This window comes from Myxocyprinus asiaticus, chromosome 47, assembly GCF_019703515.2.
Source record: "Myxocyprinus asiaticus isolate MX2 ecotype Aquarium Trade chromosome 47, UBuf_Myxa_2, whole genome shotgun sequence".
NCBI lineage: Eukaryota > Metazoa > Chordata > Actinopteri > Cypriniformes > Catostomidae > Myxocyprinus > Myxocyprinus asiaticus.
Genome location: NC_059390.1, coordinates 10,102,137 through 10,174,225, shown reverse-complemented (window position 1 = coordinate 10,174,225; position 72,089 = coordinate 10,102,137). Strand labels below are relative to the sequence as shown.

The window sequence follows — 72,089 nt, the reverse complement described above, 5'->3', positions numbered from 1 at the left end:
AATAAAAATAATCAAAACAATTATGTAAATTATTATAATATAACAATAATAATAATAATAATAATATAACAATAATAATAATGTGCATCAAAGTAATGCAAATGAGATTGTTTATCATTACAGTAATAAGAAGGGGGAAGGGAGATTATTTAAAAAATAAAAATAATTATAATGGAAATCCTAATTATTTTATATTTTTATTATACATATAATGTAAATAATTATACTGTAAATAATTGTGCATTAAAGTAATGTGAGTGAAGAGTTTTTTTTTTTTTCTTTTTTTTTTTTTGCATTATAGTAATAAGAATTGGGGAGGGAGTTAATTGTCTTTAAAATAATGTCACAATTAAAACAATTTTTTTTTTAAAGCAAAACATAATTTCTTATTTATTTCTTTTGCTTTTGCTGTGAAATGTGACACGGACATGTTCTTGACAGGTTTCGTGACATTCATCTTTAATCTGTAGTTTTTTTCCAATTCATATCTGCAACTGTTTATTCCTCCCTGTGTTTCTTTCCCCATCGCTCCCTCTCCAACTTTCTCTGTTTGGCAGGTCATTTGCCTGAGGCGTCAGCTCTATCGTTACAGTGTGAGAGAGCCACCGGACCATGACAACACTAGTATGCACTCTCAAATAACTTGCTTCACCCACTCATTGAACACACGTACAGAAATTTACCACAGAGTTTTAAATTTTCTGAAGAAAATGTGAGTGGTACTTGCACAAGCAAATAGGGTGGATGCCAGGGTTTTGCAATTACGAAGGTGTTCTGAGTGGTTGTTAGCATGTAGCTATGTGGTCGCTAAGGTGTTCTGGGTGGTTGCTAGGACATTGCTGGGTGGCAATCTACTAGTCCAAGTCAAAAGAGCCCATCTCCAAGTTTCTATGATATGGTTTAGACCTCTCCTTTAGTGTGAGTCTATGGGAAATTTCCATGCAAAAACCAAAAGTCAGATCAGAAATAAATCTAATAGCATATCTCTTCCAAACAATCCACAAGACTTTAAGTATCATTGACTTCGGTAGCACAAATGGTGCATGACGAGTGACACACCGAAATTTAATTGAAAGGCTTTGGGGTTAAAAACGTATGAGTAATAGTAATAGTAATGCTTACCAAAACAAGAACAACTTATAATTAGATAAAAAGAAGATATGTAAGAGAGAAATGGGTACAGAGATCAAAGAAACAGGAAAGGTTTGAGCAGAGAGAAGTCCATTATCGGCCCTGCTTGTGTGCTTCTCTGTGTGGCCATATTTGTGAGCGTCTGCGTGTGGGCATTTGTCCTCTTTAGCTTGGTGGATGTGTGGGCGCTTGTGTGTATGCTCTCACTGTTTGTGGAGGGAAATGTTTGCATTTGTTATGGCTTAGCGTGGGAGTGTGCTGGACACCGCACATATACGTATTTGCATATGTACATGTGTATGTGCATATATGAACATGTACAATGACATGGTGTTGGCATAGTGAGCATTTCCCAGCATTTGTGCCAAGCATCTGCCTACGTGTCTGGTGCAGTGTCAAAGGCCTTCTGCCCACACTAAAGAAAGATCTGGAAGTCTAGCAGCGTGGCGGGAGGACGCAGCCATTGGCCTTGGTTCAACTTCCTTTCTGCCAGTGAGAACTGATTCCAAACCAGAAATCTCTTTCCTGAGCATGTAAAACCTGATCCAGGATCAGTACTCACAATTATAGGTGAGTACTGATGTGCTAAATGCAATAGAGCTGCATTGATACTGCTTGGTCATGACGCCCTGCTTCTTGGCCGATGATGCCATGAGATCTGATGTAACAGCACCATGGATAGACGACCAGGACTCTAGTTTAAAATGTAGTTTCTTCAAAAAAGGAAGTAAAACTTGGATAATAATCTGAGATGCAGAATCATGTTTCTATGACAAAAGAGGCAAACTAGTGATGCTCATGGAAAAGGAGCATTTTGTATCGTAAAAACTTAAAAACAGGAAGTGGTACGGCAAGTTAGTGATAATATCTCTCCAAGACATGAGTAACTGTTTATAGCTGACCACTTTTTTGACTTCACAAGCTGTTATTTTCCTGTAAGATTGGTCTGCACTATCAATACTGTATGTGTTCTGTACATTTTGTGGCTGTTAGCAGAGGAGCAGTGTGTGGCCGACTTCAGTTCTCCTTTCTGTATTTTTCTTATCTGCAACTCATGAGGGAAAATCTGTGATCTGGCTAAATATGGCAACCACGCTAAGTCCATTTATATTGCATGTAGGACATTCAAGCGCACAGAAGAATAAAGAGAGGAACGGAGTCTAACACAGGGATCAAGAGGTCAGGATACAGATATAATGGACACATTGGCTGATTGTATAGAAGGTTATAAAGTCAAGACATGTCATATTTAACCCCAAAACCAAAAGAAAGAAATTAAATTTTTATTATTAACTCAACGCCTATTTTTAGGACGATTAAAACTTTTTGCATTGTGACATTAATTTCTTTATAACGCAATGACATTTAAGCACCCATTCCCTATTCTCATTACCATAATAAATAAATAAAGAAATAACATTTATACATCATGGTAGTAAATATTTGACTACCTTTCTACTGATTTAATTAAAAAATAATTTAATTATAAAACCTTTTTTTTTTTTTTACTGAAATAAAGTTAGAAATACTGCATTATAGCAATGAGATCATCATTGAGAATAACATGACATGAAACAAAATTAATGAGAATTTGGGTGTCCTAATTGTCATGAAAATAATCACAATAATCGCAATCACAAACCTTATTTGTTCTAAAATAGTCCTCATTTTGGTATGCAAAATATAATTTATTTTTTTAACCTTTTGATTAAATTCACACTTCACCAATCGTTATATAATCGTACAGTTGTACTGACAAAGCTGCATTGTTGTGTGTGTGTGTGTGTGTGTGTGTGTGTGTGTTTTCAGATTAGGAACCAAAATAAAAACATGTATCCTAAGAAAATTTTACAACATGTTAATTACTGTACACATTCATTAAATTTATTTAATTGTTGGCAGTAGACAGAAATCATGTATACAGATTATAAACCGTCAAACTGAAGGCTGATGAGACTCCATCCAATCACATTTTTTATGTTTTAATATAAACTCAATATGCCATGAATAAAAACATAAGGCTGAGCTGCTCATTAGTAAATGTATTTTCCTAGCTGGCTCAAGTAGCATTCGATAATGCAACTGCCCGCATCTTTCATTGTTTGTTTGTGGTATGAGTCAGCAGTTTATGCGCCTGTTTAGCCTGACTGAAAGCATTCTGAAAGAAAGAAAGAAAGAAAGAAAGAAAGATAGAGGGAGGGAGTGAGAGAGGATGGTTTTAAATATAGGATGAGGGTAGCTTTCCACTGGCTGAAATGACTCGATGGAATTGACCTGATTTTCACTTAAGTCCTTGGATTCTGACTTAACAAACACCCCGCCTAGGTCCTTTTATTAGTTGGAAATGAGTTAATGCTGTACCGCCAAGGAAGTTGCTACACAATAATCTTTACTCACCAACAAAAAAAGTCTATAAAGAGACCGTCTGCAGCTGAACAATTACCCTATTTTCAGAATTTACCGTAATCGACCAAAACATTTGGAACAATTTGGGAATCGTGTAGGTTCTGTCCAACAGAATACAGTGCAACAATTACTTATTAATGTGTATTATTATACGTTTCTCAACAAAAAAGTTGGCTTATTGGTTAAAGGAAGTCATCTTGGAATTTCTTGCTCACATTGTTCTGTCATTAACAGAAGCACAAAAAAGCAGGGAAAAAAGGGGTGCTGGGAGTTTTTTGATGCAACTATCCTTAACATTGTCATTTTGGCAGCTCGGTCAACTTGGCCTCCTTGCCTCGAGCATTTTACATTTCCTGTCAAAGTTTACTCCGATACATTGACCGAACCACTTCCCCTGCAAGCATCAGCCACGACCCTTCGCATAAGGAACATGTTGTCCTCTCCGGTTTGGCAGAATCAAAGCATTTTTGTTGTCAAGTCGAGCTTGTGTTATTACTCTGCGAAAATGTATTCTCTTTATGCGGGTCACTTTGAAAGTCAAGCCACAGTAGCTCTCCAACTCTCTCGCACACAAACACAATAAAACCTCATCTTGACAGATGGGGTTTTGAGTAGGGTGCAACACAGTGCCTGTGGAGAGTTGCTCTTTGTCAGTGGCATCCTGAGTGAGATATGAGTTCACATTAGGCAGTGAGAGCTCAGGCAGGGGCCATGCCAACTTTGCTTGTCCGGGTGCATTCCTCTCCCATTCAGCACTTTGGGAACTGGGAACTCAGGGCACAAATATCGGCCATCCCTGCACTCTCCCTGCCAACCTGAGAAGCCCTGGGAAGAGAGGAAGTATCTCTTACAAAGCCAGGTTTGAATAAGGGCTTTTAAACTACAAGTACCGGCGGTCTAGTGTTTTTCTTCAACACAAAGAGGTATTTAGTGCTTTGAAATGCTTGACTTGTATTGAACCTGGAATATTCCTTTAATGTTAACTGGCACTCAATTGCTGCATTAACTATTGGCAAGATTGTAGAAAGGCTGCATTATCTGCAACCGGAAACTAAATTAATGCTTAATGTGGCTATTGGTTAACATTAACTAATCGTCTGTGTGGCATAGGTAATGTCAGCCAAAAAGGTTATTTCAGAGGCAGAACAAGTCTTTACATTTAAAGGGATAGTTCACCCCAAAATGAGAATTCTCTCATCATTTACTCACCCTCATGCCATCCCAGATGTGTATGACTTTCTTTCTTCTGCTGAACACAAACAAAGATTTTTTAGAAGAATATTTCAGCTCTGTAGTTCCCCACATTGCAAGTGAATGGGTACCAACATTTTGAAGCTCTAAAACGTGCATAAAAGCAGCATAAAAGTAATCCATATGACTCCAGTGGTTAAATCTATATCTTCAGAAGAGATATGATAGGTGTGGGTGAGAAACAGATCAATACTAAGTCCTTTTTTTTTTATTCTCCTCCCTGCCCTGTAGGTTGCAGTATGCACAAAGAATGCAAATCACCATTTAGTTTTCACCCACACTTATCAATCGATTCTGAACAAATGGATTTAACCACTGGAGTCTTATGGATTATTTTATGCTGCCTTTATGTGCATTTTGGAGCTTGCATTCAGAGCTGAGATATGTTTCTAAAAATCTTTGTTGATGAAAGAAAGTCATACACATCTGGGATGGCATGAGGGTGAGTAAATGATGAGAGAATTGTAATTTTTGGGTGAACTATCCCTTTAACTTACAATTATGAATTGTGCACAATGAGACCACAAATATGTATTAAGAAAGTAAATAGGCACTTATTCTAACGTGTTGTCCAGTCTCTTTCTTTTAGACTTCTCTTTGTTTTTATCTCTCTTTCCAACTTGTTCTCTTCCGATGCTTCTTCAATGGGTCTTTTGAAGTCTTTTTACATCTTCTTAATTTCTTTTCTTTAATCAATCTTACATTCTCTCTTTCACTGTATGTATATGGTAATGGCGGCTGCCTCTGCCTCTGTTCTGCTGCTTCTGCGTCATCACTCACTTCCCCTCCCGTCCACCGTAGGATGTAAACACACGCAGTCACATGGGAGCAGTACATCATGACCACACACCCCACAGCGGAAATGCAGGTTGCACAGCTGAGCTAAAGACCAGCATGAATCACACACGTTCATACGCACTGGAAAAAAAAAACTATTTGTGCACATGCACACGCACACACGTATTTGAATATCATCACAACATGCTAATTCAAACCTTAACAACCTGACAAACACAGATGCCTCTGTGCATGCCAACAACAACTTAAGAAACACATTAACACTGGGACAAACACACCACAAGTGCTCATATAAGTAATGCCAGTTTCATCAGGAAATGAAACACACATGGTGCTGCCGACTTTGCTTTTGCTGTTCCCTAGAATTGTACAGTTAATCTTGGGTTTCCAGTAAAATGTTTGCATTAGCTGCCATACCATAGTTCACCCATCAAATGAGGAAGCTGATGAACGTCAGTCGGTCAGGGCTTAAAAGTGTTTTTATAGAAGCTGACGTACAGCTTGCAAAATGCGTGATCTTATTGCCTGGAAGTCTTTACGGAGATCTGGAGAGGCATTTTCGATGAGGCATGAAAGGTGATAGACCAAAGTAGTTGGTCATTTACCTCTTCTAGGGATAGTTCACTCAAAAATGAAAATTCTGTGATTTACTCATCATCATTTCATTCCAAACATGTACGACTATCTTCCTTCCATGTTACACCAAAGGAGAAGTTTAGCAGAATGCTCAAACTGCTCTCTTCCATACACTGAAAGTGGATGGGGACCAGAAGATGTCAAGCTCCAAAAAGACAAAAAAGCACCATAAAAGAAGTCCATATGACATTATATTCCAAGTCTTATGGTCCTATATGAACTTGAACTGAAATTTAAGTCGTTATTCACTGATAATTTTGCTTGGGAGTCACCATTCACTTTCATTGTCTGGAAAAGAACAGTTTGAGCATTCTGCTATAAATAACTCTTCCTGTGTTCCCTGACAGAAAGAAAGGCATACAGGTTTGGAACGACATGAAGGTGACTAAATTCTAACAGACCTTATTTTGGGGGGGTGAACTATTCATTTTAAGCTCTAGAATATGCTATGCAATTTGAGAGTTTTGTGGTCTGTATTTCTACCAGTAAACCCGATACATCATGGCTGATGACGCACATCATGATGTCTGTTTGTGTTTGGAGGGGAGGAGAGGAACACACGTACACACACACACATGCACACACTCACATTCACAACAGTCCCTCCCATGCGTCAGCAGCTCTCGGTTAATTTCAAATGCAATGTTAATCTTATTGTTTTCCTCCATGCAGTGGTGAGTAAATGTGCCATGTTAATTCACTCGAGTGGAAATCACTCCTTACAGAACACTCACCAGAACAACATGAACTCCACTTGGTTTTTCCCATTCACAGACATGAGCCAGTCGTATAAATACCCTCCTATTCGGGGGAATGTTTACAAGGCACAAAACAATCAGGAAACCGTAAAAAAAAAAAAAAAAAAAGGGTCATATCGAGTCAAGAGACTTGTAATTCAAAGGACATCAAGTCAAGCGATTTGATAAACAGCCAATGAGTTTCCAAGCCAACACATGTTGACACAGAAGCCAGCCTTTTGGCTTATTCGGTCATTTAAGGGAGACAAAATGGATATAGTTTTACCAGTTGTGATCTCTTTTATAAGTATCAAATCAATTGTCCCCTTCTCTATAAAATATTAGCAAACATGACCTACATCTCTAAAGTTTGAAAAGTGACTCACATAATCCAGACAAGCTATACCTATCATTTTCTTTTCAATTCTGCTATCTCATCTAGTACCTATAATGGTGTTTTGGTTGCAAGTTTGATGACTGATGGTTGTTGGCAGGAACATTCAACGTCACCAATCCTCTTATCACGCCCTTTACCTGCTAGGTTGCTTAACGAACCTACTTTATGGCATACAGTTTCGTCCAGGTTACGTCACTAACTATAAATCAAAACCCTTCTTCGCGCGTCCTTTGGTCTCCAGTTTGCAGCGCTGCCCGGCGCACGTGACACGACGGGCTCAACCTACATGTTGCGCGTTCTCGTCGTGGCTGCGTGCACGCACAGGTTGTTGTCAGGTGCTCGGTTGTTTTTCGTCCGGCCCGATCCCAACATGACAACAAGGTAGAGGCGTCGCACGTTATTACGAAAGAAAATAGCATATAATCCGCCAGCTTTATGAGGGAGTCCAGTTCTCTCCCAACTCCCATATGGATCCATACAGATGTTGTCGTGTGCTTACTTGACATATTAGATGAAGAGTATATTCGCGTATCATGCACAAATAAATGCTTACGTATAAAACAATACGCGTAATTGCGCATTGACCAAACGTGCACTGAAACTGTTAAAGCGTCGCTTATGAACAAGCTGTATCATATATAACTTAAAACAAATAAAATAAAATAAAATAAAATAAATAAATAAATAAAAACAGCAACTTAAACTAGTTTCACACTAATTTAAACGCCATCAGAAACAAGCCAAAAATAGTCTATATCCCTTTAAATTCCTTAATAGGCTATATGAACGCGGAAAATTCTTGTTATAGCGACTATAACACAACTATTGCAGGCTAACATTATATATAAATCACAACATTCAAATAACATTTAAATTACTTGAAAATCTCTCAGAAGTCATATCTGGTTGTCAGAGGCATCGAGCCACCTGCTCTTGTTTTCTGCGAAGTTTTGCTTCATGTCGCCGTAGAGCTTGTTCCGCTTTATCTTGTGTAATGATGATGATGATGATAATGATGATGACGATGGTACTGAAATAACAGCGCAACTTCTGAAAGTGCTCATGGCTTTACCACTTTAGATCTCAAACAATCCCTTTTAGGCTTCTAAAAGCTTTAACGCCTCAAATATTCCGTTCATCGTTAACATTAAAGCCTGAGCTGCATGTACGCAGTAACATTTTGTTTATGTTCGACTGCTGTTACATCCTACAGCAACTGCGCACAAACAGGGGCGTGATGTTCTTTATCAGAAGTGCACAGTTATTGCTTGGGGTTTTAAAATAAGACATCATCCACATGTCACATTAAATGCAAGACTATTTTGGATTTTAATCTGCGCAATAGAGTCCGGAATGCGGACGTTGGCAGAATTACAGAGCATTACAAGTGGCACATCACCAAATATCTCCTCTTATCTAATATCTCCACACATACATCGTAATAGCCTAAAGCATTATTCTACACACTTACTTCGGTGTTGTTGTTCATAAGGATCCTCAGGCGCACTTATCATCAGTTCTCATATGCGTGCGAAGAGTTTGCGGTAACTGTGATATTTATCGCAAATAACTTCACGCGCACAGTTAGGACGCGCACGCATAGACTGAGATGCGTGCTCGTGCAATCTTCGCGTGCATTTATATAAAGCGCATATAATGCGTGGCAGCAGGTGCAATCCGGTCCGCGCAACGAAACCCATCACTTGGTGTTGATGTTGGAAATACTGTAGCTCCAATAGCTCCAACATAGATGGGCGAAAATGGGACGTTTGCTGGACGACTGCGTTGCTTTACAGTCTTATTTTGTAGTCATGGACACACGAACACACACACACACACACTTGGCTTTTCTGTTCGCTGTTTCATTATATAATGTTCATCATGTGACATAGCGCGGCCTCCCTCAATGGAAACTTAAAGGGACCTCCTACTGACTGTCTGCTGGATTCTATTCGCAGTCCGTCCCGAGTGAAACCCGCTTTAGGTGATTTAACATTTTGTTATGGGCCATGGTGTTAGTTAATATTTGTTAACAGGATGCCAAACGTTACAGATTTATATATAAATAAATATATCTATTACACATTTTCAATTAAATATTATTTTATAGGCTATAATTCATCCGCTTATATATTTTGAAATTGCCATCCAAAATTTTAAAGTTATGATGTAATAACCTTCTACTTTTTAAGATTTCATGTTTTTCTTTTTTTTCATTACAATATTTTACTCACGGAAGAGGGTTGTTGCCTTGCAACAAATTCTAAAGAAAATGATATTAAAAGCTTAAAGTTTCTCTCTCCTTATAGGGTGGAGCAGTAGTGTAGTCTTGGGCACGCAGGCATACGCCGTAGGCTATGCCACCTATCTTTCTTAGGATTTTGCGTATGCAGCTGAAATAAGTGATGATATGTATGGCTGCCAGAACAAGTAGTCTAGTCTTCTGACCCAGAACTTTTTCAATCTACTAACGCGATGCCACAGCAGCGCTGAGTGAATCGTGTATATACTGTGTGTGTGTGTGTGTGTGTGTGTGTGTGTGTGTGTGTGTGTGTGTGTGTGTATAGATATATACAGTTGTGCTCAAAAGTTTGCATACCCTGGCAGAAATTGTGAAATTTTGGCATTTATTTTGAAAATATGACTGATCATGCAATTTAAGGATAGTGATCATTTGAAGCCATTTATTATCACATAGTTGTTTGGCTCTTTTTTAAATTATAATGATAACAGAAATCACCCAAATGGCCCTGATCAAAAGTTTACATATCTTTGAATGTTTGGCCTTGTTACAGACACACAAGGTGACACTTAAAGGTTCATTTCCCACACCTGTGGCTTTTTAAATTGCAATTAGTGTCTGTGTATAAATAGTCAATGAGTTTGTTAGCTCTCACGTGGATGCACTGAGCAGGCTAGATACTGAGCCATGGGGAGCAGAAAAGAACTGTCAAAAGACCTGCGTAACAAGGTAATGGAACTTTATAAAGATGGAAAAGGATATAAAAAGATATCCAAAGCCTTGAAAATGCCAGTCAGTACTGTTCATTCACTTATTAAGAAGTGGAAAATTCAGGGATCTCTTGATACCAAGACAAGTTTAGGTAGACCAAGAAAGATTTCAGCCACAACTGCCAGAAGAAAAATCCACAGGTAACCTCAGGAGAAATACAGGCTGCTCTGGAAAAAGACGGTGTGGTTGTTTCAAGGAGCACAATACGACGATACTTGAACAAAAATGAGCTGCATGGTCGAGTTGCCAGAAAGAAGTCTTTACTGCACCAATGCCACAAAAAAGCCCGGTTACAATATGCCCAACAACACCTTGACACACTTCACAACTTCTGGCACACTGTAATTTGGAGTGACAAGATCAAAATAGAGCTTTATGGTCACAACCATAAGCGCTATGTTTGGAGAGGGGTCAACAAATATTGTGCTCCTTGAAACAACCACACCGTCTTTTTTCCAGAGCAGCCTGTATTTCTCCTGAGGTTATCTGTGGGTTTTTCTTTGTATCCCGAACAATTCTTCTGGCAGTTGTGGCTGAAATCTTTCTTGGTCTACCTGACCTTGGTTTGGTATCAAGAGATCCCTGAATTTTCCACTTCTTAAAAAGTGATTGAACAGTACTGACTGGCATTTTCAAGGCTTTGGATATCTTTTTATATCCTTTTCCATCTTTATAAAGTTCCATTACCTTGTTACGCAGGTCTTTTGACAGTTCTTTTCTGCTCCCCATGGCTCAGTATCTAGCCTGCTCAGTGCATCCACGTGAGAGCTAACAAACTCATTGACTATTTATACACAGACACTAATTGCAATTTAAAAAGCTATAGGTGTGGGAAATTAACCTTTAATTGCCATTTAAACCTGTGTGTGTCACCTTGTGTGTCTGTAACAAGGACAAACATTCAAGGGTATGTAAACTTTTGATCAGGGCCATTTGGGTGATTTCTGTTATCATTATGATTTAAAAAAGAGCTAAACAACTATGTGATAATAAATGGCTTTATATGATCATTACCCTTAAATAAAGACTGATCATGCAAAAAAACTGTCATATTTTCAAAATCAATGCCAAAATTTCACAATTTCTGCCAGGGTATGCAAACTTTTGTGCACAACTGTATATATATATATATATATATATATATATATATTTTTTTTTTTTTTAAGTCTACAGAGCTTCTCTCTAAACGTACACGGAGCAGCGTGCATTTCATAAATTCACAGTATGTCCACCTCTTCAGACACTACTACACCATTGGGGTGGAGGACCAATTCTCAAGATATGCAAATGTACAAAATATATTTGTAAAATAGCTGTATATTTCCCCCCCACTATCATCATATCTACAGTGTCCTGTACCTCATTGTGCACAGGTTTAAACAAATGGTCCCCCATTCATTTACGGTAAATGAAAAGAGCTCTTGCCAAGAGCTTTGGCCACGCACTTAGCAGAAATGACATTATTTCTCATTCCTTACATCAGTTTGTTTCCGGCAAAAACAGCATCACTGTGGTATGATAAACCGATGGCAAAATGCATTTTATCTGGAAGGTCATAGTGTTCTTCAGTGGTCTTGAATAATTAGCCTCACTGATAACACATTTTGACAGAGGCACATCTATCTATCTATCTATCTGTCTAGCTGCCTGCCTGCCTGTCTGTCTGTCTGTCTGTCTGTCTGTCAGGGAAGGTAATGAATGGAGGCATTGAATTAATGTTTTATTAATATCCAAAACTTTACAACTTCTTTAAGGATCAACCCTGTCTAATCTTCTCTTTTGTCACTCCTGTATTGAAGATTCCAGGAGATTGCATGAAAGCAGAAGAAATCCACAGTTCTGTAGCCAATAAAAGACCCCTGATGCATGGAATTAGAGAGGATTACAGTTCACTCAAACAAAAAAGCACCTCCTCCTCCTCATCCCTCGCTCTGCTCTATGGCTGTGAGCATGGGATCACCCCCTGGGCTGTTCGTTTGTCTACATAGCCTGTTCTCATGCTTGGAGAGTAGACACTAGTTCATTTGCTTATGTCAAGAATAGCCTATTTTTGGGCTTAGCTGCAGTAAATTTGCTCAGAGCCTTATTGAAATGATTAATGATTCTTCCATAGCTGGATGATTCATTTTAAGTATTAGTGTAATCTAGGTCCTATGAAATATTACATGATGGAGGAGAGGGAAAAGTTTTTCTTTGCAGCATCCTTTAATGAGTTGGATAGTTGAACGAATATTAAGTCCATAGGATTTAAGTTTTATAATAAGTTTTAAAAAAATAAGTTTTTGCTAGTTTACAAGCAAAAGAGATGTAATTGCCTAACAATAAATATTTAATTTAAAAGGTATCTTTTAAATCAGATTTTTATCTTCTTTTAAAATATTCACACAATAACTCTGACCTTGACCCTAATTGCAATTTGGTAATACGCCATTTTACATTAGTTGACTGACTTACCAGAGATATTAGACATTATACTTTCAAGACAACAATTACAAATCTGAGTTTTTATAGAAATAAAATCATAATAAAAAAGCAAGATATACAATTCCCAAAGCAGGAAGATGGAAGCATTATATCTTGGTTGTTAAAGGAAGAGTTCACCCAAAAATTATAATTATTTACTCACTCTTATGTTGTCTCCACTCATATGATTTTCTTTCTTCCACGTAACACAAACAAAGATATTTTAATGGAGATGTGATGTTGTCCATGAAATGCAAGTGAAGGGTGACCAAATTTTCAAGCTCCAAAAATGACATAAAGGCAGCATAAAGGTAATCCATAAGACTCCAGTGGTTTAATCAATGTCTTCTGAAGCTATCCAGTCAGTTTTGGGTGAGAACAGATCAAAATGTAACTCCTTTTTCACTATAAATCATGATATTGCAGTCTCTAGGTATGATAATGTCATGAGTTCAAGTGCAATTGAGCTTGAAATCATGATCGCCAAGGAGATTGCTGATGCCAAGATTTAGAGTAAAAATCACTTTTGAAGATATGGAATAAACCACATGAGTTTTATGGATTTCTTTTATGCTGCCTTTTTTTTTTGGTGCTGAAAATCTGACTACCATTAACTTGCATTGTATGGAAAAACAGAAATCATATCTCCACTAAAATATCCTCGTTCAGTGGCAGTTCTGGCCTACTTGGTGCCCTAGGTAAGAACCGACGTGGCACCCCCCTTAATATCAACAACAACAACAACAACAACAAGAGAAACAGATCACTATTTAAGTCCTTTTAATACTCTAAATCTCCATTTTCACATCTGAAAGTCACCTTTGATGCCTGTTTAGTTTCACTTTCACGTCTGAAAGTGTAAGTGGAGATTTAGATTAAAAAGGGACTTAAATATTGATCTGTTTCTCACCCACATCTATCATGTCGCTTCAGAAGATATAGATTTAACCACTGGAATCTTAAGGATTACTTTTATGCTGCCTTTATGTGCTTTTTGGAGCTTCAAAGTTCTGGCCAACATTCACTTGCATTTTATGGACCTACAGATCTGAAATGTTCTTCTAAAAATATTCATTTGTATTCTGCAAAAGAAAGAAAGCCATGTTTCTGGAACGGCATGAGGGTTAGTAAATGATGAGAGAATTTTCATTTTTAGGTGAACTATCCCTTTAAATAAAAATAACTAGACAATGAATATGGAAATGAAGTAACTATATACAGGTACACACACACACTATATATATATATATATATATATATATATATATATATATATATATATATATATATAATGTTTGGAATAATGTACAGATTTTGCTGTGCGGAAGGAAATTGGTACTTTAATTCACCAAAGTGTCATTCAGCTGATCACAAAGTAGTCAGGACATTACTGATGTAAAAAACAGCACCATCAAATCAGTCATTGCTGCATGTGAAGGATTTTTTGATGAGAACACTTTGAAGTAGTTTAAGAAGTTCTGAATATTTTTTTCAAATTGTAATAGTAATTTTTCCCATTATTAATGTCCTGACTATATGTGTGTGTGTGTATGTATGTACTGTATATACGCATATACGTGTATAATATAATATATAAATTATATATATATATATATATATATATATATATATATATATATATATATATATATATTATACCGTTGATCATAATTATCTTTTGTTTGTTCAGAATGTAAGAATACATTATGAACATTCATAATCTTAACCATACAGATCCTTTAAGGCTGAGTAGCCTGTCAGAAACAACTTTTCCCCATCGCGATCTTGCCAGCTCTCTGCTGGGGGCAGGGTGGCTCGATTTGGGGCACCTTTCTCACATCGCAATCTTCCGGGGTCGGGGTGGCACGATTTGGGGCACCTTTCTCCCATTGTTAGCCAGAGGCGGGGCTGGCACAGTTCGGGGAACCTTTTCCCCACTGCAATCTTGCAAGCTCTGTGCCGATCAGTTAGCCTACCCGGTTGGCCTTTGCCAGGATCCGCTACTGTCCTCGTTTGTGTTCCGCGGAAGAAAGTAAGTCAAAGACATAAGGGTGAGTAAATTATGAGAGACTTATCATTTTGGTTGACTTATTGTTTTAACCAATTAGAATGAATAAATCTCTTCATCATATTTGCTCCATTATGAAGCAATTAGAAAGTCAAATTGTTTATATTACTACTATTATTATTGTTATTATTATCCCTATGGCCATATAGTTTTGTAGTCTAATGCCACTTTAAGACTTTGGGTGCCTGCTCTACGTATGTGCGCGTGCGCGTGCGAGCGCGAGCATACGCGTGTGTGTGTGTTGTTCGTAAATCAAGATGGCGGTGTCTCCTGACAGCGGAGTGCTCTCCTATAGTGTTTATAAATGGAGCTCGTACTCCTCTACGTATTTACCCGAGTGAGTAACGCACACTAAACACTCACGTTGTGTCTTTATACCTTCAGTTTAACACATGCATACAGTTATATAACTCTAATTGTAATCAAATCCTTAGCTTTATGTAACAAACAGGCCGGGATAGAACAGACGGGGGACAGATGCATACAGCAGCCGCAGATGTATAAAGAGCATACCATACAACAAGGAAATTCTCTAAATGTACATATGAATGCGGAATGGCGCTAAATGTGGCAAAAATGCCTGTTAACGTGCTGATTTGATAGTGATGTTTGCACATACCTCAGTTAGCGTATGCTAAACTAATATTAAAGCAGCTCATGTGATTTTATGTAGATGACACTCCTGAAACACGCGTATTGTTTTAATTTACATGTACTTATACAGTTTATGATGATATTGTAATAACTAGACAGATGTCTTTATGTATTACATTTGTCATTTCTGTTTTAAAGGAATATAAGACCTGAAGTGTTTAGCCAGTTAGCTTCATGGCTAATTTGCTAGTGAACTATTTTATATAAGTAAATGAAACAGAAAACAGTGATGGACAATTGTAAACAAATTTATTTAGTCTTCTCTCTTTAAACATATCTGGGAAAAATGCAACTTAGTTAAACTCACTGGACTGTCTTAAAATGTATAAATGTATAAAGATGCTGTGGTGGCTAATGCTAGATTGTGGGAACATGACACCCTCAGACACACTATTTTTATCCTTTCTTTTAATCTGCTGTTAGTGTTAGTGTGTGTTCCATTTCCATTTGTGATATAAATCATTTGCAGCAATCTTGCCTGTGAACTAGTGGTGGGAAAAAATATCGATATGTTGAAGTATCGCAATATTTTTTCTCGTGATATTGTGTCGATGTTTGCACGTAAAATATCGATACAATTATTTAATTGTTCCCACATTAATATTGTGGTGATGGGGAAAATTTTTCTCTTTGCCAAATTGATCTAGGAATAACACAACAGTCCCTTAGTAGGTGCATTTGTCATGCTTTACACATAACCACCCTCTCTTACTAAAATTAATCACTATTTTACAGTAGTAACGTTAACTGAGGTATTTTGACAAAAATGTTAGTATCATATAAAAGAGACTAGCCTTTTAGTTGAAATCAATTATACTTTTGTGTGTATTGAAACTGTGTTGTAGTAAATAATAATTATTTTTTTAAAAGTGTTTAGTCTACTATTGTATTCATAAATACTATAATTTATTTTAGACTAGCTACATTGACCTAACCGCAGAAATAGGGAGCCATTATGGTCTTATATGCTTATGGCTTTGCATTGTACATACAGTGCATCCAGAAAGTATTCACAGCGCTTCACTTTTTCCACATTTTGTTATGTTACAGCCTTATTCCAAAATGAATTAAATTCATTATTTTCCTCAATTCTACAAACAATACCCCATAATGACAACGTGAAAGAAGTTTGTTTGAAATCTTTGCATATTTATAAATAAAAAAAAATCACATGTACGTAAGTATTCACAGCCTTTGCTCAATACTTTGTTGAAGCACCTTTGGCACCAATTACAGCCTCAAGTCTTTGAGTATGATGCTACAAGCTTGGCACACCTATTTTTGGGCAGTTTCTCCCATTCTTCTTTGCAGGACCTCTCAAGCTCCATCAGGTTGGATGGGGAGTGTCAGTGCACAGCCATTTTCAGATCTCTCCAGAGATGTTCAATCAGGTTCAAGTCTGGGCTCTGGCTGGGCCACTCAAGGACATTCACAGGGTTGTCCCGGAGCCACTCCTTTGTTATCTTGGCTGTGTGCTTAGGGTCGTTGTCCTGTTGGAAGATGAACCTTCGCCCCAGTCTGAGGTCCAGAGCGCTCTGGAGCAGGTTTTCATCAAGGATGTCTCTGTACATTGCTGCATTCATCTTTCCCTCGATCCTGACTAGTCTCCCAGTTCCTACCGCTGAAAAACATTCCCACAGCATGATGCTGCCACCACCATGCTTCACCGTAGGGATGGTATTGGCCAGGTGATGAGCGGTGCCTGGTTTCCTCCACACATGATGCTTGCCATTCAGGCCAAAGAGTTCAATCTTTGTTTCTCATGGTCTGAGAGTCCTTCAGGTGCTTTTTGGTAAACTTCAGGCGGGCTGTCATGTGCCTTTTACTGAGGAGTGGCTTCCGTCTGGCCACTCTACCATACAGGCCTGATTGGTGGAGTGCTGCAGAGATGGTTGTTCTTCTGGAAGGTTCTCCTCTCTCCACAGAGAAACATTGGAGCTCTGTCAGAGTGACCATTGGGTTCTTGGTCACCTCCCTGACTAAGGCCCTTCTCCCCCGATCGCTCAGTTTGGCCGGGTGGCCAGCCCTAGGAAGAGTCCTGGTGGTTCCAAACTTTTTCCATTTATGGATGATGGAAGCCACTGTGCTCACTGGGACCTTCAATGCTGCAGAAATTTTTCTGTACCCTTCCCCAGATCTGTGCCTCGATACAATCCTGTCTCTGAGGTCTACAGACAATCCCTTGGACTTCATGGCTTGGTTTGTGCTCTGACATGCACTGTTAACTGTGGGACCTTATATAGACAGGTGTGTGCCTTTCCAAATCATGTCCAATCAACTGAATTTACCACAGGTGGACTCCAATCAAGTTGTAGAAACATTTCAAGGATGATCAGTGGAAACAGGATGCACCTGAGCTCAATTTTGAGTGTCATGGCAAAGGCTGTGAATACTTATGTACATGTGATTTTTTTTTTTTTTTTCGTTTTTTATTTTTAATAAATTTGCAAAGATTTCAAACAAACTTATTTCACATTGTCATTATGGGGTATTGTTTGTAAAACTTTGAGGAAAATAATGAATTTAATTCATTTTGGAATAAGGCTGTAACATAACAAAATGTGGAAAAACTTAAGCGCTGTGAATACTTTCCGGATGCACTGTAGATGTTAGGAAATACTGGCACTTTTATATAATTTAACAATGCATTTTGTGATTTGGAAACGGTTCTCTTAAGTCCGATAAAGACGAATGAGAAATATTGAGTGAAATATCACAATATATCGTAGCATTGAATCGTAATACACCAACAAAAATAAATATCGCAATAATATCGTATCATGACCTAAATATTGATATTATATTGTATCGGCAGTTACCTTGTGATTGCCACCCCTACTGTGAACCGCCCTTCACTTTGTTGTTTTTGCAGATCACCTCAAGTCTATTTTGATGTTCTTTATGTACACTTTATCTTTTTATTTACCCCTAGAAAGCTGTAGTGTTAGATTGGTTGTCAGACTTGGAATAGCCATATAATCCAATTGAAAGAGCAATGTGTATAAAAATGTACTGAGTTGATAAATTTAGAGTCACATTTGTATTTGCAATCATGTTTAATTAAATGTGTTAATTTCAAGTTAAGTCAACACAAACATTACTACAGGCACATTTACTCACATTTTGACAATGTGAGGTAATGGAAGCACAGCTTTGCTATCATAATCATGCATGTAAAAAAGAATGACACATCTTCTATAACCTGCTGTCTGATCTTTTCTTGCAGGAATGTTTTAGTGGACAAACCTAATGATCAATCTTCCAGGTGGTCATCTGAGAGCAACTACCCTCCGCAGGTAAGTTCAACCCCTACATGTCACCAGAGCAGGTTTGCGTTGGTTGTTTTCCTGCACTGAAAGCCCTAATAAGTTGACTTTACACAGTTGATTGAGTAAACTCACTCCCTTAATTGAACTCTGTATTGGTGTCTCCAAAACTTGTGTAATTAAGTTCATTTAACTTGATCATATAGAATGAACTTAACTATTTAAGTTAATGTAACTAGATGCAAGTAGACTAAAGTCAGAAGTTCTGTATAAATGTTGTTTTTTCTGCTTAGTAGTTTTAATTGAATGGACTCAATTTAAGGTCATACAATAACACAGCTTAAACAGGGCCTGAAATTCATTTCTGAAAATGGTAAGGGGGGGCCCTTACATGACTCATATGGGGGGATTTACGCACTTTGGGGGGGGGGTGTATAAATCTTGTAACACTAAAACATCCAAAAGTTTACAACAAACTCACCTAAATCTCATGGGGGGCTACTTTTCATAATTCCTGTATAGGTCAGATGGAAGTAGGGTCAGAAATGAACTTTTCCGTTAAGGGGCAATATTTGATTTCCAGGGGCATTTTCTGCCTTTACAAGGGCTTTTTTATTTATTTATTTTTTTTTTTTAAAGAATTTTAGAAATTTTAGAAAGATTTTTTCTATTCTAAACTTATAAAATGACCCTGTCATACTTTTATGTTATAATTTAAATAATTAAATTTAAAAAAATGGCATGTTTCAATAATTACAAAATAACATGATCTGTACATTGCATTTGTGCATTGTTATGGAAACAAACCGTTGTTTATCATTCACATATTTCCAAATGTTTTGGCTATTAAATTAACATAGCCTACAAAACTAATGCACTGACACAGAGGAGATGATGGCATTTCTCCAGATTTGGAAAGAGGAGCTTAAATAAATTTCGCAACTCCTTAGTGCCATTTGAATAAAACGTAAAAATTTCACAATGAAAATTTGTCCGAGATATGATTCATACACTAAAAGTGGTTTATGTAAAATTCTTATTGTATTAATAATGTTTTATTTAACATCAAGGCCGTTTATCCAGATATTATTTTATTTTATTTATTTATTTTTCATTTTCTCCCATTTTTCTCCCCAATTTGGAATGCCCAATTCCCAATGCGCTCAAAGTCCTCGTGGTGGCGTAGTGACTTGCCTTAAACCGGGTGGCAGAGGATGAATCTCAGTTGCCTCCGCATCTGACACCAGCAATCAGCGCATCTTATCACGTGGCTTGTTGAGCGCGTTACCGCGGAGACATATCACGTGTGGAGGCTTCGTGGCATCCACGCACAACTCACCATGCGCCCCACCGAGAACGAACCACATTATAGCGACCACGAGGAGGTCACCCCATGTGACTCTACCCTTCCTAGCAACCGGGCCAATTTGGTTGCTTAGGAGACCTGGCTTGAGTCACTCAGCACACCCTGGATTCGAACTCGTGAACTCCAGGGGTGGTAGTCAGCGTCTTTACTCACTGAGCTACCCAGGCCCCCCAGATATTATTTTTGTTAATAATATAACTACATTGTAGCATTTGTTTACATTATATTTTGTGTTCTCTCAGACCTGATTAACTTAATAAATCCCTCCTGCACTTTTGGCTTCTAGCTGGTGAGGAGGCTTTTCAGACAGACAGATGTGCAAGTGAGAGCCAATGGGCAGGGAAGTAGGCTATAGCACAAGGAGCGACAGTGTTCCTCACTAGGACAGTATATTTTGAATAAATGGTCCAAACGGTCATGTAATTTAGCACGTGAGCACGACACTGAACTGATGCGGAGCGTGAGAAACGGAGTGCCCGTCTGTGCATGTTTATGGCGTGAGCATCCATCACTGACTCGACAACATCTACACAACAGATGGCACAAAACAAATAATGTTCAGCGTAAATTCTAATGAAGATTGCGATGCATGTATTTGGAACTATATCAGATGTTATTAATAAAACAACAGGACCTCTTTGCGGGGGCATTTTTGCCCAGAGCCCCCGTTAATTTCCGGCCCTGGATGGATCTCTAGAGAGATGAGAGACGAAACAGGTGTATAAGAGTCTCTCTTCACAATGCAGATGGTACATTACACGAAGCATTTTTGCTATTTCTGCCTTTCTTGTCAAATGTGCTGCATTATGACTAATGATGGAGTGACAAGATATGAAAGGCGTCAGAACTATAGATTGCTCCAACGTCACACTTGCAATGTTAACAGCTTTAATTATTAACAGGAGTGATAGTTTTATCTCGTCTCTCGCTAATGGAGATGCAGTATAACGCCATTTGCATGTGAATTAACAGGTTTAGAAAGGTTTATACATCGGTTACATCTGAAGTTCAGTAGCTAAAATTGCTCCTTCACCGCGTGTGCTCACACTGAACTCAACAAGTGCTCAATGCGCTGCTGACAGCTGCACAAGAGAGAGAGGGAGAGATAGAGCGGATTTGCTTGCGCATCTTCTGGAATTACAGTTTGATACAAAAACAAGTTAATTGATTTGATTTATTAATCTGGATCTACTGGTTTAATAATTCACAGCTGCTCTGTGAAGTGAATAGAAGTGTGCAGGATTTTCCCGCGCTATGAACGTGGAACTTGCAGGAATTATTAAAATTGTGCGCAATACCTGCAACCCGCGCTGAATTTCGGTCCCTGTTAAATGAAGACTTTAACTGATTTTAGGTCAGTTATTAAATAAACGCATAGACCCCTGTACTTCAGTTGCACATTCACAAGTTGAACTGGAAGAGAGTTAATGGGGTCCAGCTTGACCAAAGGGGACACAGATCACCAAATTGGTGACATCACACGAAACAACTATTTGCAACAAAACAACATAAATAGTACTACAAAAGAGCCTCTGTGAATTCTTTAATAAGAACTATTTAAGTGCCCCCATGAGTTCCCTTTGACAAAGGAAACATAATTAAAGTGTTGATTACTCAAACGATTAAGTAATTGGATTTTTTAAAAAGAAAAATAAGTTAAATGAACATTAATATTTGATTATTATGAGCCAAAACTTGACATTTCAAGTAATGTTTTATTAAGACAACTTGATTTTTCCAGTAATGACAACATTAGGGTTTACAGTGTGCCAGTGCTCTGCTAACAGACTCAATACACCGTAAATGTCCACAAATGGTCTGATTAGTGGACTAGTTCTCAATTTAAAAAGAAAAAGGTCACTGTGCCTTAAACATATCAGTTTGGCTTCAAACATGGGTGTGATAATCAGGATATTTTGTAAGTTGGATCGACATTTCATTAACTGTGCTTGTAAATTGTAACATTTTGTGGGTTGAAGTTGTCATTCATTCATCTAATTTTGAAAAGAGGAAGCCTCTCTCTGGCTAGCTCTGTGGCACAGACCATGTAGCGCAGACAGACTTGTGGTTGGGCAATAAAAGGAAATCGAAAGTGCATGTTGGCGGTACAGTAGCACTCATCCTCAACTTTTAACCTATAGCCTAAACTCAAAGGCTTATGTTTTCTCACTTATGTCCTTCCACTCTTGTCCTTTTTGTTACACACAAAAAACCAGCAAAAGTACAGTTACAACCCCCCACAGAGACCAAAATTTTTCAAAACCGCCATTCTAGTCAGTTCCTGTCATTAGCTTGCAGTTTGTTCCCAGAAGCCCTGCATATGACCACTTTACATGTTGTAAATCATAACAGAAAAATTCAATCAATATATGAGCTGTAGGATACTAGATGCACTAAATGTTGTAAAACTGATTCTTTACCAGGCTCTTAGTGGACTCAGCCATCAGTGGTGATGGATGGAGAATCACAGTCAATCTGTTTTAAACATTTCTCACCCTCCCTGTCTTCGATTACAGAAACCCATTGATTGTTTTGGGATCTCTGCAAGCTGCATTTGTTCCAAGCAATACTTAATAAGCTGGGCTTGAGGGCTGGTCGGTCATGTCTAGTTGTTTGATTTGTTTTAAAGAGGGTGCCATGAGTAATGGATTCCCTCCTGTCCACCTGAATTTGAAGAGGGTGTTGTCACTCAGTCCCTAGCCATTTTATTCAAGTGTGTTCTTTCAGGCATGAAGAACAGATTACTCTTTATGTTCTAGATACATTGTGGTTTTTCTGCACATTAAACTACACATTTTACTATACCATAAAGGTACCATAAAGCATTAATAAAATACATTGCAGTTTCTAAGGTGTTCGGAGTGTTTTTTTAGCTAGAGACAGTTTAGCTGAGACAGACCACTTGTATTAAATTAATGTTATGGACAAGCTAATTTGATGTATTTTTGCTAGAAACATCCTGATACTGATAGCTAGAGATGCACCGGTCAACCGGCCATCAATCAGAACCGGACGGTTTTTGCTCCTAACATGCGACCGGTTTTTTAGTTTTACTTCGGCCGATCTGTGTTCCGGAAGTGCACCCATGCACACAAACTGCTTTGGAATAATTTCCCAAAATGTCATTTGTGTGGAAATATTATGAAGTATGTGAACAGGATGTTAAAATTGCAACCTGTAATGTCCGCAAAGGAAAAGTTTATCATGGAGGAACTACGGCGAAGACGTTCGGCACGACAAATTTGATCCGACATTTGAAAGTGCATCACCCGAAAGAACACGATGAGTATCTTAAATGTATTGTTGATGGTAAACAGGCAAAAGCTTCACCCCTCACTCAACCATCGGTACAAGTCATGTTCCAGAAAACCCAGAGCTACGGCCGAGATAGTCAAAAAGCTCTAGCCATTACAAAGAAAGTAATGGAATTTATTGCATTAGATGACCAGCCATTTTCGGTTGTAGAAGATCAAGTCTAATGGCGCACATGGATCCACGATACACACTGCCTAGCGGACGTTACTTTTCGGATGTGGCTCTACCTGATATGTACAATACTGTGTCATCCCACATTCATAGTCTACTTAAAGCCAATGTCACATCCATAAGTTTTACAACTGACATATGGAGCTCTGATGTGAGCCCAATGTCTATGCTGAGTCTGATGGCCCAGTATATTGATCCTGACTTCGAACTACATAAAGTTCTCCTACATGCACAAGAATTCTCTGGCTCATACACAGCATCTGCTTTTGTAATGGCTTTTGACGAAATGCTTAAAACCTGGAACATTACCAAGAGCAAAGTGCACGTAATTCTGCGTGATAATGCCCCAAATATGTCTAAAGCAATGCAAGATGCTCGCTTACCTAGCTTGCCTTGTATGGCCCATACACTTCAGCTGGCGGTAAATGAAGGGTTGCTCTCACAGCGCAGCATAAGTGAAATAGTAGCGATTGGAAGAAGAATAGTTGGTCACTTCAAACATTCACCTCTCGCCTACTCCTGACTTCAGAATGTGCAGACACAAGAAAAGAATACAACAAGATGTTTCAACCCAATGGAACAGCACATATTATATGTTGTTAAATCTTATGGAGCAGAAGCATGCTTTAGGGGCATATGCTGCAGACTACGAATTACCAGCAACCCTTATTTCATACCAATGGGGTCTAATAGAGAACATCTTGACTCTTCTTGCACCATTTGAGGAGCTTACAAAAGTGATCAGCTCTTCCACAGTGACTGCAGCAGATGTCATTCCCTCAATCGTTACATTAAAACGTCTCCTAAGAAAAAGTGCTTAAACGGATCATGGTGTGAAGACGTTCAAAACCACTCTTTTGGAAGCGGTTGAGAAAAGATTCAGCGATATTGAATCGTCCCATGTACTGTCTGGCTACGATCCTCGATCCAAGGTAACAACAGTGACAACAAAATTTTTTTTAATAATTGGCTAATAATAATAATAATAATCAACAATAACAACAACAGGCCCAGCAGAATGATGTATTTAAAGTGGCATTTTGTTTAATCAAAAAAGTACAAGGATCGATATTTCCCCAACACAGTCAAACATCAAGTACGAGAAATGCTTCAGAATGTGTTACAAACAGAGACAGGAGACAGGCCAGAGACGGGGCACGCTGAAGACAGGAGCAAAGAGGAAAGCACAGATGCACCAGCAGAGAAAATACCACGCAGAGCAAGCTCACTGTTTGCAATGCTCGATGAGATATTGGAAGAACATTCTGAGCAGAATCAAGTCATGGGCAGCCCTACAGCACTGCAGATGCAGAGCTACCTGTCCGAGGTGCAGATACCAAGAAGCGAAGAGGCGTTTGCCTACTGGAGCACAAATAAGAGCTGCTTTCCTGCGCTTGCTGAAGTTGCGCAAGCGTACCTGTTTGCTCCCTGCATGAGTGTAGACAGTGAACGTTTGCTCAGCTTAGCTTCTCGTGTGCTGGATGAGAAAAGAAACAGACTAGCTTGTGAAAAAGCTGAAATGCTTCTTTTTGTAAAGAAGAACTTACACTGTTGAAAGAAAAGCCATAAATAAAGGCAATATAGCCTAGTTCTGTATTGGATTGTCATTTCATTATATCTTAAAATTACATTGACATAATTTTATTTAAAAAACAACTGCTGTAGCATCTTTATGTTTTACTCATTGCACTAAACTTGATTTCATGTAACATTTTGAAATGTTTTAAATTATTTTATTTATTTGTGTTTTATGTAGTTTTACAAAGCTAAAGTCAGACCATTCTGTTTTTTGCTTTAAATCTTGAAATTATACAATCTAATTTTAAACAAAAACAACTGCTGATGCTACATGTACGTAGCATCTTTGTTTGGATTGTTGTGCTTAATATGCAGTTGTTGCCTCTAATTTAGCTACAGATATTTTTTTGTTTAAGGCCAGTTCAGCCTGTAAAAGAGCAACTAAACATCTTTTTGATGAACTCTTTCATTCTTTCTTGTCTGTTGCTTAAACAAAACAAAAAAAATCGTCAGTCGGTATCGGAATCGGCCCATTTGCTTGTAAAAAATCGGCAATCGGAATCGGCCATGTAAAATCATGATCGGTGCATCCCTACTAATAGCTATCTTAAGAGTGAAACAAGACTGATCTTGAGTCTCTTTCTGCCACCTCTAGTACCTAATCTTAAAACTGGAGAGACCAGCTATTGTTCTGAGCATCACCTTTGGCAAATATGAAAAAACCCATGTGTGCAACCTGAAGAAGTTCAAGGTGTTTGGTGGCATGAGTGAAGAAAACATGACGGAACTCTTGTCCAGGTGAGTGCAGTCAGTGAACGATGGTATTGTATTACAAATGTACATACAAAGCACTGTGGGATAATCTTTATAATGGATCAATTTAAAAATTCTCTCATCATTTACTCACCCTCATGCCATCACAGATGTGTATGACTTTCTTCTACTGAACACAAAGATTTTTAGAAGAATGTCTCTGCTTTGTAGGTCCATGCAATGCAAGTGAATAGTGACTAAACTTTGATGTTTCAAAAAAACATTTGAATCCAATGACACTTCATAGTGCTTGACGCATGCGCAGAGTGCTAGATGGCGCTAGGAAGTGTAATCAAGCTTAAAATCATGATCTTTAAGGAGACTGCTGAAGTCAAGATTTATATTGAAACAAGGGTTACATTTTTGCCTGTTCTCACCCAAAACCGATTGGATCGCTTCAGAAGACATGGATTAAATCACTAAAGTCATATGAATTACTTTTATGCTGCCTTTAGGTGCTTTTTGGAGCTTCAAAGTTCTGGCCCCCATTCACTTGCATTTTATGGACCTACAGAGTTGAGATATTCTTCTAAAAATTTGTGTTCAGCAGACGAAAGAAAGTCATACACGTCTGGGATGGCATGAGGGTGGGTAAATGATGAGAGAATTTTCATTTTTGGTTGAACTATGCCTTTAAGTCTTGAGAGTCCAAGATCAGGTGTCCTGCACATAGTAACAAGTAAGTATAGGCCTTACACCAACTGACTAGTGGATTAGTATATTTTATTATTCTCATTTTTTGTTTTAGCTTCAATAATTTAGTGGTGGTGCTTTACAGGGGATGAATTCAGGAACACAACTTCTCGGAAAGGATTTTAGCGTGCTTAAGTGTGCTCTTACACTGTCTGCACAATAAACTCTCAGAGAAGTTTCATCTCTAAATTCAGCCCCTTTAAATCACCACTGCTACAACCATCAAAGCACTGCTTATGTAACAAATCCACCACCTTCAACAATACAGTACTTTTCAACACAATTACTTTTGGACTTAAGATTAAGCCTATTATACAGGATATCCTTAAAGGGATAGTTCACAAAAAAATTAAAATTCTGTCAACATTTACTCACTTATTCACATTGTTCCACACCTGTATGACTTTCTTGTATCAATGGAATACACAAGATTTAAGGCAGTATGTTAGTCACTTTTCATTGCATCTTTTTTTTTTTCTCCATACAATGGAAGTGAATGGTGACTGAGGCTGTCAGTTCTGTGTAATATCTCCCTTTGTCTTCCACGAAAGAGAGTCAGTCATATGGTTTGGAACAACATGAGTAAGCAATGACAATTTTCATTTTTGAGTCAACTATCCCTTTAAGACTGACTTGCCATTTAGACAACCCACTGACTATTCAGTTATGAAAATGTTTCATTTTGCACATTCCTAGTTTTAAAGAACCAGAACAATGATATATCAGGCCACAGCTATTTTTGCCTGTTTATGATACTCTTTTGCTGCTGCGAAGATTTATTTCGCAATAGGTTTTCTTTGGCTTCCATGAAGACTGTAGTGCTGCTCAAGACATGGGGAATTTGTGGGGAAATGGCTTGTTGTAATGGAATACGGTCATTAACAATGTTCCTCATCTATTTCTAGTGGCCTTAAGAATGACTTCAACAAGGAGACATTCACACTAAAGCACAAGATCGATGAGCAGATGTTCCCCTGCAGGTTCATTAAAATAGGTGAGTGTTTACAAGGCAGCTAAAGACTGAGTGAACTGACACTAATGTGCTGCTGACACATTTAGGGGAAAGAACAGTCGTGACATGATCTCAAAGGAAGACAGTGTATTTGGTGAACGTATTTGAATGACACTGCAAGTCTCGGAGGAAACAAACAAGCACTTGTGTGAATGATGAACTGTTTCGAATTGGGAAGAAATACATTTTTAATGCATAGTGGTACTGCTAGCAAATAATCATACAGCCTGTTTAAGATATTGAAAATGCTGATATTAGTTTGAGAAAATGCAATCTGAAATCACTGTAATCTTAGTCACTGAAATAGTTGAAATTCAGATTATAGATTTCAGTTTTTGTGTTTTTGGGATTTTTCCCCTTTTTCTCCCAATTTGGAATGCCCAATTCCCAATGTGCTTTTAAGTCCTCGTGGTCGCGTTGCGATTCGCCTCAGTCCGGGTGGCGGAGGATGAATCCTATTTGCCTCCGTGTCTGAGATCGTCAACCTGCGCTTCTTATCACATGGCTTGTTGAGTGCGTTGCCACAGAGACATAGCGCGTGTGGAGGCTTCATGCCATCCATCGCGGCAACCACGCTCAACTCACCACGCGCCCCACCGAGAACGAACCACATTATAGCGACCACGAGGAGGTTACCCCATGTGACTCTACCCTACCTAGCAAACGGGCCAATTTGGTTGCTTAGGAGACCGTGCTGGAGTCACTGAGCACGCCCTGGGATTTGAACTAGCGAACTCTAGGGGTGGTAGCCAACGTCTTTAGTTTTTGTGTTTTTTATTAGAAAGTTAACTGCTATGAACTTGCTGTTTGTCAGCACATGTTTGAATGTCCCCTCTTGATACACTCTGTGTGTTTTTGTATTATGCAGTGCCTCTGATGTCGTGGGGGCCCAGTTTTAACTTCAGCATCTGGTATATTGAGTTACACGGCATAGAAGATCCAGATGTTGTCCAGCCCTGCCTTAACTGGTACAGTAAGGTGAGTTATGTCTTAACATACACCTGCATCAGCACTGTGCTTTGAGGGTAAATCTCACAAAGAAATATCTGGGTCATATTTCACCCCAAAATCACAAGATTTTTTATTTATTTATGTATTGCATAAAGAAAATAAAGTACATTTTAAAGACCATTCAGATGCATTGTGAAATTTGCATTGTGACATAATTGTCGTGACAATTAAGCACATTTTCTCCCCAAATTCTCATTAATGTGAAAAAATATAGTTTTTATAACTTTAATACAGTAATGAAAAGCATCCTATACGTTTAATTGATTAAAATCAGCACAAATAAAATTCAGTACAACAAATGCCTATATAAATACTTTACATCTTAAAATTATTTTGTATTATTATTATTGCATTGTTTATTGTAATTATTATTGCATATTATTTTTATTTTTAATAATATTATTAATAGTAATGAAATTTTCACAATGCGCAAAAAAATCAAATTTTCTGTATGCAAATTTTTTTTGCAGTTGAGTGCAGTCACTAACCACTATGAATGAAAAATATTAAAGATGTCAAAGCAGGTTCCATTGTGCTGGTTATGAAAGAGGAAGTGAAACACGGCTGTATTGTCAGGCAGCTCTGATTAAACATGTCGTCATCATATTATTTTTCCCTAACATCCAGGAAGAATGTCTGTATGTTCATTAACCAAATAATCCCTGGAAATTTACTTCAGTATTAAAAATATGGCTTGCTTTCTTGTAAACTGCATCATTATTGGTGTACGTCATTATCATTGACTGTTATTTTGCACCCTTTTAAATTGCCAAGCTGTTCCAGCAGTGACAAATACAATCATGTTTTTATACCATCCGCACACCATTTGCAAAGGCAGTTTCACACAGTATTAAACATGGATTGAAGACGTATTACAGCAAATGATGTTAGTTTTTGTCTGTAAAGTACCGTGAACAGGAGGCCATCCGCCTGTGTCTGAAACACTTCCGTCAGCACAACTACACGGAAGCCTTCGAGTCCCTGCAAAAGAAAACACGCATCGCCCTGGAGCATCCCATGCTCACACACCTTCACGAGCGGCTGGTCCTGAGAGGAGACTTTGATGCCTGTGAAGAGCTCATAGACAAAGCCGTGAGAGGTACCTCACTCAGTGTTTCATCACATGAATATGTGCCAGGTTTATTAAGTTGTGAATATGGGAATGTTGATTCACTGTAAGGAAAGGAGTAAGTGATCTGGATGAAAAACAACAGATCTTTTTTGATGCCCACTCTAGCAGTGTATTTCCCTTGATATTATTTATTTATTTATTTATTTATTAACCAGTTTTCAGTAGTTTTGATATCTAAAGTATAATTTTAAAGACCAGTTTAATGTTTGTGGCTTTAAAGGGTTAGTTCACCCAAAAATTAAAATTCTCTCATGATTTACTTACCTTTAAGCCATTCCAGATGTGTATGACTTTTCTCCTTCAGCAGAACCGTTGTGAAGATTTTTATAAGCAGATTTCAGCTCAGTTTGTCCATACAACGCATGTAAATAGGTGCCATCAGGCTGCTAGCTGTTTGACAGTCCAAAAGGCATATTTAGGCAACATAAAAGTAATCCACATGACTTCAGTTAATCAATTAATGTATTCTGAAGCAAATTGATAGGTTGGTGTAAGAAACAAATGCATTTAAAATGGTAAAATGGACCAAACATATTTGATTTCTTATGGGCATAGACACATTTTTGATCAGTGAAATGCTCTCTAGATTATGAATATCCCTCCACTTGCTAGATTCATTGTGGGTCTAGCTGTGACCTGTGTCATAAAAGTTGTGTGATAGTTACTGAACTATCATGCATTCTCTTTAGTATTTACAATGTAAATACACTGTAATTAGGATCCTAATGTGCTGTTGGATTGTTTCATTCTCAGGAAGCATGCATTGGTAAATTAAAACACACACAACATCACTCATTATCTTTTCTCTTCCAGATGGTTTGTTTAATCAGTACATCAGCCAACAGGATTATAAACCACGTTGGAGTCAGATCATCCCCAAATGTAACAAAGGTACGATTGCAGACTGCAGAATACAGGAAGCATGCGGCAGTAGCCACTGGCTCTGAATCTAATACTGTGTCCTAACTATATACAACGCCATAAAGCCTCAGGACATCTTGCAGATTTCTTAGTTTCTATATCTGTGACTGGGTTGCCCTGTCCACTGTGAAATCTCATTGATCCAAAATCCTGCTCTTCAAAACAGTATTTTAAATAAAAAATATCTTCTGAATGGCTGTGGTTGTGTCACGTCCCACAGCAGTTTCGCATTCAGTGTGGATAGACAAATTGTTTGGTGCTGAAAACTTGTCGCATCACACCCCTCTCCATTAACTTCCTATGTTCTCTCTTTGATGTAGGTGATGGTGATGATAACAGGCCTGGCATGAGAGGAGGTCATCAAATGGTCATTGATGTTCAGACAGGTAAGTCTTGCATTTGACAGATGATTTGTGAAGTTTTAGAGTTGGCAGTTATCAGCTCAGCTAAGCATCATTTAGCCTGTTCTGGCTTGCATGTAGTGGAATGCAAGCCAACCCTGTGTTTTGCCAAGTTGTAAATTAAGAGCTGTTTGAAATGTGTGGATCTGTGATCTTGTTGTTTTACTGGGTTAGAGGAACAATCGATCTCCAAGCCCTGACGGAGCCCCCTGTGCTCAAAATGACCTCGAGTAACCCCTTCTACAGCTGAGTGGCCGCTCAAATGCTCAAACAACTGTCTCTGCTTATCACCATGGCGACATCGGCCTCTGAACCTCACAACACAGTCTGCGGCTTTGTTGAGCTGCTTTTCAAGATTGATAATGTTTTATAATAGCTTGAAAATGCCATAATACTCCTATTTTTCTTTTTCCTTCGGTTTCGCATTCAGTATCTCACAAATGCGTAAAACACCCCACCCACTCCCCCTTTCGTTTTCTTTCCGTTTCTCTTTGTGTTTACCTTTCTTGTTTGGCAGAAACCGTGTATCTGTTTGGAGGCTGGGATGGAACGCAGGACTTGGCCGACTTCTGGGCCTACAGTGTGAAGGAGAACCAATGGGCCTGTATCTCCAGGGACACAGAGAAAGAGGTACAAGAGAAAGTGAAAGACAGTAGAGGGATTTTTCGATAATGACTCGATAATAACTCGCACAAAAAAAAAATCCCCTAGATTTTTCCATCGTGTCATTATGTTTCACATACTCCTTCGCTCTTTGTGTTCATTGATAGGCAAAGTCTTTCATCTAGATTACTGAGATGGAGATTGTTGATTCATAGTTGCAATAGTCTGTGGATGAGAATGAGAATGCAATGATTGTAATGACAAATATGTGCAGTGATGGCCATAATGCTGAGAGAGGATACAGTGGTGATAATCTCTCAGAGCCAGACTTTTGACTAGCAACATACATTTTTGTGCACTTTACATCTTATTTTGGCCAAGAACTGCTCACTTAGACAGGAAGGTGCCTTCTCACTGACAAGTAAAGTGACTAACCACAGTTTGATTTTATTTATGTAACATTTAAGAGCTGGGTACATTTGAAGTCAATGACCTCAGAATAATAGACAGGAACTACAGAAATTATTGGAAAAATTTGTGTAGGCTTTGTCTGATTTTTTTATAGTTTTTTTTTTTTTTTTTCACTGCAAAACTCTACAGAGAAGATGTAGTTGTGGTTGTGGATATCTAGTTTACTTGCTTCTAAGTGCCTCTTAGTAATTAAGCATCTTGAATTGATTTAATGCCAAGAACCTTGCAAACTTGGGCAAATCCAGTGACTAGTTCTTCCTCAGAAGCTTTTATTATAGCAGCCTGGTACCTTGTAAACACAATTTATTTCCTGGCAGACTAATCACAAACCTGTGTAGCCTAACTTCCGTAAAGCCAGCTGACCAGATAGGGGCTTCTGATTTTGCAATTTTGAGAGGCTTAATTGCAGTATGCATGAGACGGTCTGTGTGTGTGTGCCATTAGAGGATTACACTATAATGGTGGTGATGTTGTTAAAGGAATATTCCGGGTTCAATACAAGTTAAACTCAATCAACAACATTTGTGGCATAATATTGATTACCACAAAAATGTATTTTGTCTTGCCCTTCCTTTTAAGAAAAAAAGCAAAAATCTGGTTTACAGTGTGGCATTTACAATTGAAGTGAATGGGGGCCAATTTTTGAACCTTAAAATACTACTTTTCAAAAGTATAGCTACAAGACATAAACAGATGTTATGTGTGTTATCATGATTTAATGGGGTTTTTCAACTGCACGGTACAGCTCGACTCGACTCGTTTTTTAGGGGTTTTCCACTGTGGATAGTACCTGGTACCTGATACTTTTTTTAGTACTACCTCGGTCGAGGTTCCAAGCGAGCCGAGCCGATACTAAATGTGACGTCAGAACCCTGCAGATCACTGATTGGTCAGAGAAAATCGTCACTACAAGCATCACTGGATTTGCGACACGGGACATCAACCCGCTAGTTTTAAAGTTAGCAACAGCGACGGCAATATCATTTGTTCACGCGACTTTCAAATTGTAAAAAGAAATGGCTGTGAGCAAAACCACGCCGTGGTCAATAAACCAGGTGCAGATGTTCCTCTCGTTAGCGACGAACAGAACGACGTGAAACGTAAGTCTTTCAGGAAGTGTCTCAGCTGTTGGCCGCACTGGACCTACCAACTTTTTTTTTTTTTTTTTTTTTTTAAAGAAAAGGAGAAATGTCAAAATTAATTTTTGTGGTAATTAACATTATACCACAAATGCTGTCGATTGAGCTTTGCTTGTATTGAAACCATAATATTACTTTAAGCATTGTGTTTCTTTTAGAATGGACCCACTGCTCGCTCATGCCACAAGATGTGCATCGATTCACAACGGAGGCAGATCTACACGCTGGGCCGTTATCTGGACTCCTCTGTCAGAAACAGCAAGTCCCTGAAGAGTGACTTCTACTGCTATGACATTGACGTCAACACGTGGACCCTGCTCAGTGAGGACACGTCTGCCGATGGGGGGCCCAAACTTGTGTTTGACCACCAGGTATGTTCTTTACGTACTTACACAAAACTTGTATACAAACCAGCAGGAGTCTCCCTTTCACATATTTAAAGAATTTTCACCCAAAAATGTACACTTTTTTCCATGGAACACTAAAGGAGATGTTTGGCAGTAAGGTAGTCTCAGTCACCATTTACTTTCATTGCATCTTTTTTTCCATACAATAAAAGTGAATTGTGACTGAGACTTTAATTCAGCCTAACCTCGTTTTGTATTCTACAGAAGAAAGTAAGTCATATGGGTTTGGAACAACATTAGGGTTAATAAATGATGGCAGAATTGTCATTTTTGGGTGAACTATCCTGTAAAAGTTCAGCATCAGGTTGGGTAAAAGTTTGTCTGTCTTTCCCTTTCACTCAGATGTGCATGGACTCCGAGAAGCACATGATATACACTTTTGGCGGACGGATTCTGACTTGCAACGGCAGTGTTGATGACAGCAGAACGTCTGAACCTCAGTTCAGCGGGCTCTACGCATATCACTGTCAAGCTGGAAGCTGGAGTCTGCTCAGAGAGGACTCGTGTAACGCCGGGCCAGAGGACATCCAGTCACGCATCGGACACTGCATGCTCTTCCACACGGTAAGTCCCTATAGTAGTGACCCATAAAGAACACCGTTTCATTACCATGGAGTCCAAAAGTCTGGTACCACTGGTGAAAGTTTTCCTTATTTCTTAATAAAAAAAAAATGAAAACAAATCCCGTTACAAGTTGTTATCAGCATAGCAATCTGAATACAAAGTTGAATGGAGACTAAAAGTCTGGTACCACTGGTCAAAATAGTGAAAGTTTTCTTTATTTCTTTAAAAAAAAAAAAAAAAAAAAATCCCGTTTCTAAATGTACTTTATTTTCTTGAAACACTGACATGTTTAAAATTTTGAATTTGTGTGTGGGCTTGACTGTAAATTTTATGGGATTATTTTTCTTCTCCCTCTCTCTTGCAGAGAAATCGTTGCCTGTACGTTTTCGGAGGTCAGAGGTCCAAAACTTACTTGAATGATTTCTTCAGTTACGATGTTGATGGTAACCATGTGGAGATCATCTCAGATGGCACCAAGAAGGACTCAGGCATGGGTATGTCATCAGCAAGCTGTAGATTTGTAAACATAATTTTAGAAACTGTTTGGAAGTTTCCAATCTGATAGTGGTGAATTTATTTTTGCAATCAAAGGAACAAAAATTGTTTTTACTACTTATCACAATTTTTGTTGGTTGTCATGTGACAGTAGCCTAGTTTCCATCCACTTTTCACGCTATTTTGTTATCGACAAAGTGAAAATGCGTAAAATGTTTTTGCGAAATTTGCTGTCTTCTGCCTGTTTCTATTCAAATGGCCTTTTATAGATAGAAACGGTGTGCGTGATGACATCATGCTTAAAAAAACACTTTGTCGCATAAGTTTTGGTTTATCGCAAAAGAAATCTGCCCTGAAGCCGTTTCCATTCAGAAATGTGTGTTTATCGCTAATTCGCCTCCCAGATGTCCCTAATTTTTTCCTCCGAAGTTTTGGTAAAATGGGGAGAGTATTGAGACAATTCATTGAAGTTAGCCAGCTTACTGTCATTTTAATTTCACAAATAAATGCAATCAGAAGAGGAGGAATTGCAATCAAAAGGGAACAGTTGCCCTTCTGATAGGACTGTAATATTGGTCCTGATGTTGCGCCTATTGCAAGTTGCCATCGGTTCCGACCCGAAAACAAATCATCACGGCCTTGTTCAAGCTGGTAACCTGCACCAAGATGTGGGGGAAACTTTCAGTCTTAGTGTAAGGACAATCAATCCATGTGTATATGCTGTGTGCACAGCTATTAAAGAAGAACTGATGCGGTGTAATATCAGGGTTTACATATGATATGTTCCTGATATTCAATAGGCTATTTTGAACAATCATCTAATCTAAAGCATTGCCATCACAACTGCATTATGTCCCGCATATTTCTCCACCAACTTTTAACGACCAACTGAATTTAATTGTCATCTAAAATTAATTTTAGCATCATAATGCAATTTACATTTTCTGAAGAAGCTCAGCAAATGCGATCTGGGGTAAAGAGGGTTCGATTTAAAATATTTAAAAGTTTAAAAGGTTAAAAAGCTCGTTTTCTGAAAGTGAACTCCTTGGACAAATAGTTCTGATAGTTTATAGTCTTGAAGTATAGAAAATGTCATTCAGCCGACTTTATTCGTCTACAGAACAGGGTGCGGCTAATCTAAGTTTGTGTAAAGAAAAGGCATATATAGGTCTAAAAATATATATTTTTTCGTTTGGTAATTTATCTTTTTAATTTAATGTGTTTTTCGTTTGGTAATTTATTTTTTTAATTTAATGTGTTTTTTGTTTGGTAATTTATTTAATTTAATAAAGGGAATTTTGCCAGCATTTTTTCAAAAGCTAAACAATAATTTTATAGAATTGTGCTATATGTTCATGTTCCAAAAAAGCACACTGAAGCTTTTCTCCTAGTATTGTGTATTTATTTTTAATTTAAAACATCTTTGTGCACAGAAATTATATGTTTTTTGTATTGTGGGCTAATTCCGTGACTGCCGTCTATTATTTTGATTGGTGTGAAAAAGCAACTTCAATAAATAAACAGATGTCTACCACGATTAAATTAATCACAAACAGTGGCCATTCATTTGTTCTCCGTGCACTTGTCGATGTGCATCATACGAGATATTTCTGTTGGCACTCCTGGAAGTGTCATGTTTGCAGTGATAGGATCTTTATGCCGTTCAGATCAATCCATAATCACGTACAATAAATTGGCTTTCAAGGATGTATACATTTTCGTCATGATTAACACAGGCTAACGATTGGGGTTAATTCTGTCATGTGACACTACATTTTTGCGTTAATACCAATTTTTTCGACAAAAAGTGTTTCCAAACCAGTTTTTCGCGACATTTGATATATCGACATAGAGTTTATGCGCTAGAGTTAAAAGGAAAAATGTTATGTCGACACTTGTGAAATTTTTGCGATAATTTGCATTTCCATCAGCTTAAATTTTTAGCGCATCAAAATTTCGCAAAAAATCCTTGGATGGAAACGTAGTACAAAGCCATGCCCTGAGAAAACACTCCCTAAAAGGACAGCAGAAGAATGTTGAGCATGAAGGTGACATCATAGTCAGGAATAGAGTGGAATCAGGTGGGGATTATGTCACTGCTGCGGCATTCATGTGATCTACCGCAGCCTACCATTCAAACAGCTAAATCAGTTTGGCATCATCTGTCTTTCCAGCACTGGTGTTCACATATGTACAAGTTGTTAGTGATAAACGTTGCTCATGAGGATTGTCATAATGATGGGTGAAAACTGCAGCAAATTTGAAATGATGTTCTGCTGTGAAGACTTGCATAAATGCACATTTTAAATATTAAAAGTCCTTGCTGGTAGACACAGGCATAAAGCAATTTGTAGCATTAGAACTGATGGCTCTACTGTAGTCATTTACACTTTTTTAAATTTTCTTCCTGTGCATAACACACCACAATCATGCAGTGGTGTTGTGAGAAGTTGCCAGGGCATTGCTATGCAGTTGCTAAGGCATTGCTAAGGTGTTTCAGGTGATTGCAAATTGGTTGCTTGCTGTCCCAAGTCAGAAGTGCTCACCCCCAAGTCTTTTTGTTATTCTGATCCCTAGATATGGATCATGCCCTTTCTTCATTGTCAGATTGTTTTTCATTTTTTTTATTGTCTGTCTGAAGGAAATTGAAAGATTGCTTAGAAAAATAACAGCACACCTCTCCTCAACAAACTGCACGATTTGAGGTATCATATGCTTTTTTTATTGTCCATAGCACAAACTGTGATCCCAGTTACAGAGCCCAAGTATGATCAATATTATTCCTTGCCACTATTGAAAGTTAATGTAAGAGTTTACAGTAATACAATGGTAAACATGTGAACAGAAATCCTCTGCACAATTCCTGCCCTCTTTTTTTTTTGTTGCATAAAGTCAACAGAAAACAATACCAATTTGGTGAAGTTCTCACAACTTTTATTTATTTCTGGAGAACTGACTGAGTTCTTAGAAAATACTCCACACCCATACACTTGAGGTGATTTGTTCACCTAACACACACTCAATTGATCGCTCACTCTAGCTATGCACACGCACAAATGCACACTCAAGAAAACAGGAATTAAAACAAAGAAGACTTTGTAAAACATCCTCTGATGCTAATGGAGAAGGATGCGTTGAGTAGAGAGGTCTTCATTTCTACACACCCACATAAAGCACCCCAAAATTGCTGAAATTAAACGTCAATACTTGACCCTAAAATAAAATAAAAATGACTACAAATTAATTTCAATTTTTGATGCAAGGCATATTATACAATTTTACAACTCACCTTCATCAAACATGAAATCGCCACTGGATAGCGATAACGCTAGATGACCATGAGAAATGTCAACGTGTCAAACAAATTTAAATGAATTCAGCTAATGCATTGTTTCCCAAACTGGAGTACGCATACCCCTGGGGGTACGCAAAAACAATTCTGAGATTTACCGTTGTTTTAATTTCATCCCAGTCAAAAATAATATTCAAACAGAGTTCATGTATTTCTCACTGGCAAATAATAATTTTGTGCGACCTCAAGTAGAAACACCTAAATGGTCATGTCATAAAGGTTAGATAAATAGCATGCAATGAAATAACTACTCATGCGTTGTAAGTGCGCAACATACGGGATGCAAGTATCCTTCTTTGCCCAGTACATTGCAAGGTGATGTAGCTAAGCGATAGCTAGTAAAATGTATACTGTTTCAACACATGTTAGTCGTCAACAATATTAATTTCTTTATTTGTATTAATAACAGTTTGAAACGTAGTTTGTACATAAGGTGATATGCATAGGGACTTTGATTCTGCTGGTATAAGTTCATACGTTTTGTGACAGGTGTCAGATGTCACTTGCACCGGTGCAGCCAAATACTTTTCCACATTCACACGCAGTAATGTTCACTTGCATTTTTTTGTTTTGTTACATGATTTTTTTTTTTTTTTTTTTTTTTTTTTCAGCAAATGAGCTTAACCTTGCTTATAGTGTCAAATGTGACATAAAAAAGCACCTTGAACTAACCACAAATATACATTATTGGTCGACCGATATATCGCTGAGGCCGATAAATCGGGCGATATTCAGGATTTTTTAATTATCGGCATCGGCTGATTTGTTTCTTGAGGGCTCTGAGAATCATCTGCTCACATGTGAAGCAACTGAGACATGTAAACGACCAGTCATGGTTCATTTTGTTGTTGCATGCCATCGTGTTTCTACAATAATAGACCAGTGTGCAACAAAGTTTCATTTAACAGTCCGCATATCAGAGTCGCGGCAGATGTGTTTGAACTCATTATGTTAAAGTGCTCGCCTGTTTCATTCTCCCTCTCTTTCCTCAACAGTTCCCTGTAACATTTAACTGTCTTATCTAATTATAAAAAGGCAAATATCAATAGAACTGATATCATATACCGTCTGCATATCTTGTTTAAACAGATGTAATAAACCAACCTCACACAACTTCAGCAGATCCAGCATCCTGTGGAATGGTCATAAATCTTCCTCTGAAGCATATATTCTAACAGTCTCTCCTCAACAGTTCCCTGTAACTTTTCTAATGATAAAAGACAAATATAAATAAAACTTATATTATATACTGTCTGCAAATATACAAATATCATGTTTAAAAAGATGTTATTTAGGAACATCACAAAAATCCAGCGTTTTCTTTCCATCGAGCGCGTATCTAATATATTCCTCTGATCAGCCAGAATAAAAAAAACTTCATGATCAGGATCAAAAGTTCCTCTGATTCACAAATCACGACAGTCACTCCATGACAATACAAATAGGTGATCAAGGTCGTTTAAACTGTCAGGAGATTGCTGCTCATGCTGGATCCGTACGAGTGCGTGAGTGCAACTTCAAAGTAAAAGCGCTTCAAGTGCACTATGAATAAATATCTTATTCACTATGCACTGTATGTACAATTTGTTTGATTTGGTAATTTTTGAGAAAATGCGATTGCTAATGTGGGCATGCAATCTATGGTTGCTGGACTACTGTGTGTACTGTTATTTCATTCTTCCTAAAATATGGAAAAAAAATGTCATGTGCAAATTACTAAAATTTGATGACTAAACAGAAATCAGAAGAAAATGTTATCTACCATTTGAAATACAATATTATTTTTTAAGATTATTTTTTACAAAGTTAAAGTATAGTGTGAAATTTAGTAAATATAGTGGTAAATAAGTTTATTCATTTTTAAACAATTTTATGTTATTTACTGTATTAAGTTGTGTGATATATCAGCATTGTATCAGCCACCCTGCTCTCTGGAGCTAATGGCATCAGCCATTAAAAAACCCATATCGGTCAATCACTAATATACATATTTTCAAAATACCTTATGTGAATGTTGTGATTCGTTAGAGAAGGGGTACTCAAAAGGATGTTGAATGTTTGGAGGGGTACGCCACTGTAAAAAGTTTGGTAACCACTGAGCTAATGCATTAACTTTTGCTGCCACACAAAACTAAAACCTAAAATTAACAGTATAGAGTCAGAAATAGAAAGAAAAAAAAATGTCAAAAGGCTCTAGTGCCAAGCACAGAGAATGATCCTAAATCTAACAGAAATTTCACAGAGAAGAACAGAGGGAGTGAGAAGGTGAAAGAGTGTGAGAGCTCTGTGAAGCATGAGAAAATTGTGCATTGTGCAGGCACAGGCCAGTGACACACTTCCTGTCTCCATAAACAGACAGTGTAAAATCTCAATGGGTGACTTGATGCAATGAGAGAGTATAAAAAGACCTATGTGTTCTCTGTTATCGCGTTAGAGAGACAGGAAGTGTGTGCGCTGAGAATGGGGATGACAGAAAAGAACAAGAGCTAGCAAGAGACTGAACAGAACACAATTTACCAGAAAAGAAACGGTGATCTTAAACTGAATACTCACAAGCAGACCTTAATGTTTATAACAGCTCTTTCTAAATGATGAAAAGTGTCTGTGTCCTCCATCTCTATTGGGACTCTTGCTGGTGGGAAACAGAACTAGAGCACTTTATATGCTCTGCATCAGAGGAAAGGGAATATGCCTTAATTTACATTAATGCATTTGGCAGGTGTTTTTATTCAGAGTGACTTATAGAGCATTCAATGTGTTTTATCAGTCTGGGAATCTAACACACAACCTTGACATTTCTAGCTCCTGTAGCTCAACTGGTAAAGCACTTAACGAAACACTATGGAACCCACATGGAACTCTTAATCTGTGATCCATGGTGCAATCTCAAGTGCTTAATTCTGGAGGTTTTTAGTAAGTGTGCAGAGTTATGCAAATTTTCCAATAAAATCAGTAAAATCCTGCTGAAAATGCCAAATGTCGTGATTTCATTAAACCTAAAACTAATTAAACAGCCCTAAGGCACTATAACTCAAAAAGCATGTTTCATATTAAACCAGACTTAACAAAGAATTTGATTTCATTTTTGATGTATCTGAGCTGAAAGTCTTACAAGCCAGTAGTCTGGTGTTCCTCAGGGTTATTTGTTTTGCGCTTGTTAGCCATTTTTCTTTTCTTTTTGTTCTTTTTTTTGTTCTTTTTTTTTTTTTATCCCTTCCGTACTAGGTCCTTGTGGTGGCATGATTACTCACCTCAATCCGGGTGGCAGAGGACAAGTCAAAGTTGCCTCCGCTTCTGAGACAGTCAATCCGTGCGTCTTATCACGTGGCTCGCTGTGCATGACACCACGGAGACTCACAGCAGTGGAGGCTCATGCTGTTCTCCGCGAACCACGCTTACCACACGCCCTACTGAGAGCGAGAACCACTAATTGCAACTACGAGGAGGTTACCCCATGTGACTCTACCCTCCCTAGCAACCAGGCCAATTTGGTTGTTTAGGAGACTTGGCTGGAGTCACTCAGCACACCCTGGATTTGAACTCACGACTCCAGGGTTGGTAGTCAGCGTCAATACTCGCTGAGCTACCCAGGCCCCCGAGACAGGTTTTTTAAAGTTTCAGACTATAATAAACTTGACACAGCATCCTAAAATTGGACATTTATGTCTAGAGATGCTAAAAACCAATGAAACACAACCACAGCGACGCAGTCCAAAAGCGTCCATCAGATGCATCTGCACATACACCAGCAAAAATAGCGTTCACACTCATGAAACTAATTCATTTGATTAGTTGGTTGACAGCCCTAATAGTAAGTAGTTTTGACTGAAATGTTTTTTTAAATGGCTGATGGACATTGTTGATGTAAAAATGTGGGTAGTCGTGTTAATGCATTAGCTAATTGAACATATATGATTTCAAGCTCGATTAGACTTTTAGAGCATTAGATGGCACTATAGGAAGTGTAATCGAGCTTGAAATCGTGATCGCCAAGGAGAATGCTGTGAAGATTTACAATGAAAAAAGGAGTTACATTTTCGTCTGTTCACATCCAAAACCGATTGGATTGCTTCAGATGACTGATTAAACCAATGAAGTCTTATGGATTACTTTAATGCTACCTCTATGTGCTTTTTGGAGCTTCAAAGTTCTGGCCACCATCCGTGGACCCACAGAGCTGATATTTGTGAGTAAATGATGAGAGATATATATGAGTAAATGACGAGAGAATTTTCATTTTTGGGTGAACTAATCCTTCAATAGATAGTCTATTTGGACTGGGGCGGAAATGTAATTTTGAAAGTTGCAGTATGTTTACATAGTACAATAAACTTTTTATTGATATTTTTATTTAAATGCAATTTCTCATGATATGATTCTTTTAAGGTTAACTGTGTGTATGTTTGTGTGTTTCAGTGCCAATGACGGGGTTCACACAGCGTGCCACTATTGACCCGGAGCTGAACGAGATTCATGTTCTATCAGGACTCAGCAAAGACAAAGACAAACGTGAGGAGAACGTACGCAACTCATTCTGGATCTACGACATTGCACGCAACAACTGGTGCGTAGACTTCTCGAACACACTCTCCATCTGTATGGCATGGCACACTGAATTCTAATAAGTGCATTAGAGTTGCCTTTTGCACTGTGGCCCAGAGGACAGTCTGCATCAGTAATCCATAACATAGCTTCAAGTGCTTAATTCTTGAGGTTTTAGATTACTGTACCCTGCTGGGGAAAGAAAATCTCTCGATTTATGATGAGAAAATCTGTTTGCTTCTTGCGGAATGAGGCTTGTATGCTGGGTTTGTTCACCGTTCAGTGCACTGAAGAATGTGTAATGTCTGCAATTGTACATCATACAAGAATCCGTTATGTAAATGGTGTTCTCCACGCGCAAACACATTCACATATATTGAAAAAAGCCATAGTAAAATAAGTATTTCAAAGGCCCATCTGACCTTAAGAAAGGGAGTTGGTGACCATCAAACAGGAACAGAATGTTCTCTGCTTGCATGTGGGTGTAGCTGCTTATGTATGTGTGTATTAAATGTTTTCTGCATTTAAACTGGGAAAAAACACTTTTTTCTCTTTGTACGCTTGTTGGTTTACTGCTTCTGAAAGATCAGACTGTCAGTTTCCTTTGGGTCCGGTGCGCGGGTTTCGTCATTTGTTTGTTTGGCGGAATTTGTGTGGGCAGGTGTGTGTGCACTATGCTAGGTCGGTATGCACTATTTACTATATAAGATTAACACTGTGTGTTTGTGTGCAGGTCTTGTGTTTATAAGAATGACCAGGCGGTGAAAGAAAACCCCACTAAGGCCCTGCAGGAAGAAGAACCATGTCCTCGTTTTGCACACCAGCTAGTCTATGATGAATTGCACAAGGTATTAAAGATTTCACCATATTCACTTTTAAAACCAAATTTGCACAAATATACATTGAAAGTTTTAAATGTTTATATCAACGCACTCTTGTGCACAATGCTCAACTTATGAAATGTGAGGTAGGATTATTTAGTGGTTCAGGATAACCTGGAACCCAAAGATTTTTAGTTTGAACCCAAAAAGGGACAATTTATAAACTACCACTATTGTGTCTGAGCAGCATGAAATAAAAAAATCAGCATGAAATCAAAATGTCATTTATGATTTTATTTACTTTGTTAATGCACATTTCTGATCTTATTGTGCATCATTCGTCATTGCACATTATTCCAAAGACATGTATTTTTTTTGTTGTGGAAAATGTTAACATTAATGGTCAAAATGTTGAGCCATCTCAAAATAAATTCTTACCTAAAGAACTTTGACAGCTTGAACTATAAACACTAATTTCCTTCATTACTGTACTGATTAACCAAAGCATTTAGCTGTGGTTTGATCCGACGATATGGTATACGCAGGTGCATTACCTTTTCGGTGGAAACCCTGGGAAGTCCAGCTCTCCTAAAATGCGATTGGATGATTTCTGGTCCCTAAAGCTTTGCCGACCTTCCAAAGAATATCTGCTTCGACACTGCAAATATCTCATTCGCAAATACAGGTACAAACGCATGAACATACCTTCGTAATGTTTCACCTGGTAAAATCTGCTTGAATTGAAATTTGAGCTGAACTCTATGATCGATAGGTGTTATTCATTATTCTGACGCGATGGGAGAAAGGTGCCATCCATTGTTCCTGGCAGAGTATTCAGCTTGACAGGCTCCATATGGTTAGGATTAGGGCGGGGGTGGGGTTAAGACATCTGCTGCCTTCTAGAAACAAACTGAGGCATCTTTGTCCAATGGGCTTATTCTAACCTCTCAGTTCCAGAGCTTGATTGGGGAATTGTGGTTGAGAATAATTTTACTGATATGAGAAGTTTGGTCTGTCTCTGTTTGAAGCCAAAGACAACTAACAGATATATATATTTTTTTTTACTAAATGTCATTAGAAATGTCTGTTTCGTTTTTAATTGTTTGCGTCAAAGCGCTGGTGTGGAATACATAAACTTGCTACTGTGGTGTGTCTGTCTGAGTGTTACCTATTAGAGCTCAGCTGTAAAGTTATGCAATTGCAGCAGTATCATGCAGCACTGCAGCTTGTGATTAAATTACTGTTGTAGCTTTCCAATGGTGCATTTGATTGCTGATCTTTTAGTGCCCTCTGGTGGCCACATATAGTTAATGTGTTTCTAAAAAAAAACTTTCAAGTTATGAAACTACATAAAATTATTTGCAGGTTTGAGGAGAAGGCTCAGACGGAGCCCCTGAATGCACTGAAGTATCTACAGAATGACCTGTCTCTTACCGTAGACCATTCAGATCCTGATGAGACGAAAGAGGTCAGGACTCTCTTTGCAGTGAAATACTCAAAGCCCAACTGTTGTTGATTCTCATATTAGATTTGTGATACAAACTATAATGTGTTTAAAAATGCAAACATCTAATGATGTTGTTTTCAGGTTTGTTTGTTTTTGTAGGTCTTTTCATCTCTATTTATTGACAATGAGTGACCGGTTGGAAATTAACTTTTTGCCCACCAGCCAGAGTGGCTTGTTAATGCCCATTTTTACCAGCCACTTTTTATATTTCCAATTTAAATATACAAAAACTACTCGCTATTCGAATGAAATTTAACAAACATGCAAAGACCTCTTTAAGCGACCAAAAAAAGAGCCCATTTCTCCTTGCATTCACACTGTACGTAGATTGGAAAAGGAAACTTTAAAGTCCACTGAAGTGTTTATTTTTTTGAAACCCTTTTTAGGCTGCTCGTATAGTTGTTGTATTTATTGTCCTACTTCTTTTTGAAAATAATAGAAAGAAATAAAGAATACCAAAAAATCAAATGTGTTTCTGTAAGCACATTTTTTCTGATTCTTCAATCCGAGACATCTTACAAGTTGCTCGCCACATTGGCTGGTAGATAAGCAAAATTACCCACCACTATTCAAAAAGTACATTCATCTTCAGTACAACCAGCTGCATAAAATATGCTTGCTTGTTGTGTCTGTTTCCTGTAGTTCCAGCTCTTGCCCTCTGCTCTGTTCAAATCCAGCTCAGACTTCATTCCTCTAGGTAAGCTATCTGTCTACTAAGATTAAATTCATGCACATGAATGCAATTATTCCTTGAAAGGAGAAATTGCCCTCTAGTCATGTCCTACTTGTGTGCAATTCTGTTCACAGAGTTCTGAGCAAACATGTTTATTATTATTTTGATATTGATTTTTCCCTTTTTCTTGTCTTAATCATAGGATTTTCAGACGTGGATCAGACGTACGCCCAGCGCACACAGCTCTTTGACACGCTTGTTAACTTCTTCCCCGACAATATGACCCCGCCCAAGGGTAACCTTGTTGACCTCATCACCATGTAGCCATGCCCACACACATTAAACCACACCCTCTGAAGCCTCTCAGACTCCTCCCACCCAAAACCAGAATTATTTTTCTACATGTTCCATGCGAGGTGTGCCATGCCCACCTGTTTTTCCACTTCTACAGACCACTTAAACATCACTGATACATATTTAAAATGCAAAAATATACTTTTCTACTCTGAAGTGCCAGGGTTTTTTTTTTTTTTTAAAGTGGTGTCCCAGTGAATAGAAGTTGAAATTCTACATATCTGCCAAAATACAAAGTTTTTTTTTTTTTTATCTGCTTAGTTCCAAGTCTATTTCAGTTTTATCATTTGAGTTTTTTTCTCTTGATTATAGTCTCTTGATTTCTCTTGGTTGAAATATCCAAGTCATAAATCTGAACAGTTTACATTGTAAAAGGAGTGGATTTGATTTATGAACAATTTGTGATCAAAAGGGGTTCCTTTCCACCTTGCTCTCTTAAATCCCTTTTTTATGGATAAACATACGTGCGTAAAGCTGGTCAAGGCGGTAGAAGCAAAGATCAGAGCTGCCTCCCAGAGTCTGTTTTCTGATTCCAGAGGCTGTTAATGGAGTCAGTTGATTACATTTTTGATTTATCAAATGTGAACCACTCTTAGGCATATGTCCATTCTCAATACTGGATTTAGATGCTGGCTTCCATTTTAAATTGAGTGCTGCTATTGGATGCTGTCATGACATCATTGTTTCTTCAATAGTGATTAGACATCGAACACCACAACTACAAGTTGCCATCCACAAATCTGGCAAGGAATATAAAAACATGTTTAAAGGTAAATGTGTAGTGTACACATTTAGATGCACAAGAAATGTTTTCCACTGTGTGTGTGTGTGTGTGTGTGTGTGTGTGTGTGTGTGTGTGTGTGTGTGTGTGTGTGTGTGTGTAAAGGAAGGCAAAAATTGGTAGCACTTTTATAACAGATCATTACACTTATATCTATTAGAAAGATACTCTGACCACCTTACCACAATTGGAAAAAAATGAAGAAGTGGGTAAATGAATCCCATTGAGTTCTTGAAGTTCTCTAGCAATGTAGATTGCTGATTGTGTTTGCTAAAGGTTTTGTCCACGTGTGGCTGCTTTTTTCTGAAATTCGATATAGTCCGGTTCCATACTGCTATGTTACATAGACTGTTCAGCTTTCAATGTGAAACTTACTGGTACCAGCTCAAAGGAGCTTTATTTGGACCACTGAATACTGAATTGCCCCTCACTATTTATTACTATTAATATTAATTATTATTATAATTTCATTGAGATGTTTATGTGCCCTTCATTCCGTATGAGTTTTAGATTGTTTACAATCCTGGACAGACAGACAAAAGCATGTTGGAGGGTTGTCTTCCATGTGGTTAAGTGTGTAAATGAGCGGTGCATATCTTTTTTTGAAGCTCAGAAAACTTGCGCTGCATTTGTTTGTCACATTAGTTTGACAAAAGTTTTGTTTTTCTCCCTGTGCACAATGAGTATGAAGTGTTTGCCCTATTCTTATGGAAAAATATTCCTGTAATTCATTTTAAATTTGCTTTAGACTTGACCTAACCCATGCAAAAAGTTTTTAAAGGCTTAAAGAACAATGTGAACTATGCTTCATTCTGCTTAGTGAGGTTCTCCCAACCTCACTAGGTGTCATGGTTCAGTCCCTCTGAACTCAGTATTAGCTTTTGTTTTGGTTCTGTGCAGTGAGATGTATATCTGTATAGATATACCTAAAGGGTTAGCTCACCCAAATATGAAAGTTCTGTCATAATTCACTCCCCCTCATGTTGTTCTAAACCCACATGACTTGCTTTTTTCAGTGCTATGAAAGTGAATGGTGAATGACGGGGTAACATTCAGCCTTACATCACCTTTTATGTTCCACGGAAGAAAGCAAGTCATATGGGTTTGGAACAACATGAGGGTGAGTTTTCATTTTGGGTGAACTATCCTTGGGAACTCACCAGAGTGGAAATGTGACATCTCCATGATTAGCCCATTTGTGATTTGTTTGATTAATCGTGATCGATTTCCTTCCTGGAATGGAAATTATTTGCGTGTTCACGATTTGGATTTCAGGGCTTTCTTTGACTTTAGTTGTTAGAATTGTCTTTATGCCAGGAAGAAATGGGAAAAAAATTAAATCAAGGATAAACTAGAGGATTTACACTTATAACCAGAGAATTATCTCTCAGTCAATGCCAAATACATTTTCTTGCTTTTGGTGTACATTTCTGAAGTATCAGAGATGAAATTTCAGGTTCTCTTTTCCTCCTTCCTGGAAATTCTCATCTCTGTGCGTCCCCTCAGCTCTTGAGCGTGGACGGTGAGATGTCAGCACTACACTGTGGCTCTCATGAATGTGTAGAAACTATTAAAGAACTGCATTGTATGTAATGTACATAAAGAATAAAGATTGTATTTTGTTCAAGTTTTCTTAAAAAAAACAAACAAAAAAAACAATTGTGTCGATCTTCCTTTAACATACAGACCAATCAAAGCTTTTTGTGTCTTATGTGATAATGGGTGATTGACAGAACATGAGCATCTATTTTTTTAATTTAGTTTTTAATTAAGTTTAATTTATGTGGGCATGTTTATTTATGAGGTGAAGTGTCACCACCATTATAATCATCTTTTACTTTTCTAGTCTAGGATTTCACACTGCTTGACATGTCATGCACTCTAGTCCAGTTTGCATGAAAAAACTTAATTATAAAAACTTTTTTATTTGTATTAGAAATCATGGCCGTTCCCATCTGATCTGACAGAGATGCGGCTTCCAGTGTATCAGACCCCTGTCATTTGCACACAGCAGCAAACTGACTTCACATACAGGATACGGCTAAAAATTCAACCTAAATACTTTGGTAGAAATAGATCAACTAAATGGAGGCAGCAGTGAATCCCTTATCAAAAATTGGTGTAATACATGTAAATACAATAGTCATTTAATGTTTTGGTGAAATCAACATTAAAATAATTTAATGAAACCCCACTAAACCAGAGGTGCCCAAACATTTTCCTACAAAGAGCCAAATATGAAACTTGATTGAGGGCCATGTGTACTGACAACATTTCTCTCAAATTCCAAATAAAAATGTTGCCATTTAGAGCATTTATATGCCATGGAGCATTGTCCTGCTGGAAAAAAGTTGGGGAACATTGTCAGAGCAGAAGGAAGCAAGTTTTCTTCCAGGATAACCTTGGACGTGGCTTGATTCATGCGTCCTTCACAATGACATATCTGCCCGAATCCAACCTTGCTGAAGCACCCCCAGATCATCACCAGTCCTCCACCTGGTCATCTCGTGGTTAGACGGAGACCTGGAGATGCCTTCAAGCCACAGTGTCTCGTACCCACTGTGAAATTTGGTGGAGGACCAGTGATGAACTTGGGGTGCTTCAGCAAGGCTGGAATCGGGCAGATTCATCTTTGTGAAAGATGCATGAATCAAGCCCCATACAAGGTTATCCTGGAAGAAAACTTGCTTCCTTCTGCTCTGACAATGTTCCCCAACTCTGAGGATTGGTCTTTTTTTCAGCAGGACAATGCTCCATGCCACACAGCCAGGTCAATCAAGGTGTGGATGGAGGACCACTGGATCAAGGCCCTGTCATGGCCAGCCCAATCCCCAGACCTGAAATTCATTGAAAACCTCTGGAATGTGATCAAGAGGAAAATGAATGGCCACAAGCCATCAAACAAAGCTGAGCTGCTTGAATTTTTGCGCCAGGAGTGGCATAACCACACGCACGAAAGCTGTGATTGAAAATCAGGGTTATTCCACCAAATATTGATTTCTGAACTCTTCCTTAGTTAAAACATTAGTATTGTGTTTAAAAATGAATATGAACTTGTTTTCTTTGCGTTATTCGAGGTTGAAAACACTGCATCTTTTTTGTTTTTTTGACCAGTTGTCATTTTCTGCAAATAAATGCTCTAAATATTTACAATATTTTTATTTGGAATTTGGGAGAAATGTTGTCAGTACTTTATAGAATGAAACAAATATGTGTCAAATATGTATCAGTTAATTTTACTGAAACACATACCTATAAATAGTAAATCCAGAGAAACTGATAATTTTGCAGTGGTCTCTCAATTTTTTCCAGAGCTAGCTATATATATATATATATATATATATATATATATATATATATATATATATACATACATATACACACACACACACACACACACACACACACACACACACACACACATACACATACACCAATCAGTCACAACATTAAAACCACCTGCCTAATATCGTGTAGGTCCCCCTCGTGCCACCAAAACAGCTCTGACCCGTCGAGGCATGGACTCCGCAAGACCTCTGAAGGTGTCCTGTGGTATCTGGCACCAAGACGTTAGCAGCAGATCCTTTAAGTCCTGTAAGTTGTGAGGTGGGGCCTCCAAGGGTCGGACTTGTTGGTCCAGCACATAGATGCTCAATCAGATTGAGATCTGGGGAATTTGGAGGCCAAATCAACATCTTGAACTCTTTGTCATGTTCCTCAAACCATTCCTGAACATTTTTTGCAGTGTGGCAGTGCGCATAATCCTGCTGAAAGAGGCCACTGCCATCAGGGAATACCGTTGCCATGAAGAGGTGTAAGTGGTCTGCAACAATCTTTAGGTAGGTGGTATGTGCCAAAGTAACATCCACATGAATGCCAGGACCCAAGGTTTCCCAGCAGAACATTGCTCAGAGCATCACACTGCCTCCGCCAGCCTGCCTTCTTCCCAAGGTGCATCCTGCTGCCATCTGTTCCCCAGGTAAACGATGCACATGCACCCAGCTGTCCACATGACCTAAAAGAAAACATGATTCATCAGACCAGGCCATCTTCCATTGCTCCATGGTCCAGTTCTGACGCGCACATGCCCATTTTTGGCACTTTCGGCGGTGGACAGGTCAGCATAGGCACTCTGACCGGTCTGTGGCTACGCAGCCCCATATGCAGAAAGCTGCGATGCACTGTGTGTTCTTACACCTTTCTATCGTGGCCAGCATTACGTTTTTCAGCAATTTGTGCTACAGTAGCTCTTCTGTGGGGATCGGACCAGACGGGCAAGCCTTCACTCCTCAAGTGCATCAGTGAACCTTGGCGCCCATGACCCTGTCGACGGTTCACCGGTTGTCTTTCTTTAGACCACTTTTGGTATGTACTAACCACTGCATAATGGGAACACCTCACAAGACCTGCCATTTTGGAGATGCTCTGACCCAGTCATCTAGCCATCACAATTTGGCCAGTCAAAATTGCTCAGATCCTTATGCTTGCCCATTTTTCCCGCTTCCAACACATGTAATTCAAGAACTGACTGTTCACTTGCTGCCTAATATATCTCACCCCTTGACAGGGGCCATTGTAATGAGATAATCGATGTTATTCACTTCACCTGTCAATGGTTTTAATATTGTGGCTGATCAGTGAAACATTCTGCAATCTGCTTAACTAATGCAATGAAGAGCTGTGTCAATTGCATTTTTAAAATATATGACAAGGTGGGCCAAGTAAAAGGTCATCACGGGTCAACTTTGTCCCTCGGGCCCCGGTTTGGACATCTCTGTACTAAAACAAAAAACAAATCTGATTATAGACAGACAGACAGACATATGCGGATTTAATACCTGTAAATACACATAATAAACAAGTTTGAATTTGAATTATCACCAAATGTTTCTGGTTAACAAAAAAATGCAACCCTTCACACTAGCACAATTACAAACAAACACAAATACACAAACAGAACGAAGATAATGATTCACTCTTTAGCAAATTTAGCAAATTCAGTCTTGCCTCAGGACCTCTACTACTTTAAAGGGATAGTTTACCCAAAAATAAAAACTGTCATAATTTACTCACCCTTATATTGTTCCAAACCTGTATGAGTTTTTCTCTTCATTGGAATGCAAAAGGAGATGTTAGGTGGTATATTACCATCACCATTCCCTTTCATTTTATGTATAAAAAATAAAAAAAGATGTGAAAGTGAATTATGACTGAGACTAACATTCTGCCTATCATCATTTGTTTTCCAAGGAAGAAATTCATACATGTTTAGAATAAAATTAGTGTGAGTAAATGATGACAATTTTCATTTTGGGTTGACCTGTCCCTTTAAGGTGCCATTGAATTTGTTTGCTGAATGGAGGCGTATAGAATTTCAGAATACTGAGAAGGGCTTGTATGGATTTGTTAGACACTTTCACAAGGCCAATTTTATTATGCTCATGCTTGAAGACGGCCCTTAGTTTAATTAACCAGGATAATTTATCCATTGGTCACGGTGTAATTTGTTGACTATGAGTGTTAATCTTCCCTAAACAGAAAGCGAGCAAATTGGGTAAAAAGCATGAAAAATAAACATTATATACAGCCACAATAATGTACATCCCTCTCTAATCGTACATCACAAATAATCAAATTTATCATTTTAGAGAGAATGAAAACAATTAAACGTTTCTTTGTGTGGTTTTGGAACAGAGCTATGATCCAAGTGTGTTGAAGGAATAAAAACACATATAGACTGAAGGTTAAGGCACGAAGAAAGGCCACAGTGCTTTGATCACATGTATTGAACTCGGAATTTTCCCTTTTCCATAGATAAATTGCGAGCATTCTGTGTGACATTAAGTTTTCCTTTATCGCCAGCACTGAACTACCTAATTACAGCATGCACATCTGGGCACCAGATGAAACCATGGTCTTTTGATAGTCTTTACAGCAATCTGTGCTTTCCTTACATTCAGGCTGGTCACAATCTACCGTTGCAAGAACAGCACGGTTCATACTCCTGACAGCTCATCAGTGCCATTACAAGTGGGTGTCTTCTTCATCAGGGATGTCCTCTTTCAGCAGGTTGTCTATGGGGACGATCCAGCTATCGTTTAATTCTCCGTTCAATGCCCGTTTCTTTTCTTGCATCTCTGGCTGTACCTCCATCACCTCCAACGTGGGATTGTCATGGTAACCGTTCTCCACCGTCTGCATCTCTTCCGTCAGGTGTTGCTACCAAGGTGGAGGAATGCATCGAGGTGTTAGGCAGTACAAAACGTTCAATGCTTACATTTACACTCACAAAGTAACTAATCGAGTTTGTCTGTGGGGATTAAATCTGATATTTAAATAGTGTGTCATATTTATTTAAAGGGGTCACATTGTAAAAAATTACATTTTCTTTGATCTTTTGAAATATAATAAAGTTCACAATGTCACTACGACGAATTCCCTTTTGTTTTGTTTTTTTAATAACTAACACACCTCATTCTACTAATTAGCTTACAAGTAGAGCCTCTCAAGACCTGAAATGAATGTCAAAAATGGAAAACATCCAAAATGTGCAGTGCTGGGGTTCATGAGGATAAGGATTGAGAAACGCTGCCTTAAATTACTTCTACATGCAACCAGTGAGTACACATCCTTTTAGAAGCATTTATCTATTCTTATTTTGACTAACTAATCGTTATGAGCAACGCATGTTATACTCTTCTTGAGGTTCGAAGTGGCAGAGACATTGCAAAAATTCATTCATTTTTGTGTCTGGAAGTGAGTGAGTGAGCTCTTATGGTTGTTACCTGATTTTTCCTGTAGGATCTACGGTGATAGTTGCAGTATGCAGCAAAGCAGCACAGAATGAGCACCAGTGCACCACATGAAGCCAAAATGGCAATCAGTGTATCTGGCATTGACTCTTTGCTTCTGCTCTCCTCGTTTATATTTTTCTCCTGCAAAGAAAACAGTGAGGTGCATTTGAGAATTAACAGCCATCCTGAGAGACTGGCAATATGTCTGTAATACTGTTTGTAAAACCACTTACCTGTACTGGGGGATTGTAGAGCTCTTGTGGGATCAGCCGATGAGCTATAAAGAGAGGAATATATGAATTACTATAGTATGGTTTACACTATATTGTTTTGTTATTAAAGGTGTCTAACTTCTAAGCCACTAGCGGCACCAAACAAAATTGGGGGTTAAAAAGTAGACTATAAAAAGTTCCCAAACTATGATTCCTGTTTTTTTTTTTTTTTTTTTTTTTTTTATGGATTTAAATTCCAGGTAACATATCAAATAAATTACCTCAATTTTCAAAATGAATCGTGCAGGCGCGCCACCCAGGATCAAAAATAACGGGCATTTCGAACTCACTTTTTAAGTAATTTTTATTGGAAATTCTGTTTAGAATGGTCTTACAGCATGGCTATTATGATTGTTCTCCCTTCTAAGTGCTCTCTGAAGGCATCATTTTTGCAGTTTGGAATGAAGGGCCAAAATGTGTGCTGTTCTGACCTCCAAAAACAGAGTTGGAAAAGACTCCAGATATGTTTGTAAAACATAACATTTCCCTTACCGTCTATTGTAAATGTTGCAGTTAATTGTTTGCCATCTATCTTCATGGTCACAGAGCAATGACCTTTCATCTTTGGACCCAACGCTTTACAGGCTTCAGATAGGATGTTCCCCTGTCCAATCAACAGAACAAATATTAAAATGGTAGTACTCCATTTTTGGCTGCATGTTTTGATTATTTTAAAGAGAATCTGTTTATAAATTCACCACTAAAATCATCATACTGTATGCCGTGGCCCCAAAAAGTCTTTGGACTATATATATATATATATATATATATATATATATGCAGGGTTGGGGAGTAACAGAGCACATGTAACGGGATTATGTATTTAAAATACAAAATATAAGTAACTGTATTCCACTACAGTTACAATTTAAATAATTGGTAATTAGAATACAGTTACATTCAAAAAGTATTTTGATTACTGAAGAGATTACTTTGCATTTTATTGTCATTTGTTTCATTTAATATTTAGTCCTTTCAGATGGAAAACATGTATACATATAAATGATGTGATCCAAAGTGCATTTGAACAGCAGTGAAACACTTTCTTATGATGTGTTACATTCATACGAGCAGACAGAGAAGTAAGTTTGACGTAAGTTTGGAGCAGAAGAAATAGAAATAAACCTTGTGTAAATTGTCAGCTTTACGCTAAACTAAAATGCTATTTCTTGCCATTTTACATGCACATGTTACCAGGCACGATCATATTTTTTTATCAAGAAAATTCACGTTGGATCATAATTTCTTTTTTTCTAGTGAGACCTTTGATATTAGGGCAAAAATCGTATTCTTGATAATTTTTGTATTGTTTTCCTATAAAAAAAATAAAATAAATAAAAATCCTTAAAACAAGATCAATTTGATTTATCTTGTTTTAGAAACAACACTGCATAAGATATTTAGGTTTTTCAGAGTTTTTATAGTCAAAACAAGTGAAAAAATCTACCAGTGCTGAAGAAGTAATCCAAAGTATTTAGAATACGTTACTGACCTTGAGTAATCTAACGAAACACATTGCAAATTACATTTTACAGCATGTATTCTGTAATCTGTAGTGGAATACATTTAAAAAGTAACCCTCCCAACCCTGTGTGTGTGTGTGTGTGTGTGTGTGTGTGTATATATATATATATATATATATACACACATACATACATACACACACTACCGTTCAAAAGTTTTGAAACACTTGACTGAAATGTTTCTCATGATCTTAAAAATCTTTTGATCTGAAGGTGTATGCTTAAATGTTTGAAATTAGTTTTGTAGACAAAAATATAATTGTGCCAACATATTAATTGATTTAATTACAAAACTGAAATTTTATTTAAAAAAAAAAAGTTTTTTAAATGGATGACTTGGTCCGAATAATTAAGAAAAGCAGCTACTAAGTGCCCAGCATATAGATGGGAACTCCTTCAATATTGTTTAAAAAGCATCCTAGGGTGATACCTCAAGAAGTTGGTTGAGAAAATGCCAAGAGTACATTTCTGCAAAATCTAGGCAAAGTGTGGCCACTTTGAAAATGCTAAAATATAACTAATATTCCATTAGTTCCATTTCTATTATTCCATAGTTGTGATGACTTTACTATTATGCTAAAATGTAAAAAATAAATAAATAAATAAAGAATGAGTAAGTGACCCTAAACTTTTGAACGGTAGTGTGTGTGTGTGTGTGTGTGTGTGTGTATATATATATATATATATATATATATATATATATATATATATATATATATATATATATATATATATATATATAAATAATTGTATGTGTTAATGGCTTATAGGAGAAGGAAAGTTGAAACAACCATGTGTTAAAGATTTCAAGTATTCTCACCTCCGTAGCATTGCTCAAATCAAATTTGTGCTGCAAAAGAGAACAAAAAAAATATATAATTTCAATATCAGCATGAAGAATGAAAACAAAAATTAGTTTTTTTTCAGGTGTATTACAGAAAGAAATATTCCTGGAGTCCTATCCTCTATTTTGGGAGTAGAGATGCTAGTCGTGGTGTCATCGTCATGTCTGCGTGAACCTGGAATTGGAGTAGATGTGATTTGATAAGCTGTTGTTGGTATTTTCAGTGTCTGATGTCTCTGAGAGATGGCAGATGTAGAATCTGGTGCTCTTGGGTACAGTGTTTCACCATCTGAGAAGTCAATTAAAAGGACAAGGTTTTTAAGTAAAATGTCACACAAAATCAGCATTATTGTCATCATTTACTCGCCCTCAAGTAGTTTCAAATGTGTATGTTTTTCTTTCTTCAGTAGAACACCAAAGAGATACTTTGAAGATTGTTCTCGATGCTCTTTCTGATATGCTCTTGTTGTATGGCAAAGAGCAGCATGAACAGTCTTGAAAATACCTACTTTTGTGTTCCATGTAAGAAAAAGTTATACGGATTTGTAACATGATTGAATGATAAATGAGTAACTATCCCTTTAATGGTATTTGAAAGATTTTCAGGGGGTGTTGAAGTTATGCCGTTCCGCTTGTGCAGATGTCTAAGGGGCCGTTCAGTTATTTTTCTATGTAAAACTGTACTAGATGGACCTCTTTGATGGTTGCACCAAATGTATTTATTTATTTGTATTTTTTACTCCGTTTCTCATACAGTCAAGTTTTTTAGACAGTGACTACAGCAGACTTACATGGACACCTTATTGTGAGAAAGTGGCATTCCAATTTACATTTACTATAAGGTTGGCGAACTCTTTACTCCCATATACATGCAACTTTGTCAATAAGCAGTTTTCTCCACAACAACGTAAAAAACACTGCACTGCAATATTGAGGTCTCTCTCTTACAAAACTCTGGGATTCCCAAAATGTACTTGAGCGCAGATACACGAATGTGAGGGACAGTCAATATTTTACATTGGTGTGTATAATTGGGTACAGTTTAAAGTGTATATTCTTTTCCCTCTGTACTCCCTGAAATGTTGAATTCTCTCCATTGTGTTGTCTTGTTGTTGGGCTCCATCCTATGACGCTTGCTATCCGGTCTGTTCACGCACATGCGCACTCCTCAAAAACCTCTTAAGAACACCACTCATGCATTTACATGACCACAAAAGCCACGTTATCTGGGAGAAACCTGGGTGTGTTAAACCGCTTTCTCTTAGTCTCTTAAATGGCATAAGGAATACGCCGTTCTCGTTTAAGTCATGTTTCTGCAAAAACCGTGGAATAAAAAAATATTCTTAAGTGTATGTTAATGTTGTCATTGTGTCAGATATATATAAAAAAAAAAGAACATCACATTTTTAATACATGTCTAAAGACACCTGTGTTCTGTTATTCTTTGTGCTGCTTCTAGCTTTTTTTAGTGCAAGAACGTGTTCGGTCTGAACGGCCCCTTATTCTGTTGTATTCTTTGTTTAATTCCATTGAAATTGCCGTAAAGATTGTAACTATTGTAAATTAAGTCTTACTTGGTGATCCAGTGGTATATTTGCTGGTTGCAGTCTGTGTGGAGGATTCTGAAGGCAATGGCTTGTTATGGGATATGGAGTTCTCTGTTGTGGTTGGAACAGTTGCCGTTGATGGGTCTTTTAATGTTGTAACTTGGTCAGACGGGGGTATGGGAGCACCATCTTGGCTGTGGGTAGTGGCTGAGGATCTACCTGAGCTTGAAGTTTCTTGGGTTAATGAGGTGGGGCTAACAGAATTTGTAATCGAATTTTCAGGATTGTGAGTTGAGACCGTAAGAGCAGCATTTGTCGAAGGTACACCAGTCGGGTTGGGTTGTGCTTGGCTTGTACTAGAGTCAGCAGTTTGAGAGGTTAAATCAGCGATTTTTGAACCTGTTTGTGTGGTGACAGAAGGTTGTTGCACAGTAGTTTGTATAGAAGAAGCATGACTGGTTTGCAAGGGTGTCTCGGTAGAAACAGATTGTAAGGGTGTGGTAGTTGGATTGTATTGATGTGACACATTGGCTGGAGTGGGTTGCATGGGTTGGGTACTGGAATCCAGAGGTTTGGAAAGATCAGAGTGTGTGCCATGCAGGAGGGCACCTGTAAGGAACACAGACAGCGACTTGTTAAAAAGGTGCATAAGCAGGATATACTGATTAACTAATACAATATTTCTGATCAGTTCTGTCTGATTGTGTTAACGCAGACTCTCAATGCAGCTTGTGTTGCACTAAAGGTACACTAACATGATCACAACCTGTCACGTTGCGACTGGATGTTCAGGTACCCTGACATTGACCCTATTCTGCTGAGTAACTGACAAGCATCATCGCCCATCAGACATTTTTGCATCAATTTAAATGTGTTCACCTTTTCTTGTGACACTACTACTAGCATGTTGCATGAGCAGCCTTACAGCCGTCACAGTAGACACCTGGGTTAGGGTCCTATGGAAACTAGGAAGTAATCGTGTTCACATAATGGGTTAGCGCATTTCTGAGATTGTGTTTTCCCTCCACGAATACCTTATACGGAGTGACTACTTGCTCTAGGTGCAAAAAGCACCTGCCACACAGTGCCACTATTGCACTCAAATAGCCTGGTAGAAACACTGAAACTAAAGACAAACTTCACCCCCAACTGTTGCATCAATGGCGTGGTGTGTAAATATGCTGTGGATGCGCTTTTTTCGTACGGACCACTGCACTTTTAGGGGCAGATTCACTAAACAGTTGCACCATTTTTGGCATTTCAGTGCAAAAACCTGTAACTTATACACTAATCACCCAAAATCTATTTTAGCAGCCACAATCAGCACTGAAATGTGCGCTGAGTCTTGAGTATTTAAATGAAGTCATTGTCATTTCTCTCCACGCAACCATGCCTCCTTTCTATGCAAATTAGGCTCATTGTAGATTGTGGTTCATTCATAAAAATTGCCTGCCGCAATTTAGATTGCGTTATTACCACCAAATGAAAGTAGGCGGTAAAATTAATTTTATTTAAAAGAGATGTTTGTGAACATTTACAACTGATCATATCAGCAGTAATTACTCAAATAATCATCAAATGCTGGAGAAGAGCATTATAATCTGGCATATTTCCATATGAGCGGTGTTGTCAAGCACACATTCTGCATGTTTAGGAGATGATCCAGGTGTCTGGATCAAAGTGATGCTGTACAGTCCCGGCAGAATGAGTAAAATACGGTGGTCTGCGTTATCCTCTGCTATATAGTGCCCAGAATCAGACCGCAAGATCAGAATTGCATGTGCAATTTGCATTCAGTAGCGATTTTGTTGGCGTGTTTGCGCCTTATGCATAATTGCATTAGTGAATTGGATGCTAAACCAGCACAGAGAGTGTGTAAAAAAATAAAATAACGCTTTTACAGGCCGCAATTCATTCTTAGTGAATCTGCCCCTTAATATTTCCTTTAATACTACTTGGGCTGTAATATTAAATACAATTTAATATAAAGGTTCATTGCAGTGATTTGGTCAAGGTAGAGAAGTTGAGAGAAAAGTTTGATCCAGGTAAAATTAACCATGGTTTTACTATAGTAACATTGTTGTAACTATGTGTTTTTGGCAGAAGCCATAGTTTTAATGCAATTAACCATATTAATACAGTAATATGGTGTTAATACAGTAACCATGTTTTAATTTTGTGGCTTCTATGATTTTACTACTAAATACCATAGTGATACTATGGTTACTGTAGTAAACCAAGGTTACATTTTGTAAGGGAGTGGTGGTGGCATAGTGGGCTAAAGCACATAACAGGTAATCAGAAGGTTGCTGGTTCAATTCCCTACAGCCATCACCAATGTGTCCTTGAGCAATGCACTTAACTCCAGGTTGCTCCAGGGGGTTGTCCCTGTAAAAGCATTTGCCAAATGCATAAATAAAAAAATAAAAAATAAAAATAAGGGAAGGTTAGGTTTAGGGTTAGGTGTAAGGGTTGATGTAAGGTGTCTGTGGGACTCACAACAACACACAAAAAAGCTGTTATGATGCCCCTATACTGTATATTAGTAGGCTGTTTAATTAGAGGTGAAAGTAGTATCTGCCGCTCTTTGCACAGGTGTGTGTCTAACACTGTTTTCACTTAGAGCAAAGAACATGCTTTTGGGTGCTATTTACACTATTTAGTATCGCTTAGACTTGCAAATAGCCTCTGCCTACATTATAACTCCACTGAGGGTAAAGGTTATGGTGTAGTGTTCATAAAATATGCATTTCTGTTGACTGAAAAATACAAACTCGATTTTGGTTCCACTCTGTGGACATTTCTCTCAGAAACTGGAGTTCACACAAGCCCATATGTTCAACAACACTTCTTGCTTTGGCCACTGGGGGCAGTGGTGTCAATTTCAGTTAGCACAGACCGATTTTAGCTGAAGAACTTTCGACCTACTGTCACCGAATTTACAGTGAAATCAGTCTGGGTACAATGACGGTGTTGTGTGCTTTTATAAGATGAAGTATAAAAGAAGAAGAGGCAATAATCTTGTGGGAAAACTTTGCTGATGAGTTGGAACTGAGTACAATTATTAAGTGCAATGCTGCAGCAATCAATTGAACTGAACAATTTCTGGAGTGTTCCACCAATTTATTCTCAATTGCCAAACATCCTGAGGTAAAATTTCAATTCTGAAATACTCTCTTCAGTTTGAAATTTCCTAACTCCTGTATTACGGCATCATCATTGTCACTATGGAGTCATATATTATTATTATAATTTACTTTGTTGACTGGGCTGAATGGCACTACTTAATTGCATGCAGTATGTATATAATTGAAGTGCTTATTTTAAAAATTGGAATTTGTCGTTTTCTGTGTTTTATCATCAATTGATATATGTGGAAAAATGTCCCTCTATCTCAAGGTACTACAGTAATTTATCTGTTCTTGATGGCCTTACAAATAGCCAAATAATTAGACAAATCTATAAGAACAGTAGCAATAAACTGATATGGTTCATTTTCAGCATACACATTATTATTAACAACCAGCACGCCGAATTTTGTAAATGTGCGATTTTATTTATTTGTGCTCCTCATATTGCTATTAATATGTCTTGATGTGACACTGCAGAGGGAGATTACCTCTGTTTTTAGTGAACTTGAACAGGACACTCTATACAATAACTTGGGAAGTAACACACCTACTCTTATGGGCGGAACTGCAGAGGCCTAAAACAATGGTGTCCAAATCTGCTTCATGGCCTCTGGATGCTTACAACAATAGCCTTTCCTTGGCTTATGGCTCTCAAGTTCATACAGTAATTATATGTTTGCACATTGACTGAATGTGAGTTTACTGTTTAAGTATTTGCTCAGAGTTATGCTCTGCAACCATTTTACAAATATCTCATCCGCAGACAATAATTGGCAAACCAGGAGTTGTTACATAATATTGTATAGCCACAGCAGCACTGTGTCAAAGCTAATAACATCAAGCACAAGAAAGAAAACAATCCAGCATTCATTTTAGGCTATTGTTGTAAAGAACTGCATTGTTACCAAAGGCTGTATCTTTTAGACTGAAATTGCTGAGGTGATGTAATATAAAAAATTATAGCTTTGTGATAGAGTCATTATTTATGACAGTAAGCAGATTACTTTGAAAAAACACTCCTCTACAGATAAAAACATCTTTGGTTGACTCCAGATACCATGACATCTGTTTATATTGATCAGTCCAAGACTTTATGTAATAGGTGACCTAAACTCCTACACTTTTGACCAATTAATTTCCACTGCCAGCTGGTCTTTTACCATAATTCTTCAGTGACCACCCAGGATGAAGATCTTGTAAAACTTGACCCAATGGGTTGTCATGGCGATCAGTGGTGGTGGTTGTAGCAATAAGGCATTGTTGGCATCAGGATGGGTGGTAGTGACAAGAGGCTGTTTATTTTGGTTGGGGGGCCAGTTTTCTTTTATTTAACTCTCTGTCTCATCAACATCTTATGCAGCTTTGCTTCTCTGAAAATATGTCCATTGCTAATCAGCAACTCCAGTTCTAAGCCATTTCACTTAGCTTAGACCTTTGGTCTTGGATTTTAAGAACTACTTGCAATATAGAAAAACTGCAGTTAGAACCACATGTGAATGAAAACTGATCAGGGACTTAGTGTGAGATGGTTTGTTGTCTTTGCAGATATCATTCTTCCTTTCGTCCATATTCCTGTGGTTTCCAATGGTTTCATCATTAGGATTGACCCTCGCTGACCCGGCTGTCAAGTTGCAGTCTGTTTATTACCCACAGACAGGGCTACTGGTCCTAATACTATCACATATCAGTATAGAAACTGTTTAGACAAAATACAGACATTTCACACCCCCATACATCTCCCTGCTCCAAATGTCCTCCTGCTTGTATAAGATACTCAGTATTCATGGTTACCTCCGCACAGAAGCACATAATCTGTGCTACGGGCTTTCATGCTCTCACGGGGACTCTCGAGGTACCATTCCAGTAATCCCAGATAAGAGGAGCTCACCTCTCTTGAGTACATGGTGGTACGGCTCAGCTGAAAGGCTGAGATATTTGTACAGTGCATCCGGAAAGTATTCACAGCGCTTCACTTTTTCCACATTTTGTTATGTTACAGCCTTATTCCAAAATGGATTAAATTCATTATTTTCCTCAATATTCTACAAACAATACCCCATAATAACAATGTGAAAGAAGTTTGTTTGAAATCTTTGCAAATTTATTAAAAATAAAAAACGATAAAAAATCACATGTACATAAATATTACCAGCCTTTGCCATGACACTCAAAATTGAGCTCAGGTGCATCCTGTTTCCACTGATCATCCTTGAAATGTTTCTACAACTTGATTGGAGTCCACCTGTGGTAAATTCAGTTGATTGGACATGATCTGGAAAGGCACACACCTGTCTATATAAGGTCCCACAGTTAACAGTGCATGTCAGAGCACAAACCAAGCCATGAAGTCCAAGGAATTGTCTGTAGACCTCCGAGACAGGATTGTATAGAGGCACAGATCTGGGGAAGGGTACAAAAAAATGTCTGCAGCATTGAAGGTCACAATGAGCACAGTGGCTTCCATCATCCGTAAATGGAAGAAGTTTGGAACCACCAGGACTCTTCCTAGAGCTGGCCGCCCAGCCAAACTGAGTGATCGGGGGAGAAGGGCCTTAGTCAGGGAGGTGACCAAGAACCCGATGGTCACTCTGACAGAGCTCCAGCGTTTCTCTGTGGAGAGAGGAGAACCTTCCAGAAGAACAACCATCTCTGCAGCACTCCACCAATCAGGCCAGTATGGTAGAGTGGCCAGACAGAAGCCACTCCTCAGTAAAAGGCACATGACAGCCCGCCTGATGTTTGCCAAAATGCACCTGAAGGACTCTCAGACCATGAGAAACAAAGATTGAACTCTTTGGCCTGAATGGCAAGCGTCATGTCTGGAGGAAACCAGGCACCGCTCATCACCTGGCCAATACCATCCCTACAGTGAAGCATGGTGGTGGCAGCATCATGCTGTGGGAATGTTTTTCAGCGGTAGGAACTGGGAGACTAGTCAGGATCGAGGGAAAGATGAATGCAGCAATGTACAGAGACATCCTTGATGAAAACCTGCTCCAGAGCGCTCTGGACCTCAGACTGGGGCGAAGGTTCATCTTCCAACAGGACAATGACCCTAAGCACACAGCCAAGATAACAAAGGAGTGGCTACGGGACAAACTCTGTGAATATCCTTGAGTGGCCCGGCCAGAGCCCAGACTTGAACCTGATTGAACATCTCTGGAGAGATCTGAAAATGGCTGTGCACCGACACTCCCCATCAAACCTGATGGAGCTTGAGAGGTCCTGCAAAGAAGAATGTGAGAAACTGCCCAAAAATAGGTGTGCCAAGCTTGTAGCATCATACTCAAAAAGACTTGAGGCTGTAATTGGTGCCAAAGGTGCTTCAACAAAGTATTGAGCAAAGGCTGTGAATACTTATGTACATGTGATTTTTTTTTTTTTTTTTTTTATAAATTTGCAAAGATTTCAAACAAACTTCTTTCACGTTGTCATTATGGGGTATTGTTTTTAGAATTTTGAGGAAAATAATGAATTTAATCCATTTTGGAATAAGTCTGTAACATAACAAAATGTGGAAAAAGTGAAGCGCTGTGAATACTTTCCAGATGCACTGTACATCTGTACTGCAACATCTGTAGCCTGAAATATATATATTTTTTCTTCTCTCTTTTGTTCTAACACTCCAAATGTTTTTGAGGTGTTAAAATGAGTGCTTTCTGGTCCTTGGAAATATTTAATATTTAGTTGTTTTTGAATTAGGATGATTAAAAAAGTCCTCTTGCCTTTGCACAACTGTTTGAGAGCTCTGTAGAATGCTTTTGGTTCTCTCTGGTAGGGCTGAAAAAAATAGTGATTTTCCATTTAATCGCGATCTTTATTTGAACGATCCCAGTATCGGTTCTTAAAATCCCAAGATTGATCTTTACTTTTACAGTAAAGTTTGCATCAGTTTTAGATGTGTAGATTATTGTATCTCTTAAATAAACAGCAGTTGAACGGCATAGTTTTGTTGGCCCTGTTGTTGTTTTTTTTTTATTTATATTTTTGTACCCAGTAAGAAGGTTCCCTCTATGATTTTCAGCATTAGCTGAGTGAGAATTTCTTTCGTATGTAAGCAAAATGGACATTATGACAGAAATGTATACCCAAATAAATCACAACTGAATCATATCATATTGATACGTTGACCCTTTGGGATTAATGAAGTTGTTATACATTGTATACATTTCTTTTAATACGGGAGGCACATCCTCAGTATAGCCCCCCCAGCTGTATGCAGGACCTCTAGGGGCCCCAAGCCCACCCTTCCCCACCTGCCCCTCTTCCAGTGATGGTGTCCTATTCAGGGGTAATTGAACAGACCACTGGCCCTATGGGAGGGGGGCGAGGAGGATGGGGGAGCTCCTTTATGAAGCTGAGTAACAACTAACCCTGTTGAGGTAAGGAGAAGGACTGTGAATATGAAAATACTCACATCAAATGAATGGATGACAGGAAAAAGGGAGGAGTCCAGAGGGCTGGAAAGAGGCTGGACAAGGTCAGTGGCCGTTTGTGTGGCTGACTCAAATGCATTCCTCAAGACACACTAACAAACATCATTATTCTGTACTAATAGAATTACAATCAGAACTCAAGACTGCGGATTACTCAGGCTATTCACACATAATTTAAATGTGGCCCATATGTTTTGTTTTTATTTTCCTACACCTGACACAGATCAGCAAATATTGCATTGAATCTGACATTGAATCAAGTCTAATTTGGGCTAAATCAAATTTCATATGTGGAAAACTTTTTTATGAATTTTTTTGGTGATTTTATTATTATTATTATAATCTACTTCAAATTTTTTTTTTAATTATCCACCCAAACATAGTTTGACTTTTGAAACTCACTTGGATAGCTTTTTAACAGTTTTTCATTACATCAATATTTAGAACAAAATCACTGTTAAGTCACAAAAGTCATTGTTATTGACTCAAAATGTCAAATGTTTTGGGTGGAGAATTTATTTGACGCTACAATAATAATACTATATTATAATGTTCTTTATACCATTATTTACATTTTGCTCTTATTTTTGCCACATCACCATCATAATTGATGTGCCATTTTATGCATACTGTACCTGGACATCAGCTTTGCTAGCACTGTTGATGAACATACCAGGGTAGGACGTTTTATGCATGCTGAGCAGTTTTGGAATGCCACTTGTTTAGGCCAGTCTCTAATATGGGCCACATTTAAAGATCATAACCTCGCAATAAATAAATAAATCTGTAACCTCTGAGTGTAAGGTATGAACCCAAACATGCTCATGAATGAATGTGGATTTACACATTCTTGTTTCCTTTCAGGATAAAGAGTGATACATATTGTGATGAGCTAAGCTTACAGGCACTGATATGTGCTCCTGTATTGGAATTTGTTTCTCTGTTTAATATGAATACAAGCTACTGAAAGGTGCAAAGTGTCCTTGTGGTGAAATGAAGGATTTGTGTATGGAGAGGGGAGGCCCGGGTTAGAGGTTGGATTAGAGAAGGGAGTGAAGGTCCATGGTGGTGCCAGTTGCAGACGTTATACATAGTAAGCAGAGCAGAGGAGGAGGGGAGAGAATGACTGAAGTGCCATCTTTGGTTTGGAATCTCAAGATACATCAGCCAACCTCTCTCTCTCTCGCTTTCTCTTAAGCATCTGTTTTTCTCAAAAAAGAGCCAGGCACTCCCACGATAAACAGAATTACATTTCTCCTTGGTGCCATTCTCAGAACCCTAAAACCATCCCTCCCCCACCCCTTCCCTTACTTGTTTACTCTTCATTTCAAAGCAGTCCCTCATTCTTTGATTTACATTACCAGTCAAAAGTTTGGACACACCTCCTCGTTTTTTATAATTGCTATTTTCCACATTTTAGAATAATAGTAAAGTCATCAAAACTACAAAATGACACAAATGGAAGTGTATGAAATATGTAGTGCTCAAAAATCTTATATTTTTTATACTCTGGACATTCTCCCAAATATCTTCATGAGGTGCCACCTGAGATGTGCAGTATTGAAGAAGTTCCCATGTACGCTGGCCATTTGTTTGCTAATTTTGACTATTGTCTCCAAGCCATCCTTTTAAATAATTTTTTTAAATTATGATTTTGTAATGAAATGACAAAAGTTGGAAAGACATTCCTATGTAGGCATGATTTATGTTAGTCTACAGAACTAATTTGAAGTATTTCAGCATAAGCCTTTTGATAAACAGTTTTTTTTTTTTTTTTTTTTAAGATCTTGAGTTCAGTCAAGTGTCCAAACTTTTGATTGGCAGTGTATCTCAGATCTATGGGAAAGAGTTGTAGCATTTGGACGAGAGATGTAGAAAGAGTAAGCGAGTGGAGCAGACAAGAGGAGAGAGGAAGTCAGTGCCACACCTTCCCTGGGAACAGGGATGTTGACAGAACATTTTCCTACCCATTGTTCTGCACTTTCCCAAGCCTTGAGTGAGAAAGCCCTGTCAGACCGCATCCAGACAAGAGCCTTGCCAAAGGATACTTTGTTGCAATCAATTTAACTTGCTGTTTTAAAAGTGAAGGCTTTTGAGGATGGGGAAACCTTACGTAACATATGGAAAACTTGCATTTGTCACCACTAGGTAAACCTTACTCTGGAAAAAACACTGACTTTGCCAATTTCCCTTTCATCAGATTCAACGATCATGAACCTTAATGGGATAGTTCACCCAAAATAAACAATAATTTTTTCGTACGATGAAATTGAATGATGACTGAGGCTGTCATTCTGCCTAACATCTACTTTTGTGTTCTGCAGAAGAAAGAAAGTCATTCAGATTTCGGAAAAACAGTAAAGGATGACAGATTTTTCAGTTTTGGGTTGAACTATCCTTCTAAGTTCAGAAAAGATCAAGTGTTGCGCTCCTGCAAACATTGAAAAACAATGTGGAGACCTCTATAAAGCTGACCAGGACAAAGTATAGTCAGAAATGCTTATGATACACTTTACGTGGATGGATAAAGAAAACAGGACAGCTGTTCTAATGACTGTTGGTTTGTCTGATGTCTGGACAAGCAGGTGCACCATGCTGAAAATTAAAGAATAATAGTACTCCCTCTTATCCCTCTTAGCTAGTCAGAGATGCACTTTAGCTGTAATTGTGTCACTGTTTTTGATTTCAGCAAAGCAGCTGACAGAAATGTTGAGTGGCACAGATGCTGCATTTCCCAGAGCTGTTTGGAGAATTTTCTGCCACTTTAACAAAATATCTACCCCTACACATTAGGTCAGTCTCTATTGCTGTCAGCAGCATATAAGTGGGTAACACTTAGTAATAATAACAACAACATCAAGCACAGATCATGTGTTATCACTGACATTTTCAGCTCAAGTCATGAATGCATTAAAAAATGTATGAATCAAAGTTTCATTACATTTTGAATATTGTAATGTAAGTAATCTAACACTTTTAATTTCACCTACCTAATGCTTAACACAACATTAATGTAATGATTGTTAGAAACTTATTAAAAAGAGTCACTTAATATGAATACAATGTTAAAGTCTTTTAGGTATTTTCTTTTCTTAAGAAAACATTTGAAATATCCCACCTTACGGTTCAAATGATTATGACGTTGGTAATTATGTAGCAAGACCACTGAGAGGACAAATTTAAATATTTGAACGTTTTCTAAAATCGCGATCAGTTTTCATTCAAACGAGATTCAAACATCTGATCATTTTAATTCAATGCTGCGAATATTTCCAGTATCGACAGGCGTGAATATTAATTAAGGTTACCACGGTTACCATCATTAATATAGGTCAGTATTGCAATAAACTCACCTAGTACAATGATTGTCCATGTGATTGCCATTCCAGTCCTTCAGTTTGATGCTGGTCGCTCCGTGTTCAATAACCGTAGAAAAGGTTTTTATTGAAAACGTGGAGACGCCGATGGCTTCCGCTTATCTTGAATTTGTATATGAACTAAATTATTTAGCAGCTGATATTTCTTTTAGATTAGATCTTAAAGCCAATAGGAGTGCTTTTGTTTGCGGTTCTTATTCTTCTCTGCGTGTTTACCCCACCCTCATGGTCCGAGGATTTGGGGGGCAAAGTTTTGGTGTGTTTCCTTGGCTGCGCGGATTGTGCTCTATTGAATATGCGGAGTCCTCTGGAGTGAGCCGGAGACGTGCTGTGCTCTGTCTGCATTCACTGCTGCTAGTGTTGCACGTGTAGAGTTGCTCTTAAAGGCAAGCTTGAGATGTTTGAGTTTATCATGCAGAGAAGAGGGTGACCCAGTAGAGAAGGCTGGGTTGGACTTTACTGGGCAGGCCCAAGACAAGACCATGAATAATTTTGTCCACTATAATGGGCAGCGCTTTTTGTTAAAATGCCTGTGATCATACATAGTATGTTTTAAGTCTTGGTGTATCATCCTGAGCTTTTTTGTGATTCCAGGTATTTGAGGATGTGGCCAGTAAAATGATTAAATATTAAATGATTATATGATCAAAACTAAGAATGATATAATGCGAAAATCATATAAATGAAATAATATTGAAATAATATAGATAATAATAAAAAAAATGTTTTTATTATTATTTGTTATGTAACAAACAGTTTAATGATTTAAATGTGTGTGTGTGTGTGTGTGTATATATATATATATATATATATATATATATATATATATACACTATGTTGCCAAAAGTATTCGCTCATCTGCCTTTAGACGCATATGAACTTAAGTGACATCCCATTCTTAATCCATAGGGTTTAATATGACGTCGGCCCACCCTTTGCAGCTATAACAGCTTCAACTCTTCTGGGAAGGCTCTCCACAAGGTTTAGGAGTGTGTTTATGGGAATTTTTGACCATTCTTCCAGAAGCGCATTTGTGAGGTCAGACACTGATGTTGGACTGGAAGGCCTGGCTCGCAGTCTTCGCTCTAATTCATCCCAAAGGTGCTCTATCGGGTTGAGGTCAGGACTCTGTGCAGGCCAGTCGAGTTCTTCCACACCAAACTCGCTCATCCATGTCTTTATGGACCTTGCTTTGTGCACTGGTGCGCAGTCATGTTGGAACAGGAAGGGGCCATCCCCAAACTGTTCCCACAAAGTTGGGAGCATGGAATTGTCCAAAATCTCTTGGTATGCTGAAGCATTCAGAGTTCCTTTCACTGGAACTAAGGGGCCAAGCCCAGCTCCTGAAAAACAACCCCACACCATAATCCCCCTCCACCAAACTTCACAGTTGGCACAATGCAGTCAGACAAGTACCGTTCTCCTGGCAACCGCCAAACCCAGACTCGTCCATCAGATTGCCAGATGGAGAAGCATGATTCGTCACTCCAGAGAACGCGTCTCCACTGCTCTAGAGTCCAGTGGCGGCGTGCTTTACACCACTGCATCCGACGCTTTGCATTGCACTTGGTGATGTATGGCTTGGATGCAGCTGCTCAGCCATGGAAACCCATTCCATGAAGCTCTCTACGCACTGTTCTTGAGCTAATCTGAAGGCCACATGAACTTTGGAGGTCTGTAGCGATTGACTCTGCAGAAAGTTGCCGACCTCTGCGCACTATGCGCCTCAGCATCCGCTGACCCCGCTCTGTCATTTTACGTGGCCTACCACTTCGTGGCTGAGTTGCTGTCATTCCCAATCACTTCCACTTTGTTATAATACCACTGACAGTTGACTGTGGAATATTTAGTAGCGAGGAAATTTCACGACTGGACTTGTTGCACAAGTGGCATCCTATCACAGTACCACGCTGGAATTCACTGAGCTCCTGAGAGCGGCCCATTCTTTCACAAATGTTTGTAGAAGCAGTCTGCATGCCTAGGTGCTTCATTTTATACACCTGTGGCCATGGAAGTGATTGGAACACCTGAATTCAATTATTTGGATGGGTGAGTGGATACTTTTGGCAATATAGTGTATATATAGGTATATAGGTATATATATAGGAATATAGGTGTATATTTGTGTGTGTATATATATATATATATATATATATATATAGGTGTATATTTATGTGTGTATATATATATATATATATATATATATATATAGGTGTATATTTATGTGTGTATATATATATATATATATATATATAGGTGTATATTTATGTGTGTATATATATATATATATATATATATATATATATATATATATATATATATATATATATATATATATATATATATATATATATAGGTATATAGGTGTATAGGTATATAGGTGTATAGGTGTATATATATGTGTGTGTGTGTGTGTATATATATATATATATATATAGGTATATAGGTGTATATATAGGTATATAGGTGTATATATATGTGTGTGTATATATATACCAAAACTTTGTTTTATTTATTTGGTAACACTTTACAATAAGTTTCCATTTGTTAACATTAGCTTATGCATTTAGCATCACAAACTAACAACGAGCAATATATTTTACAGAATTTATTAGTTAATGTTAGTTTATTAAAATGCAATTCATAGTTAATGTATTATGAACTAACAAATGTAAACACACACAACAACTTTTAATTTTAAAAATGTTTTAATGGATGTTGAAATTAATAAACCATGATTAATACATGCTATAAAATGATTGTTCATGTTTAGGTCATGTTATCTAATGTAGTTAACAAATGTGATCAAATGGAACCTTATTGTTAAGAGTTACCATATTTTATTATTTTTTGCTATGTCTTGTGTGAATAATATGCATATTTGTTTCTACACTGACATGTTTCTTTAATGATACAGCAGGATTATTTGTTAATATTTGGGTGTCTACTTAGGTTCACGCTTGCTTGTGCATAAACTGTTAAAAATACTGTTAAATTTATGGTACAATACTGGCAGACATTCTAGGTAAAAAAAGTACTGTGACAATGTCTCAGGCATTATGGGATGTTTTGGTGCCTGTATATTTTACAGTTTACTATCATTATTGTATTCTCTTGTTAAACATGATCATTTTCAGTCATGAAACTCTACATAGCGCAAGCTGATAGGTCCTATGAACTTGTTACCATTTAACCAATCGGCTCGCTAACATGTGATGTGTAAAGCCAATCGGCTCATATGGTGTAAGCTGATGGGTCCTTTGACCAGGGGTGTGTTTACGAT

At 38.0% G+C, this 72,089-nt stretch overlaps 2 protein-coding genes and 1 long non-coding RNA gene across 4 annotated transcripts; 1 reads left to right on the top strand and 2 right to left on the bottom strand.

Moving 5' to 3' along the window:
* Nucleotides 1-2,995: 2,995 nt before the first annotated feature.
* LOC127437065 (uncharacterized) lies at nt 2,996-9,175 on the bottom strand. The gene is made up of 3 exons (XR_007896515.1): nt 8,828-9,175; nt 6,957-7,023; nt 2,996-4,362 (listed from the first exon to the last, which is right to left on the bottom strand). It is a non-coding gene; the product is annotated as an uncharacterized LOC127437065 (long non-coding RNA).
* Nucleotides 9,176-15,136: 5,961 nt separating this feature from the next.
* On the top strand, nt 15,137-48,509 carry LOC127437055 (muskelin-like). The gene is made up of 18 exons (XM_051691702.1): nt 15,137-15,237; nt 18,781-18,850; nt 25,846-25,988; nt 27,602-27,690; nt 28,577-28,686; nt 29,626-29,818; nt 30,665-30,742; nt 31,093-31,158; nt 31,691-31,803; nt 33,545-33,757; nt 34,136-34,357; nt 34,722-34,851; nt 42,621-42,768; nt 43,480-43,594; nt 44,113-44,252; nt 44,933-45,035; nt 45,717-45,771; nt 45,950-48,509. Exons 1-18 carry the CDS (start codon nt 15,158-15,160, stop codon nt 46,069-46,071), a joined length of 2,190 nt encoding a protein of 729 aa, XP_051547662.1. The 5' UTR covers nt 15,137-15,157; the 3' UTR covers nt 46,072-48,509.
* A 1,033-nt stretch (nt 48,510-49,542) lies between these two features.
* LOC127437059 (podocalyxin-like) lies at nt 49,543-69,210 on the bottom strand. Of its 2 annotated transcripts, XR_007896513.1 has the most exons (9): nt 68,783-69,210; nt 57,890-58,471; nt 56,408-56,604; nt 56,292-56,321; nt 54,441-54,552; nt 53,910-53,953; nt 53,668-53,817; nt 52,837-53,101; nt 49,543-51,661 (listed from the first exon to the last, which is right to left on the bottom strand). XR_007896513.1 is itself a non-coding variant. In XM_051691710.1 (8 exons), exons 1-8 carry the CDS (start codon nt 68,811-68,813, stop codon nt 52,907-52,909), a joined length of 1,341 nt encoding a protein of 446 aa, XP_051547670.1. In that variant the 5' UTR covers nt 68,814-69,210; the 3' UTR covers nt 51,697-52,906. The 2 variants fall into 2 exon arrangements, 1 of the variants encoding a protein (XP_051547670.1); XM_051691710.1 differs by lacking the exon at nt 49,543-51,661 and having other exon boundaries at nt 51,697-53,101.
* Nucleotides 69,211-72,089: the final 2,879 nt, after the last annotated feature.

Coding starts and splice junctions, on each gene's coding strand:
- LOC127437059 (XM_051691710.1), bottom strand. CDS start 68,813: ATGGCAATCACATGGACAATCATTGTACTAG. Junction 54,553..56,291: donor ATTTGAGCAATGCTACGGAG/GTGAGAATACTT, acceptor TTGATTGGACAG/GGGAACATCCTATCTGAAGC. Junction 53,102..53,667: donor GATCCTACAGGAAAAATCAG/GTAACAACCATA, acceptor CCACCTTGGTAG/CAACACCTGACGGAAGAGAT.
- LOC127437055 (XM_051691702.1), top strand. CDS start 15,158: ATGGCGGTGTCTCCTGACAGCGGAGTGCTCTCCTATAGTGTTTATAAA. Junction 15,238..18,780: donor TCCTCTACGTATTTACCCGA/GTGAGTAACGCA, acceptor CTTTTCTTGCAG/GAATGTTTTAGTGGACAAAC. Junction 44,253..44,932: donor TATCTCATTCGCAAATACAG/GTACAAACGCAT, acceptor AATTATTTGCAG/GTTTGAGGAGAAGGCTCAGA.